The following is a 72,089-nucleotide window of genomic DNA, read 5'->3' as shown; positions in this document are numbered from 1 at the left end:
CAAGTCTTAGAGTAAAGCTCCCCCTAGATGTGATATCCCCCTTAGAGGGATGAACTAACCTCGGGTTTTGTCGATGATGACTTCATGTAGATGTTGAAGATGTGGATGCTCAATGTTGATGTAGATCACTTGGAGCTATCCATTTGAGTGAATTGCACTTTCAATACCTACATGGGTTAGTCCCACAAGGAACAAACAAGGATATCCATAGACATGGAGTGATGCACACACAAGATGACGTCCATGAAAACTTTTAGGTTACCTTGTCCCTTGTCTTACCAACAAGAGGGTTTGTGACTCCTTGAACTAATGCAAGATGTGGAAGTTGATTGCACTTGTTCTTGCCAAAATGATAAGAGTGAAAGTATGTTGGCGGAGTCACCCTCAAGAACTCTCTAGTTCTTCTTCTTTTGGATCCACACCATCTTGATGGGAATCCTTGGAGTTGTAGTCGTACTTGATGAAGTGGAACTTGAAGTAGTCTTGGGAATCCACTTGACTAAGGTCTTAGGAGCTTCTTCAAATGCATCAATTTCCTCTTGAAGCTTGTCCTTGCCTTTTTGCTTGTAGTCTTGTGGTGGAAGATCATCTTGAGCTTGTGTCCCCTTGAAAGAAGTATCATACTTCTCTTGTTGAGGAACACACTTTGTCTTGGGGTATTGATCTTCTTCCCACTCAACTCCATTGGCATTGAACTTTCGTTCAAAACCAACACCTTGATTCTTCCGGTGCATTCCTTGCTTGCGCACAATTTCCTTGAATTGCTTACTCCCGGCAAGGCTTTTGTACACTCCTTTCTCTATAATTCCCTTAAATAAACTATTTTCTTGCTCAAGTGTAACTTGGCTAAGAGAATCATTAGTGGAATCAAGAGAACTACTAGAAGAAACAATATTGGATTTAGCATGATCATTGTTACTGCTAGAGGAAGAATCTTTCTTGTTCTTGTTACTAGACTTGACTTGAGGCATTAAGTGGATAAGAGTAAACGCTTGGCAATGTAAGAAGAACTTTTCTTGCGGAGATCATCATTGATTGCTTTTAAGAACTCATGCTCTTGCTCAAGATTGAGCTTTTCAAGGTGTAATTTCTCATGAGCTCTTAAAAGTTCTCGATGATCTTCGAAGATAGTTTCATGAGCTAACTTAAGAGTGTTTAGTTCTTTAGTTAGAGCCTCAATCTTCTCCTTATCATTGTCATTCGTTTTATCTTGATTAGCATGATTAATTGACGTTTCATCATAGTATTCAACACTAGAGTTGTCAACAAGCAAATCATCACCTAACAAGTCATCTTCATCACTATTGAAATCAACATACTCGGGGTGTGTTACCTTAGGACCTTTGGTCATGAAGCATCTTCCAATTCCTTCATTTGGTGAGTCAAATATGTCGTAGGAGTTGGTTGACACAAGTGCTAGACCGGCAACACCTTCATCTTGAGTATCTTCGGAGTCGGAGTGATAACTTCTCTCGGAGTGGCTGTCGGAGTCGGAGCCGGATACCCATTCACCAACATGAGCTTGATGTCTTCGTTTTGTGTAGCTCCTTGATGATTTTTCCTTACTTTCTGAATCCTTGCTTCTCTGTGAGTATCTTCGTTCATAATGATCATCTCTACTCCTTCTCTCTCTTGGTGGTGATTCTTTGCTTCTTCTTTTTGGAGAATCTTCTCTTCTCTTGTAGGGAGCCGTACACTCATTGGAATAGTGTCCGGGTCTTCCACAACTGTAGCAGTTTCGCTCTCGACTAGAAGATCTTTTGTCATTGTAGGACCTTGACTTGAAGCTTCTATCTTTGCTTCTACTCTTGTAGAACTTGTTGAAGTTCTTCACCATTAAGCTCAATTCTTCATTGAAGTTTTGTTTCCCACTTGATGATGTAGGGGCTTCACATGAGGCTTTGTAGGCACCACTTGATTTGTTGTGAAGATCCTCTTTATCCTTAAGTGACATCTCATGAGAGACAATTCTTCCAACCACCTCCGTTGGCTTGAGATCTTTGTAATTGGGCATCATTTGGATCAATGTGCACACGGTATCATATTTTCCATCCAAGGCTCTTAGAATCTTCTTGATGATGAATCTATCGGTCATCTCTTCACTTCCTAAGCCGGCAATCTCATTAGTGATGAGAGCAAGCCTAGAGTACATTTCAGCGACACCTTCACCATCCTTCATTTTGAACTTGTCAAGTTGACTTTGAAGCACATCCAACTTGGATTCCTTGACGGAGTCGGTACCTTCGTGCATATCAATCAAAGTGTCCCAAATTTCCTTTGCATTCTCAAGACGGCTGATTTTGTTGAATTCTTCGGGGCACAATCCGTTGAAGAGAATATCACAAGCTTGAGCATTGTATTGCAACATCTTCAACTCATCCGCGGTAGCTTCACGGTTTGGTTCTTTCCCATCAAAGAAGTCACCTTGCAAACCAACACACACAATAGCCCAAACGGCGGGGTTATGTCCAAGAATATGCATTTTCATTTTATGCTTCCAACTAGCGAAATTAGTACCATCAAAGTAAGGACCTCTACGGTGATAATTTCCCTCGCTAGATGCCATACTCTCCTAGGTTGTGAAACCAAGGCTATGACCACCAAAAGCTATGGAGATCAAAGCAAATGGAGACCAAAGCTCTGATACCACTTGTAGGATCGAAAGTATGTCTAGAGGGGGGTGATTAGACTACTTGACCAAATAAAAACTTAACCTTTTCCCAATTTTAGTTCTTGGCAGATTTTAGCTATTGTAGGACAAGTCAAGCAATCATCACACAATTCAAGCAAGCATGCAAAGAGTATATTGGCAGCGTTAAGTAAAGCATGCAACTTGCAAGAATGTAAAGGGAAGGGTTTGGAGAATTCACACGCAATTGGAGACACAGATGTTTTTCCCGTGGTTCGAATAGGTGGTGCTATCCTACATCCACGTTGATGGAGACTTCAACCCACGAAGGGTAACGGTTGTGCGAGTCCACGGAGGGCTCCACCCACGAAGGGTAACGGTTGCGCGAGTCCACGAAGGGCTCCACCCACGAAGGGTCCACGAAGAAGCAACCACCCACAAAGGGTCCACGAAGTAGCAACCTTGTCTATCCCACCATGGCCATCGCCCACGAAGGACTTGCCTCACTAGCGGTAGATCTTCACGAAGTAGGCGATCTCCTTGCCCTTACAAACTCCTTGGTTCAACTCCACAATCTTGTCGGAGGCTCCCAAGTGACACCTAGCCAATCTAGGAGACACCACTCTCCAAGAAGTAACAAATGGTGTGTAGGTAATGAACTCCTTGCTCTTGTGCTTCAAATGATAGTCTCCCCAACACTCAACTCTCTCTCATAGGATTTGGATCTGGTGGAAAGAAGATTTGAGTGGAAAGCAACTTGGGGAAGGCTAGAGATCAAGATTCATATGGTAGGAATGGAATATCTTGGTCTCAACACATGAGTAGGTGGTTCTCTGTCAGAACATATGAGTTGGAATTGTGTATGTGTTCTGATGGCTCTCTCTCCACGAATGAAGAGGAGGTGGAGGGGTATATATAGACTCCACACAAAATCCAACCGTTACACACAGTTTTCCAATCTCGGTGGGACCGAATCAACAAACTCGGTCGGACCGAAAAGGTAAACCTAGTGACCGTTAGAGATTTTCGGTGGGACGGACATGCAACTCGGTAGGACCGATATGGTTAGGGTTTGGTCATAATGTAATCTCGGTGAGACCAATTACACAAACTTGGTGAGACCGATTTTGGTAATTAGCTAACCAGAGAGTTGGTCAGGCAAACTCGGTGGGACCGATTTGCTCTTTCGGTGAGACCGAAAAGTTACAAAAAGGAAACACCGAATTTACATTGCAATCTCGGTGGGACCGATCCGCTCTTTCGGTGAGACCGAAAAGTTACGAAAGGGAAACAGAGAGTTTGCAATCCCATCTCGGTGAGACCGAGATCCCTATCAGTGGAACCAAATTGCTAGGGTTTGGCAGTGGCTTATGACAAGTGAAACTCAGTGGCGCCGGATAGAAAGAATCGGTAGGACCGAGTTTGTCTTAGGGTTTAGGTCATATGTGGATATGGGAAAGTAGTTGAGGGTTTTGGAGCATATCACTAAGCACATGAAGCAAGAGGCTCATTAAGCAACACCTCATCCCTCCTTGATAGTATTGGCTTTTCCTAAAGACTCAATGTGATCTTGGATCACTAAAATATAAAATGAAGAGTCTTGAGCTTTTGAGCTTGAGCCAATCCTTTGTTCTTAGCATTTTGAGGGTTCCACTTTCACATCCATGCCATGCCAATCATTGAGCTTTCCTGAAATAGTCATCTTGGAATAGCATTAGCTCAATGAGCTATATGTTGTTATGAATTATCAAAACCACCTAGGGATAGTTGCACTTTCACTCGCCCAATCAGGACAAGCTCTAATATGCCATGCAGCTCTGCTTCCAGCAGGGTGAGAAGGTCTCCAACAACATTACAGAATACAAGGGCCTCATAGCCGGCCTGAAGGCTGTGGCGGCGCTGGGGGTAAAGCGTCTCACCATCAGGGGCGACTCACAGATCCTCGTCAACTTCTCCAACAAGGTATACAAGCTGAAGGACGAGCACATGGAAGCATACCTCACGGAGGTGCGCAAGATGGAGAAGCAATTTCTGGGCCTGGAATTGCTGCACGTGCCCCGAGGCACCAACAAGGAAGTAGACGGCATCGCCAGAAGAGCATCCAAGCGACAGCCCCAGGAGCCTGGCGTCTTCGAGGAGTGGCTCTTGAAGCCATCAGCAATGTCGCCGCTTTCGAGAGCAACTCAGCCTCGGGAGCACCTCCTACAGCCGCCAGCGTCAGGAGCCCCAGCCTGCGGCCCGACCTTAGGAGCACGCCTACTCCGGGCGCTTGAGCCCCAGGAGGGATGCTGGACCAAGGAATTCAAGGAATACCTGATACAAGGGGTGCTGCCAGAGAAGGAGGAGGACGTGGAGCGCGTGGCCCACCAGGCCACGGCATACTGCATCCAGGAAGGTGAGTTATACAGAAAGCGACCAAATGATGTTACACCTTGTTGCATCTCCAGGGAATAGGGGAAAGAGCTGATAGCTGACATACACGACAGAGACTGTGGGCACCACTCGTCATCGTGAACCCTCATCGGCAAGGCATTCCGAAGTGGATTCTACTGGCCTACGGTGCTCAACGGCGCGGCCGAGCTGGTGAAGTCCTGCGAGGCTTGCCAATTCCACGCCAAGCAGATCTATCACGGCCAGCTCAGGGCCTCCAGAACATCCTGCTCTCATGGCCGTTTGCGGTATGGGGGCTGGATATTATGGGCCTGTTCCCTCGGGTGCCTGGGGGCTATCGATACCTCTACGTCGGCATCGACAAGTTCACTAAGTGGCCGGAGGTTGAAGCCGTCCGCACCATCCTAGCTAGCTCTGCAGTCAAGTTCATCAAAGGCCTCGTGAGCCGCTTTGGTGTCCCCAACCGCATCATCACCGATAACGGCTCGCAGTTCACTAGTAATCTCTTCAAGTCATATTGTGCTAACCTTGGAACGCAGAGCTGCTACGCCTCAGTAGCACACCCCATGAGCAATGGCCAGGCCGAACGTGCCAACGCGGAGGTCCTGAAGGGCCTCAAGACCAGGACCTTCAAGAAAAAGCTCGAGGCCTGCGGCAGGGGCTGGCACGGCAAGCACCAGTCTGTGATGTGGTCGATCCGCACCACCGCCACCAAGCCAGCGAGCGAAACCCCATTCTTCCTCTTCTATGGAACAGAAGCAGTCCTTCCTCACGAGGTCGAGCATGGCTCCGCACGGGTCCTGGCGTTTGATGAGACGCGGCAGGACGCCATGCGGGGGATGGACCTTGTCCTGGGGGAGGAGCGACGCCGTGAAGCTGCACTACGGGCGGCATGATACCAGCAGGCGCTGCGGCGGTACCACTGCCGCAGCGTCCGCTCCAGGACTCTTGAGGTGGGTGACCTCGTCCTGAGGCGGGTGCTCTCCAGGGAGGGGCTGCATAAGCTCTCGCCTATGTGGGAGGGCCCGTTCAAGGTTGTCCACGTCTCCAGGCCTGGTGCCGCGCGCCTGGAGACACAGGACGAGGTACCCGACCAGAACGCCTGGAACATCCAACACCTCCGGAAGTTCCACCCATGAAGAAAGGCCCAGTGCTTGTGAAGAAGGCCCGGTGCCTGTGAAGAAAGGCCCAGTGTCTGTGAAGAAGGCCCAGTGCCTGTGAAGCAAGGCCCCATGCCTATGAAGAATCGCCGCCCGTGACACTCTCATGTAATAATGAGTGGGGCTGTACATGCCCCAGAGCCTCAGGAGAGCCGCCCTTGGGCCTCGGGGCTCCCTCCCACGCCGGGTGGCACCACTTAGCTCTGCGATGGTGACAAGATGTCGAAGACTAGACTAGGTGTCGGACGCGGATTTTCATTTGCTTTCCAAAATTGGCTCGCCCCTCTTTTAATCGAAATTTGCTTTCTGGTGTCTATTGCTGGTTCCGTTTTATCGCTTTCTGCCTCTGTTTCTTCCTTCGCCTCTTTGGTCGACCTAAACTCTCCCTCGCGTCCCTCGCGAGGGGGCTGGACAGGTACCTTCGTGAGCTTCCTCCTTCTCTCTTTTCGCGAGGCACCCTCATTCGAGCCCACAAGCTGGCGCACCTCTCCCGGTCCGTGCCCCACTGGCATCACGACGCGAAGCACTGAGTCAACGCCAGCGGCGCCTATAACCAAACCCCGGGTGAGTGATAAACCTCTTATGAATTTTTTGCAGTTCCTAAGCGCATATCAGGTCAAGGAGGCCTCGACAAGCACTAGGAAGCGAGCGCCTCATGAGGAGGGGGTCACTCAAAACAAGTCGAGCTAAGTTATCCCTACATAAAACGATAATGTTATGACACGGCACAGGAGCGGCAAACATAGCATAATGATTGAAATCATAGTTTGATACACGCCCCTCCGGGACCCATTCTAGTTTCTTTCTAATGTAGGAAGGAAAATAAGAACAAAATAGAAGCGGCGCCTACAGGGGTCCACGGGTGCAGGCCCTAGAGCCCGCCTGAGCTCAGCCGGACCCCTCCTCATGCTTAACGGAGGCACGGCGACGAAACGACCCGCACCGTGTTCGAAGCGGGCACGGCGGTGTGGTGGCTGGTCGTAGCCACCGCTGTTGGAGCTGTCACTGGGGGAAGAACTGCCATAACCGGATGAGACGCGATCGTCGCTAAGGGCGGGTTCGCCCCCATCCTCGTCGTGGCCATCGCCAAGGCCGAGCACCTCCTCACCGTCATTCACCTCGGGGCAGCACCTGACGAGGCGACCATCTTCCCCGAACACCCTCACATAGAGGGTCGCGTCGCCGTCCTACTTGAAGTAAAGGGTCCACCACCTGCCCAGGCCACGTGCGCGGGCGAACATCTACCAACCGTGGGCCAAAGCTACATTGCCCGCGGCGGAGACCTCGACCGCAACCCAGGAAGCCCTGTTGTAGTAGCCGTTCGCCTGCAGCCAAAGCCTGCCAGGAGCTAAGGCCGGTAGCTCATCGGCGAGGAAGCGCGGGAGCTGAAGCCAGTTGCCGGCCGGGTTCTCCGACCAGATGACGAACTCCGGTAGCATCTCCGCCGAGTGGAAGCGTGGCCGGGGAGGCCACACGACCACGGCACGCCTCCCCTCATTGACGGGGCCACCACAACCGAAGCGACCCCTGCCCCGCGAAGCGGCACCACCGTGCCCGCGCGGAGCCGCGGTGGGGGCTAAGGTGTGCTTGCGGGAACGGCCGTGTCCACGCTTGGGCACCGGAGAGCCGGGGGCCTCGCAAGGGGCCTTCCCCTTCTCCGCGGCGGTGAACCTCCTTGACGGCGCCATTGGTGGCAGAAGAGGAGCAAGGAAGGAGAAGAAGCGGAAGAGGAAGAGGAAGGATGGGCAACGGGGGCTCCGCCCCCCTCCCATTTATACCAGGAGAAGGCCAACCAGCACCCCCCACGATCACAGGTAATGATGGTTTTCCTTGCATGTCGCAGGGACTTGTCACGTCGGGCAGTTGCCGAGGTAGCGTGGGGAAGCGGAGACACCAACGTCCAATCAACCGTCACGCGTTGACCGAGGCCGCAGGCTATTGGGGCCCGCCGCGCTCCACACTTGACCCTAGGCTTCGCCTTGAAGCCAAGCCCGAGCATGCCTTGGGCCCGGGGGCTACTGTCGACGTTCTGGGAACGGGGGTCCCTAGACTTGCCTGCCTGCAGCCCATGGCATGGCTTTGCTGGCAGGCCTGTATGGCCCATCTTCATCTACAAGGAATCAAGACCCTTGCGAGGGGCCAAGCCTCGCGAGGCGGACGACACGAGACTTCCTCAGGAGCGGCCTCGCCATGCCGGCTCATGAGGGGCGGAGAGTTCAAGGTCAGGCAAACCTCGCGAGGTTCTTGTGAAATAAGCCATGACAATCGAGACCAGGCGGGCATCAGCGCACGCAGCATCCTTGTTTCCTCTTTGGTGCTAAGGGGGCAAGCGCGGGTGCGGAGTACCGAGGCATCAAGCAAAGGTTTCCATATTGGTGCAACGGGACCAAGACCAGAAGGACGGTAAGACGGAGGTCACCATGGAGCCTAGGACGGTGTCACCACCAGAACCTTTGGCAGGCAAAGACCACCTTTTGTCAGGATAGCTTGTACTAGTTGTCCCCTTTCAAATTGGCCGTTGTTGGCTCCCTTCCCACTAAATATTTGGGGAGAGGACCAGGGCCTCTATGAATAGGACGAGCCACCACCATAGGCGGTAGAGAGCAGAGCATCATGTTCATCCCCAGCCACACAAGTGCACCAAGCACAACGACGCCTCAACCTCAGGAGGCTGTTCTTCCCCTTGTACTGTTCGTCCTCAACACAAGAGGCAATCCACCACCACCACACTGGAGTAGAGTACTACACCACAACGGTGGCCCGAACCAGTATAAATTTTGTGTCCCTTGTGTTGCGAGTTCGTCGAGTTAGTTCGTGAGATCTAGGCTAAGTTAGGACGCGGATCGATAGGGGGAAGATCTTCGCGCGCACCCCAGTGTTTGAACCTTAAGGGTTTTGCCGGAACCCCTGATCCGACAGCGAGGTTTAAGGCGAGTGGGGAGGCGTTCGATATTCACTACCTTTATAAGGAGATAAGGACTCCCTCTTCTTCTCCCACACCATCTCCTTCCTCTACCCATCCATACTCAAGCTCCAGCGCCCAAGCTCCAGCTTTCCCCGCCCAAGAAAGCACTCCAATCATGTCCAGATCCGGAGCTGGAGGCAAGTGGATGGCCTCCTCCGTCAAGAAGGACATCAAGGTGCTCCGGGAGGCCGGATACCTGGCCAAGGGGATCGTTTACTGACTCCCGGCCAAGGGACAAATCGTCCCTACCCCAGAGCCCCATGAGAGGGTGGTGTTTCTCACACATTTCGTCTACTGGCTGGGATTCCCTCTACACCCGTTTGTCCGTGGATTGATGTTTTACTATGGGCTGGACTTCCACGACCTAGCCCCCAACTCTATACTCAACATCTTGGCATTTTATTATCATGTGTGAGGCCTTTCTCCGTATCCCACCTCACTTCGGCCTATGGCTAAAGACCTTCAATGTGAAGCCGAAGGTGGTGAGCGGCCAACAAGCAGAGTGTGCAGGCGCCATGGTGGGCAAGATGCCCAATGTCACATGGCCCGAAGGTTCCTTTGTGGAGACGGTGAAGGGGTGGCAGTCGGGGTGGTTCTACATCACCGAGACGCGCAACACCAGCTGGGCGGCGGCCCCGAATTCCGATCTGGAGCTCCGGTGCAGCTCACCTCCTGGCAAGAGAAGGGCCTAACCTAGGGCTCTTAGAATGAGCTGACTAGGCTCCAGACGTGCGTCCAGAACATGATAACCAAGAGTATCAAACTCGTCAACGTGATCCGGTTATGCTCATTCGCCGGATCCTTCCGTGCCAACGCGATACTTGCTATTTGTGGGAGTTCGACCCAGCCAAGCACCAGACGCTACTAGAGCTCTTTGGCACGACGCACGAAGAAATTTGGAAAGTGCTCTTCAAGGCCGGCGAGACACCATCGCCCACGACCAAGGATTGCGGGCTCAGCTTAAAACGCCAGGCCAATTCGGTAAGTACTTTCATGTTTTCAAGGTATACCCTCTACTGGCATATTTTGAGGAAGGAGTCTAAGCCTTCCTATCAATTTTTGAGGCCTGGATCGATATAGCGGGGTGGATTAACTGTCTGGCTCCACTACCCAAAGACCAAGAAACCCCACTTCTGATGAAGATGCTGTTTCCGGCGCCTTATGATGTGCCAGAGAAGAAGGCCAAGAAAACGGCCAAAGGGGCCAGGAGTGGCCTTCGCCGAAAAGGTGCTTCGGACGTGACGTCCGGAGACAAGACTCACTCTTCGGCCGCCAAAGACAACGGTGAGGACGAGGTGGAAAACGACTCCCACCCTGAGGAGGGAAGGAAGAAAAGGGGGGCCTCCCCAACTTTGGAGGCGAAGGCACCCAAGAGGGGGAAGGGCTCCCTCACGGATAACTCCGCGTGGGATGTCGATAGCAGTCCGGAGCGACCCCCCCCCCAAACCAAGCCTCAGGCTACCTCGTAAGTACCTTATGGACGTTCAAATGTCTGGCCTTTTGTCGGATCTCGGGTTCCAGCAAAATCCTCAAGGTTCGAACACTGGGGTGCGCATGAAGGTCTCCCCCTACCGATCCACGTCCTAGCTTCGATAAGATCTCACGGGCTAACTCGACGAACTCGCAACACAAAGGACACAAGATTTATATTGGTTCAGGCCACCATTATGGTGTAATACCCTACTCCAGTGTGATGTGGTGGATTGCCTCTAGGGCTGAGGATGAACCATACAAGGGGAAGAACAACCTCCTGAGGCGAGGTGTTCTTGTGCTTGGTGGGTGTGAGGATGAGCTGAATGAGTTCCAGACCCGTTGCCTCCTACTGTGGTGGCCAATCCTATTTATAGAGGCCCCGGTCCTCTCCCAAAATATTGAGCGGGAAGGGAGCCAACAACGGCTAATTTGAAAGGGGACAGCTAGTACAGCTTATCCTGACAAAAGCAGTCTTTGCCTGCAAAAGGCTCTGTTGGTGACTTCTCCTTGGGCTCCATGGTGACCTCCATCTTGCCGTCCTATTGGTCTTGATCTCGTTGCACTGATATGGAAACCTTTGCTTGACGCCTCGGTACTCCACGCCTGCGCTTTCTTCCTTAGCAGCAAAGAGGAAACAAGGACACTATGCGCGCTGGCGCCCGCCTGGCGCATGCCTGATGTTGATCGTCATGGCTCACGTCATTGAAACCTCGCGAGGTTTTCCTTGCCTTGAACTCTCCGCCCCTCACGAGCCGGCCTGGTGAGGCCGCTCGTGAGGAGGTCTTGTGTCATCCGCCTCGCGAGGGTCTTGAGTGCTTTTTGGTGAAGATGGGCCGTATGGGCCCGCTCGCAGAGCCACGCCGTGGGCCATAGGCAGGCAAGTCTGGGGACACCCATTCCCAGAATGCCGACAGTAGCCCCCGAGCCCATGGCGCGCTCGGGCTTGGCTTCGAGGTGAAGCAAAAGGGCAAGTGCCGAGCGCCGCGGGCCCCAATAGCCTCTGGCCTTGGTCGATGCGTGGCGGTTGATTGGACGTGGGTGTCTCTGCTTCCCCATGCTGCGTCGGCAACTGCCCGACTTGACGAGTCCCTGCTGCATGAAAGGAAAAACCATCATTATTACCTTAGATCATGGAGGCCCGCGGTTGGCCTCCCCTTGGCTATAAATGGGAGGTGGGGTGGAGCCCCATCACCCGTCTCTCGTGTGCCTCTCCTGCTTCTCCTCCTTCCTTCCTCCACACCTTGTTGGTGTCGTCATGGCGCCGATTCAGAGGTTCTCGGCCGCGGTGAAGGGCAAGCCTCCCCTCAACGAGCCCGAGCTGCTCCCGCCGAAGAAGAAGAGGCCCCATCTTCGCGAGATGGTCATGAGGCCAGTGGTGTCGCGGCCGTGGTACGAAAGGCCGCCTCCTGGGTACCCGTTGCCCTTGTATGCTCACGCCAATGATTTCGGAGGGGGGAGCGATGAGCATCGCCACCGGTGCCAGGGCTGTGGCCACCGTGCCGCTGAGGTGCACGCCGTCACCCCAGGGGTCCATGTTGCGGACTCCTTGCGCGAGTTCGTGTTGTGGGCGGCGATGCCCCCAAGCACTTGGATTCACTTCCCTTCCTTCTTTTCTGCAGAGATGCCGCCAAGTGGCCCCTCGAGCTTTGGCTGCAGCACGCCGACTACCACGCCCCGGCGACTGGAGCAGAAATTGAAGCCGTCGCCTGCAGGAGGATCTTCATGACCCGAGGCTGGGGCGAGATTGCCGAGTCTGCCGCGCGGTGGGCGCCCTCGCGATCCACTTCAAGTACGATGGCGCCTCCAAGATGTTCTACAAGGTCTTCGACGAGGAAGGCCGTCGCCTGGAGTGCTGCCCTGAAGGAGGTCGCGAGGACGGTGTAGCGACGGGCGCTGGGCCTGCCACGGGCCTCGCCTACAGCTCCTCCAGTGACAGCGGCAACTACTGGTGGTCCAGCGACTCTCCCGAGCTCGTGGAGTCTCCGGAGATGAGCGACGACAGCTACGTGCCCCCGAGCTCCCGCCGATCCCAGAGCAGGGCTGCAGCGTCAGGCCGTTGTCGCCGCTGATCTGGATGAGGTTGGCTCCGGCCTCTGGTGGCCCACTGTTGATGATGGCGACATCCTCAGGGGCACGCATAGTGAGGACTCCCTAAGTTCTTGTCTTTTGTTCCCTGCGAGGAATCAAGAAATGTCCCGTGGGTGTGTGTAAAGGTTTTGTAATGCCTCTTGTCAATATTGTCCTTATTATAAACTTGCGCGAGTGCGAGTCCTACTTCAGCTCGGTCTCCCTTTCCGACCTCATGACGACTTGGCGCTCTACGCTGACAGGTCCCTGTCCCCGGGCAGGCTGCAGCCATCGCTGGTATGCCAGGTCGCTTGCCGTGGTCAAGGCCAGGAGGTGAGCGGCCCGATCCAGTAAGAGTTCCTGAGGCGCGATGCTCAAGAGGTCCCCTTTAGCTCTCAATCAGTCATCGAGAGGTAAGGAAGGGGGTGACATTGCTGCAGCAAGGCTGCGATTAGTATGGTTCTTAGTCCTAAGCAGTTTAGCCAACCCGGGCTCGGGACTTATCTAGACAGTCCGGAGTTGATTCCTCATGATGCGCCAGATTCGTGGGTAGGCGCCCGAAGCATAGCTAAGCCAGGCCCATGCGAGCATCCCCCCTTCTCCATGCTCTCCTTCGCGCTCTACGTCCTCAGGTCCCGGCCCTTGAGCGAGCTCAGCCGCCGGTGGTATGCCAGGTCACGTGCCATGGTCAAGGCCAGGGGGTGAGGGCTGGAGAGCCAGTAAGAGCTCCTAAGTCGCGATGCTTAGGAGCCCCCCTTTTAACGCGCAAGAGGATTGCATGGGAGAAGAGGTGGCTCACGGTCCCGTCTGCCGTCACGTTCAGGAGATTCTTGCAAGCCAGCACAAGGAGAGACACAATTTGCCATTACGGTTGCCGGTCCACCGCTGGTTGCTCCCCAAGGAGATGAAGGCACTGAGGGCTTGGTGAGGTGACGTGCGCGGGGCATGCCTCGAGCCAGAGCTCGACCGCTCAGGTTTGTTGACGTTGTAGGGACGGATCCGAGCACAAGTGTCATGCCAGCGTGAGTAGCCCCCATCGTGGGTGAGAATCAAGCAGGTGATGGTCATAGGTAGATTAAGCATGGAAAGCAAACTAGCTCAGGTAAATGCATGAATGATACGTGCCACTGGGTCTGGCCCGAGCGGCTTGGGATGATGCAGCCCGAGGGGCGCCCCCAGCGAGGTATGATAAACGCATAAACAAGAAAGGATACATTCCACAGCGATGGACCCACGCAGCCTGGAAATAATGCAGCCCTGGGGGCACTCCCAGCTAAACAAATTTGGAAGGTGTCACCTAGTTCCGTTGATGAAGGGGTGTTGAGGCAGCTGAAGGTACATGGCGAAGGGGTTGCCCCTCACGAGCCGCCGGGGCCCTGAGCCTCGGGAGGCTCTGGGGGTCCAGGCGGTTCCTTGAGGACCGTCACCATCTCCGCTAGGACTGCGTGGTGCCTGGCCTCTTGACCCGCCATGACACTCCGCGGGTTGCGCTGGAAGGCAGCAACCACGCTTGGCAGGCCGAACGGCATCCGAACGTAGCTGTGAGGCGGACCTTCGCAGCGCCCAACATGCGTAGGCTAGAAGCGCTCCTGAGATGCGGCTCGGTTGAGCCCTGGTATGTCGATGGAGACGTGCAGCTCACCACCCTCGCCTGGGTGGGGAGCAATGCCAAGTGTGCGGTGGATGCCGCATATTGCTCTTGCTTCCTGAAACTCCTGAGATACCTTGGTGATGAACTCCTGAGCGCCGGGCGCTCCTTGCCCAGTGTCCTCCTAAGGGAGGCGTGCCACGAAACACGCCTACAAGTGGTTCCCGAGCGCCTCCCTCATGATGTTGGCAAGGTCTGAGGCCCTCCAGAAGAGTGTCCCCGAGCCTTGCCCGATGAGGGCACCGGGCGCGCCTTCCTATGTGATAGAGGGAGGCGCCGCGGGTGCGGGAGCTGATCCTGATGAGGTGCCACTTGCGGCACTTCCCTCCTGAGGTCGGGCATGGAGTAGCTGCTTCTTCTTCTTGGGGATGACCTCAGGAGGGTACCGAGATGCATTGTTGTCGGGGTCTTCGATTGACGCTGCTTGGAAGACGCGCTCGAGGGAGCACACCGCATCTCTTTCTTCGCAGGGGACTGTGATGATCCCGCTGCTTCCTGGCATCTTGAGAACGTTGTAGCCGTGGTGCGTCACGGCCATGAACTTGGCCAGGGCCGGATACCCGAGGATGGCATTGTATGTCAGACGGATGTGGGCGACATTGAAGTCAATGAGCTCAGTGCGGTAGTTTTCGCTCTGTCTGAAGGTGACGGGGAGGCGGACCTGCCCGATCAGGGTGGTGGAGCCATCAGTCACTCCTGAGAAAGGCTTGGTGGGCTGAAGCTGATCATACGACACTTGGAGGTTGTCGAATGTGTCGATGGACAGGACGTTGAGCCCTGCGCCGCCATCGATGAGAGTCTTGGTAACTTGCACGTTGCTAATGACTGGTGAACAGAGCATCGGGAGGGCGCCGGCAGTAGCCGCGCACTTGAGATGATCTGCCAAGCTGAATGTGATGGCACACTTGGACCATCTGAGCGGGCGCGTGGCCTCGAGCTTGGGGAGGACTGCATTAACTTCACGAGTGAACTGTTTGAAGATACACTGTGAGGCTGGGGCTTGAGCTCCGCCCAACATGCAGTAGATGGTACGCGGCTCCTGGAAGCCCCCAGCCCCCTCGTCCTGATGGTGGTCGTCATTCCTTCTTGGTGGTGGCAGAAGTGGAGGGAGACCGGCGTTGCCCTATTGACGATCCTCACGAGGCTGATCCCTCCAGGCACCCTCGCGAGACTGATCCTGCCAGCGGTCCTCACGAGGCCGGTCGCGCCACTCCTGGCGCAGGACATGGTCATCCCAGCGTCCGCCACCACGTCCTCCTCCTCGGCCGTAGCCCCGGTCATTGCGTTCTGAAAGCCAGGGTTGGGTGGGTGGGAAGATCCACTGCCACCTTTGCTCTTCTGCTGATACGACTGACGGAACGGAGGAGGAGGAAGCCAAAACTTCTGCTGCTTGGCCACTTGAGTAGAGGAAGAAGGAGTAACATCTCTGACTTGCTTCTTGGAAGCATCACACCTCAGCTAAGCAGCCTCTTGCTTCAGTGCCATGTTGTAGAACTCATCGTACCTCAAGGGCTCAAAGAGAACAAGAGCTAGCTGAATTTCTTCTCTGAGACCACCCCTGAACTGGTATATCATGCTCTTCTCATCAGGTACGTCCTCCTTAGAAAAACGGGCGAGCTTCTAGAACAACTTGTTGTAGTCATAGACAGACAAAGAGCCTTGCTTCAGGTTGCGGAATTCCTCACGCTTGCTTTCAACCACGCTCTGAGGAATATGATGAGCTCAGAAATCTTGACGAAATTCATCCCAAGTGATAACACGTCCACCTCTGGAATCCTTGTACTGCTGGAACCATTCTGCAGCTTGATTTTTGAGTTGGAAGGAAGCGAACATAACAAAGTCCTCAGGCCTGACGTTACTGCACTCGAAATGCTTGCATAGATCCACAAGCCAATCGTCAGCATCGGTTGCCTCAACACAATTGCTGAAAGTCTTTGGCCCGTTAGCAAGGAACTGGTTGAGTGAAGCAAAGTGGTTCTGATTATTGCCTTGGTTCCCTTGGTTGCCTTGATTGCGCTCTTGAAGAATTTGCATGATCAACTGTGTGTTTGCATTGGTTGCGGCCATCATAGCTTGCCATGCCTCCGGAGGAGGGGGAGGTGGTGGCGGATCAGGATTCGGAGATGTGCGTGTTGGAGGAGCCATCCTGAAGAGGTTGACATCCATTAGCACATTCATAGACAAATATTGAAGCTGAATCCAGCGGAATGAAAATTGCAACATATAGTCTTCACATCCAAACAAAATGAACGAATGCATTCCTCTTGAAATGGTCACATATCCATAAATTGAGAAGCCACTTAGAATTAAGGTAGAGAAATAAATCAACAAGGTACGGATCAAGAACGAATAATCGGTAAGAAATCCCAATCTCAAACCAATATCCGTGGAAGAAGAACTAGAGCTACAAGAATTCCCACCTATGAAACTCCCGAACCTTTCCGGTTATGCAATCAGGTGTTGGGGATACAGGGGAAGCATAATATCTCACCCAAATCTAGCAAATCCTACATCCAGCTGTATCCATCCTTCAACACATAACCAAGAAACCTTCGGAAACCATCTAACTCAACCTTCGAAAAGCATCCGTTATACAAGTTATGGCGATACTCCCGAACTCCCGCCCCAGTACTGGGTGGCGTCGAGGTTATCTCACCAACGAACTGCATAAAAGAGATTTTCGATGTCGGCGTACTAAACTCAGGTATTCCAGAACTGCAACGATAAAATTATGACGACAACACCTCAGAGCTCAACTCCCCGGGACACTTCCACAAAACCCCTGATAGGAGGCACCAAGACAATGTTCTCATCATAAAACCATTGGAATGATTCCAAGATACCCGTGTGATCCTAAAAAAAATTTAGTGAAATTTGAGAAGAGAAGAGTCAAAACTCTACGTCAGGATGCCTTACCAGAGCGATGAGGAGACTGGGAAGTAAAAAGAATTCCTAAACTCTCCGATATATAATTCCTAATTGACTCAAAACATTTTTCTAGACACAACTCGGCTGCTAAAAATGATCAAGCAATGGGGCTCCTAAGGTCGGCGAAGGCTTTGATTACCATCTTGTAACACCCTCGATGCGACTATATCTCCCACGTGTCGAGGCACGACTTAGAGGCATAATCGCATTGAAGGCATATGTCGCAAGTTAGGCAATCTTCACAACATCCCATGTAATATAGATAATAAAAGGGGAGATAACATAGTTGGCTTGCACTCGCCACGTCAATCAAGTACATAAATAACATTACATCATCCAAACACTCATGGCCCGACTACGGCGCCAAAATAAAAGATAACCCAACATGCGACACGGTCCCGATCACCCCCAACTGGGCACCACTACTGATCATCAGGAAAGGAAACATAGTAATGCTGAGAGTCCTCGTCGAACTCCCACTTGAGCTCGAGCGCGTCACCTGGAGCGGAATCATCAGGCACTGCATCTGGTGTAATAGTAAACTGTGAGCCACAGGGACTCAGCAATCTCGCACCCTCGCGATCAAGACTATTTAAGCTTATAGGTAAGGCAAGGTAAATATATATATATGTGGAGCTGCAGCAAGCGACTAGAAAATATGGTGGCTAACTTATTCGCAAAAGAGAGCAAGAAGAGGAGGCAAAGCGCGAGCAAGAAACTAGAGAACAACCTGCGCAAACATTACTCCAACACCGTGTCCACTTCCCGGACTCCGCCGAGAAGAGGCCATCACGGAAACACACTCAGTTGATTCATTTTAATTAAGTTAAGGTTCAAGTTATCTACAACCGGAAATTAGCAAATTCCCGTCTGCCCATAACCGCGGGCATGGCTTTCGAAAGATCAAATCCCTGCAGGGGAGTCCCAACTTAGCCCATGACAAGCTCTCACGGTCAACGAAGGAATAGATCTCCTCCCGAGACATTCCGATCAGACTCGGCATCCCGGTTCTTCAAGACAACTCCGACAATGGTAAAACCAGTCCAGCAACACCACCCGCTGTGCCGACAAATCCCGATAGGAGCTGCACATATCTCGTTCTCAGGGCACACCGGATAAGCTAAGCGTACGGGAGCCAACGTAACCCAAGTTGCCAAGGGACGGCCCCGCACGGTGCTCTAGGTTGGACCAACGCTCAGAGGAGCACTGGCCCGGGGGTTTAAAATAAGATGACCCTTGAGTCTGCGAAACCCAAGGGAAAAGGCTAGGTGGCAAATGGTAAAACCAAGGTTGGGCATTGCTGGAGGAGCTTTATTCAAGGCGGACTGTCAAGGGGTTCCCATTATAACCCAACCGCGTAAGGAACGCAAAAATCCGGGAACATAACACCGATATGACGGAAACTAGGGAGGCAAGAGTGGAACAAAACACTAGGTGAGAGGCCGAGCCTTCCACCCTTTACCAAGTGTATAGATGCATTAAGATAACAAGATAATATAATGATATCCCAACAAGTAAATAAATGTTCCAACAAGGAACGGTCTCCAATCTTCACCTGCAACTAGCAACGCTATAAGAGGGGCTGAGCAAAGCGGTAACATAGCCAATCAATGGTTTGCTAGGACAAGGTGGGTTATAGGTTTGACATGGCAATTTGGGAGGCTTGAAAGCAAGTGGTAGGCATCGTAGCATTGGCATAGCAAAAGAGCGAGCAAACTAGCATAGCAAAAATAGTAGTGATTTCGAGGGTATGATCATCTTGCCTGCACATTTGTCAGAGTTGACTGGATCCTCGAAAGCAAACTCAACGGGCTCCTCGTTAGCGAATTCGTCTCCCGGCTCTACCCAAACAAGACAAACAAGCAACAAGGACACAATCAACCACGTGCAAGGACTCAAACGATATGATGCAATGATGGTATGCTATGCGGGATGCATATGCAAGATATGACAGGAAATGCAAGAACCTGGCCTCAACTTGGGAATCCAAGTGTTCCACTGGAAAGATGAGATGAAATCACTTGAAAACGATATAAAGAATGCCGGAATCGCAGTTACGGTTTGGAAATGGCAAGCTATTCAAATATGACACCGGTCTGCGATTTACAGCAAGTAGCCATCTAAATGCAACGAAATGAACATGTTACAGCACCCAAACAAGACAACAAAATACATGGCAGGGAGGCATTCAAGATTCTTAACAAAAGTCTAGCACTGAGCTACGGCCAATTCATCCATTAACAGGTCCAAACAAGCATGGCAAAAAGGCATATGGCAAACAGATTTCAGACATAGTGGAATTAACACTTGTCTGGAATTTCAGATCGGGTAGCACACTTCGGAGCAACAAAACTACATGCTACAGGACCTGAACATGGCAAAGTAAAGCATGGCATGGAGCTACTCAAAGAGCTTAACAAAAGTCCCTTAGTGACCTTGAGCCAAAAGGGATCAGAAAATACAATTGCAAGCATGTGAACATGGCAAAAACATAATCAGATCACAGACTTGGTGAAAACTGGAGCATGCTGAAAACAGATCTCAAGTAGGCATGTTTACGAGCTCGATGCACTCAATACGGAGCAAGTCATGATAATCTAAGCATACATCTATCAAGAACACACAAAATTCAAGCTGGACATGTCAAGAACAATAGCATAGCATGCACGAATCAACTACAACATCATCGGCAAAATTGCAAACAAGCTGACAATCTGCCCAGATTCACAAAGTAGCAAAAGTAGAGCTCGATTGACTCAAGCTAGGGTGCTCCATAATTGCAAACAAAGACATGGATGGATAGAGCACTACCAGATCAACAAAACATCCTTACTGATCATCCTCAAAACAGGCACGGATCGCTAGGAAACAACATGAACATATGGCAATATGAGATAAACAGCTCAAGGACTTGGTGGAAATGCTAAGTCCCTGAAATCAGAATTACCAAGTGCACCACTTTGCAAGCTTGTACTAGTCACCACACACATCACAAAAATACATGGGTTGCACCTCTAGAAAGATGACAAAACCCTTAACAAAACATATGTAGAGCATCAGGGCATATCATGCACACATTAATCATGGCAAAAATGACAAAAAGCTAAATGGAGTAGCAGATCTGGCAATAATCTCAAGTAGCCCTCTTCTAACAGCATTTCGGGCATCAAGATGAACTCAAATGAAAATGATGCAATGGAATGAAATGATGTACTCTCTGAGATGAACATTTTGATATGCTATATGCCCAAATCGGAGCTAGTGATGCAAAGTTACGGCAGATCAAAGTATGCAACATGAATCTGAGAGAGGGGGAGAAAGTTAACCCTCGGATTAGGGTTTCAGATCGGATCTGGATCGGGGCACACGGATCGAGGTTTGACGCCGGGGCTCACCAGAGTTCGTCGCGGCTCGCCGGAGGGAGAGGACGCCGGGGCTTCGGGTGCCAGTGACCGGGGCGACGAGGGGCGGAGGCGGCGGCGGCGGTTGCCGGCTAGGGTGGCAGGGCGCCGGGCGGCGGGGCCGGTGTGGCGGCGGGGTGAGGTGGTGGCCGGCACGGCGGACCGGGTCGCTGGCCTCGGGGAAGGAGGCGGCGGGAGGCGAGGCGCCTCAGCGGCGGAGGAACGGGCCGTGGGGGCCCGGATCGGGCTCCGCGGGCCTCGGCGCGGGGACGGCCGGCGGCGGCCACGTGGCGCGACGGGAGAGGACGAGGGGACGGCGGCGGACGTGTCCGGCCCGGACGGACGTGTCCGGCCGGCGCGGAGACGATTTTTTAGGGTTTTGGACGAGGGGGATCCAGATTTTTCGGGGAGAGGTCTTTATATAGGCATAGAGGGAGCTAGGAGAGTCCAAATGAGGTGCGGTTTTCGGCCACGCGATCGTGATCGAACTCTCTAGATGATGGAGAGGGTTTAGGTGGGTTTTGGGCCAAATTGGAGGGGTGTTGGGCTGCAACACACATGAGGCCTTTTCGGTCCCTCGGTTAACCGTTGGAGTATCAAACGAAGTCCAAATGGCACGAAACTTGACAGGCGGTCTACCGGTAGTAAACCAAGGCCGCTTGTCAAGTCTTGGTCCAATCCGGAATGTTTAATCCCCACACACAAAAGAAAGGTATAAATGACCACCAGAGGAGAACGAAGCGCCGGAATGCAAAACGGACAACGAGGGAAAAGCTCGAATGCATGACATGAACACGTATGCAAATGCAAAGCACATGATGACATGATATGAGATGCATGACAACGACAACAACACACGGAGACAAAAACCTGAACCCGAGAAAATAAAAATAACTTAACGCCGGAAACGGCAAGAGTTGGAGTACAAATTGGGAAAGTTACATCCGGGGTGTTACAACACTCCACCACTACGAAAGGATCTCGTCCCGAGATCTAGGACTGAAAGAACACCGGGTACTCAGAACGGAGGTGATCCTCACGTTCCCAGGTAGCTTCACGGTCGGAATGGTGTGACCACTTGACTTTGAGAAATTTGATTGACTTGTTGCGAGTCTTGCGTTCAGTCTCTTCAAGAATAGCAACTGGGTGCTCACGATAGGAGAGATCTTCTTGGAGCTCAATGTCCTCGAAGTTGACGGTGCGTTCAGGAGTCTTGAAGCACTTTCAAAGCTGAGAGACATGGAACACGTCATGAACATTTGCAAAGTTTGAAGGAAGCTCGAGTTGATAGGCGAGGTCACCTCTCTTGCTGACAATCTTGAAAGGTCCCACGTATCTAGGGGCAAGCTTCCCTTTGATACCGAAGCGACGAGTACCTTTCATAGGAGAGACGCGGAGGTAATAGTGATCTCCGATCACGAAAGCCAAAACACGGTGCTTACTGTCATAGTAGCTCTTCTGGCGGGATTGGGCTGGTTTGAGGTTATCTCGAATGACTTTGCACATTTCCTCTGCCTCTGTGATTAAGTCATTACCCAAAAGCTGACGTTCACCGGTTTCAGACCAGTTGAGAGGGGTACGGCACTTCCTGCCATACAGAATTTCAAATGGGGCCTTGCCCGAACTTTCTTGAAAAATGTTGTTGTAGGAGAATTCAGCATAAGGAATACAATCCTCCCACTTCATGCCGAAGGAGATCACACAAGCCCTGAGCATATCTTCAAGAATCTGGTTGACACGCTCGACTTGACCGCTAGTTTGAGGATGGAAAGCTGTGCTGAAGCGGATGTTGGTGCCCATGGCCTTCTGGAAAGAATCCCAAAACTTGGAGGTAAAGATGCTGCAACGTTCTGAAGAGATCACTTGTGGGATACCGTGCAGAGAGACAATTCGAGAGGTATAGAGTTCCGCCAATTGAGCTGCAGTGATCGACTCTTTGATAGGCAGAAAGTGAGCCACTTTAGTGAGTTTGTTGATGACAACGAATATAGCATCATTGCCACGCTTGGACTTTGGAAACCCAGTCACAAAGTCCATTTCAATGTGGTCAAACTTCCATTCTGGAATGGCAAGAGGTTGGAGGAGACCAGCTGGCCTTTGGTGTTCTGCCTTTACTCTTCTGCAGACATCACATTCATTCACGAATTGAGCAATCTCTCGCTTCATTTGAGTCCACCAATAAGCCTGCTTGAGGTCCTGATACATCTTCGTACTCCCAGGGTGGATGGAGAGGAGAGAATTGTGAGCCTCGTTCATGATCACTTTACGAAGTTCACCTTTGGGCACAACAATATGATCCTCGAAGAAGAGAGTATCCTTGTCATCAAGGCGGTAGCACTTGTACTTGGGCTGACTCTTGGAAATTCCAATCTTCACCTTTTTCACCATAGCATCAAGAAGCTGGGCTTGGCGAATCTGGTCTTCCAAGGTAGGAGAGACTTGAAGGTTGGCGAGGAAACCTTGAGGAACAACTTGCAGATTAAGTTTGCGGAAAGCTTCACAAAGCTCGGGTTGATAAGGCTTGAGAATCAGACTGTTACAATAAGCTTTCCTGCTCAATGCGTCAGCAATCACATTGGCCTTGCCTGGAGTATACTCGATACTCGGATTATACTCTTGAATCATTTCGACCCATCGAGTTTGCCTGAGGTTGAGATTAGGCTGAGTGAAGATGTACTTGAGACTCTTGTGATCAGTGAAAATGTCCACTTTTCTTCCCAATAAGAGATGTCTCCAAGTCAAAAGAGCATGCACAACTGCCGCCAACTCGAGATCATGAGTGGGGTAGTTCTTCTCATTAGGCTTCAACTGGCGAGAGGTATACGCAACAACTTTCTTCTCTTGCATCAATACTGCGCCAAGACCTTGGAGAGAGGCATCACAAAAGACCTCGTACGGCTTGGATTCATCAGGCGGAGTCAGAACTGGAGCAGTGAACTATTTCTCTTTCAAAGTGTTGAAAGCAATGTCACACTCCGGAGACCAAACGTACTTGACGTGCTTCTGGAGAAGATTTGAGAGAGGCTTCGCGATCTTAGAAAAGTTTTCAACGAATCTTCGGCAATAGCTTGCGAGACCGAGGAAGCTACGGAGTTGCTTCACGTTCTAAGGAGGTTCCCAATTCACAATTGCAGACACCTTCTCAAGATTCACCGCAATGCCCTTGGCAGAGATGATATGACCAAGATAAAGAACCTCATCGAGCCAAAATTCGCACTTGGAGAACTTGGCGTAGAACTGGTGCTCCCTCAACTTATCAAGAACCAAACGCAAGTGCTTGGCATGATCTTCCTTGTTCTTCGAGAAAACCAGAATGTCGTCGAGATAGACCAAAACGAAGTCATTGGTGTAGGCGTTGAAGATGAAGTTCATCATGCGAGAGAACGTCGGAGGAGCGTTGACGAGACCAAAAGACATGACAGTGTATTCATATGAACCATAGCTTGTCCTGAAAGTAGTCTTGGGAATATCTTGCTCACGGATTCGAATCTGATGATAACCCATACGGAGGTCATGCTTGGAGAATACTTGGGCACCCTTGAGTTGTTCGAACAGCTCATTGATGTTGGGAAGTGGGTATTTGTTCTTTATGGTCTTCTTGTTCAATGGACGGTAATCAACACAAAGTCGGTCCGTTCCATCCTTCTTCTTCACAAAAAGAACACCACAACCCCACGGAGAAGAACTAGGCCGGATGAGACCCATTTTCTCTTGAATATAGAGTTGCTTCTTCAGCTCCTTCAACTCTTCAGGTCCGAGCTTGTAAGGACGTTTGCACACTAGTTCCGTGCCAGGCTCAAGATCAATAAAGAATTCAACTGGCCGGTGCGGAGGCATTCCTGGAAGCTCTTCTGGAAAGACGTCTTGATATTCACAAACGACTGGAATTTGCAAGATGGCATCCAATTCACCCTTGTCATTGAGAGAAAACAGACGGATGGTATCATCACGAGCGGCAAAGACAATTACATCCTCAGACAAATGAGTCAATTGAATCTGCCTGGCTGCACAATCAAGCTGAGCCTTGTGCTTAGAAAGCCAATCCATCCCGAGAATAAGATCAATATCCGAGTTACCCAGAACCATTGGAGAAGCCAGAAACTTGAAGTCACCCAACATGATAGAAACATCCGGGACTATTGAAGTAGCTCTCATAGACTTAGCTGGAGAAACCACTCCCATAGGTTTACCCAACATTTGTTAAACGAAGTCATGCTTGGAAACAAATGATCTTGACATGAAACAATGCGATGCACCAGTGTCAAAAAGAACTCTTGCGGGAATAGAGTTAACTGGAAAGTTACCCATGATGACATCTGACGAATCCTCTGCCTGAGCTGCATTCAGCAAGTTGACCTTAGCGTGCTTGGGGTTATGCTTGACCACAGCTGTACTTGCCGATCTGACAGGAGGAGCAGGAGGAAGACGCCTCTGGTTGAAACACTTGTTGGCATAGTGACCCTTCTGCTGGCACTTGTTGCACGTGACCTCTGAAAGCGGACGGTGATATGGAGCACTCGATCTTGGAGCTTGAGACGAAGTCTTGTTCTGAAAGCCAGGGTTGGGTGGGTGGGAAGATCCACTGCCACCTTTGCTCTTCTGCTGATACGGCTGACGGAATGGAGGAGGAGGAAGCCAAAACTTCTGCTGCTTGGCCACTTGAGTAGAGGAAGAAGGAGTAACATCTCTGACTCGCTTCTTGGAAGCATCACACCTCAGCTAAGCAGCCTCTTGCTTCAGTGCCATGTTGTAGAACTCATCGTACCTCAAGGGCTCAAAGAGAACAAGAGCTAGCTGAATTCTCTTGAGTCAGCATATCATGCACGGGTCAACTACAAGATCATCGGCAAAATTGCAAACAAGCTGACAATCTGCCCAGATTCACAAAGTAGCAAAAGTAGAGCTCGATTGACTCAAGCTAGGGTGCTCCATAATTGCAAACAAAGACATGGATGGATAGAGCACTACCAGATCAACAAAACATCCTAACTGATCATCCTCAAAAGAGGCACGGATCGCTAGGAAACAACATGAACATATGGCAATATGAGATAAACAGCTCAAGGACTTAGTGGAAATGCTAAGTCCCTGAAATCAGAATTACCAAGTGCAACACTTTGCAAGCTTGTACTAGTCACCACACACATCACAAAAATACATGGGTTGCACCTATGGAAAGATGACAAAACCCTTAACAAAACATATGTAGAGCATCAGGGCATATCATGCACACATTAATCATGGCAAAAATGACAAAAAGCTAAATGGAGTAGCAGGTCTTTATATAGGCATAGAGGGAGCTAGGAGAGTCCAAATGAGGTGCGGTTTTCGGCCATGCGATCGTGATCGTACGCTCTAGATGATGGAGAGGGTCTTGGTGGGTTTTGGGCCAAATTGGAGGGGTGTTGGGCTGCAACACACATGAGGCCTTTTCGGTCCCTCGGTTAACCGTTGGAGTATCAAACGAAGTCCAAATGGCACGAAACTTGACAGGCGGTCTACCGGTAGTAAACCAAGGCCGCTTGGCATGTCTTGGTCCAATCCGGAATGTTTAATCCCCACACACGAAAGAAAGGTAGAAATGACCACCGGAGGAGAACGAAGCGCCGGAATGCAAAACGGACAACAAGGAAAAAGCTCGAATGCATGAGATGAACACGTATGCAAATGCAAAGCAAATGATGACATGATATGAGATGCATGACAACGACAACAACACACGGAGACAAAAACCCAAACCCGAGAAAATAAAAATAACTTAACGCCGGAAACGGCAAGAGTTGGAGTACAAATTGGGAAAGTTACATCCGGGGTGTTACAAGACGGTCGGCTACTCTTGAATGACTCGGGCAGGTCCTTGCCGCACTTTGTGTCCGGTTCCGTCGCGAGCACAGTTGCTCCCTTGCGCTTCATGTCTTTGGCCTTGGCTTTCTTCTCCTCCGGGTCCGCAGCCGGGAGCTCGAGGAGGGAGAGGCGCCCCTCCTCAGCTCTTGAGCACTTGGTTGCCTGGTTGAACGGCTCCAGAGACATGCACAACTCCTCGTGGATGGCGAGCTCCTCCTTCATCTTGACGTCGCGGACACCATCGGAGAACGCGGAGATGTTGGCCTCGTCCGTCACCTTGGGGATCTTGAGGTGAACGTTGTTGAAGCACTGGATGTACTTCTGGAGGGGCTCTCCTGGTTGTTGCTTGACACGGCGCAGGTCACCCGCAGCCGGTGGGTGGTCGCGAGTGCCCTGGAAGTTGGCAACGAAACGGTCGCGCATCTTGTTCCAGGAGGAGATCGAGCCTGGAGGCAGGTTCAGGAACCAGGAGCGGGCACCATCCTTGAAAGCCATGGGGAACTAGTTCGCCATGACTTTCTCGTCGCAGTTGGCTGCCTCGATGCTCAGCTCGTAGAGCTGCAGGAGCTCCGCTGGGTCGGGGTTGCCGTCATAGCGAGGAGGCAGATCCGGCTTGAACTTGCCTGGCCATGCATGGTCACCGGGACTCTGCGCTACTAGAGAACTTGATGGGGTCCGCGCACTGCCGCCGCAGGCGGCACGTGGTCTTGCCGTGGTGGCGCAGGGAGCGCGGGGGCATTTTCTTGCAGCTGAGGGACTTCTTGGGAGCTTCTTTCTTCTTGTGCGGGCGCCGGATGCAGCAGGTCGTGCCGTGGGGCCGCACGCCTGGGCGCCAAGACTCCGTCTTGGGGCAGAGGTGGTGGAGGCGCTCCATGGGCCACACTGCCCGCGGCCGGCGGAGGGCGAGGCAGCAAGAGGGACGGCGCAGGGGAGCCCCCTGCGGCGCTGACAAGCTCAGCGATGCGGTCAAGCCAGTCATCGTAGAGGCCGTCGACGGGGCGGTAGTGCAGGAGCTCGCGCGCCATGCACAGAGCGGCTTGCATGTCCACAGGAGCGTGATGAGCATGGGATGACGAAGCGGCCGGGGTCAGCGATGGAGTGGTGGTGCGACCGTCCCGCCGCACCGAGGGGTGCCGCGAGGATGCTTGCTGCTCGTTCCCCGTCAGGCCAATGGCGGCGTTGGCGACAGACGATGGAGAATGATGGGGTGGCCCGCCGACGGGAGCCGTCTGAGAAATGCGGGCGGCGAGGGCAGCCAACACTCAGCGCGAGCGTGGCTAGTGTCCGCTGATGACCCACAAGTATAGGGGATCTATCGTAGTCCTTTCGATAAGTGAGAGTGTCGAACCCAACGAGGAGCAGAAGGAAATGATAAGCGGTTTTTAGCAAGGTATTCTCTGCAAGCACTTAAATTATAGGTGACAAATAGTTTTGTCAAAAGACAATTTGTAACGAACAACAAGTAACAAAAGTAAATAAAGTGCATCAAGGTGGTCCAATCCTTTTTATAGCAAAGGACAAGCCTGGACAAATTCTTATATAGAGAAAAGCGCTCCCGAGGACACATGGGAATTTCGTCAAGCTAGGTTTCATCACGATCATATGATTCGCGTTCGGTACTTTGATAATTTGGTATGTGGGTGGACCGGTGCTTGGGTGATGTCCTTACTTGGACATGCATCCCAATTATGATTAACCTCTATTGCAAGAATCCGTAACTAAAACAAAAGTATTAAGGTAAACCTAACCATAGCATGAAACATATGGATCCAAATCAGCCCCTTTCGAAGCAACGCATAAACTAGGGTTTAAGCATCTGTCACTCTAGCAACCCATCATCTACTTATTACATCCCAATGCCTTCCTCTAGGCCCAAATAATGGTGAAGTGTCATGTAGTCGATGTTCACATAACACCACTAGAGGAGAGACAACATACATCTCATCAAAATATCGAACGAATACCAAAATCACATGACTACTAATAGCAAGACTTCCCCCATGTCCTCAGGAACAAACGTAACTACTCATAAAGCATATTCATGTTCATAATCAGAGGAGTATTAATATGCATATAGGATCTGAACATGTGATCTTCCACCAAATAAACCAACATACATCAACAACAAGGAGTAATCAACACTACTAGCAACCTACAGATACCAATCCCGGACTTAGAGACAAGAATTGGATACAAGAGATGAACTAGGGTTTGAGAGCAGATGGTGCTAGTGAAGATGTTGATGGAGATTGACCCCCTCCCGATGTGAGGATCATTGGTGATGACGATGGCAATGATTTCCCCCTCCCGGGGGGAAGTTTCCCCGGCAGAATAGCTCCGCCGGAGCCCTGGACTGATTCCGCCAAGGTTCCGCCTCGTGGCAGCGGAGTCTCGTCCTGAAAGCTGGCTTATGACTTTTTTTTCCTCATCGAAAGACTCCATATAGCAGAAGATGGGCATCGGAGGGCCACCAGGGGGCCCACGAGGCAGGGGGGCGTGCCCAGCGGGGTAGGGCGCGCCCCCCACCCGCGTGGGCAGGGTGTGGACCCCCTCCGGAACTTCTTGCGCTCAGTATTTTTTATATATTCTGAAAATGACTTCCATGAAGTTTCAGGACTTTTGGAGCTGTGCAGAATAGGTCTCTAATATTTTCTCCTTTTCCAGCCCAGAATCCCAGCTGCCGGCATTCTCCCTCTTTATGTAAATCTTGTAAAATAAGAGAGAATAGGCATAAGTATTGTGACATAATGTGTAATAACAGCCCATAATGCAATAAATATCGATATAAAAGCATGCTGTAAAATGGACGTATCAACTCCCCCAAGCTTAGACCTCGCTTGTCCTCAAGCGAAAGCCGAAATCGAAAAATATGTCCACATGTTTAAAGATAGAGGTGTCGATAAAAATAAAATACGGACATGAGGGCATCATGATCATTCTTAGAACAACAACTTATATAATTGTTGTCATATGATCTCTTATGCTAGAGTAACAATTCAATCACAATTTCAAGTATGAATCTTAAACTTCGTTGAAAACTAACAAACTATAATCTCAGTCATTGGAGCAATTGCAATTTATCATAACATAGGAAAGAGTCAATATAAGAGCTTTTCAGCAAGTCCACATACTCAACTATCATATAGTCTTTCACAATTGCTAACACTCACGCAATACTTATGGGTATGGAGTTTTAATCGAACACAGGGAAAGATAGGGGCTTATAGTTTTGCCTCCAAACGTTTTACCTCAAGGGTAATGTCAACAATAATAGTTCATGAAAACTCACATCCAATTAGCCATATATACCAGGATCTTTCCAACATGTTGTGCTTGCCAAAAGATAAAATGTAAAAAGAAGGGTGAAGAACACCAAGACTCTTATGTAAGGTAGGAGATAGAAGTAAAAGATAAGCCCTTCGCAGAGGGAAGCAGAGGTTGTCATGCGCTTTTATGGTTGGATGCACAAAATCTTAATGCGAAAGAATGTCACTTTATATTGCCACTTGTGATATGGACTTTTATTATGTAGTCCATCGATTTTATTTCTTCCATATCACATGATCGTATAAAGCATGTTTTCTCCCACACTAATAAGTCATACATATTTAGAGAGCAATTTTTATTGCTTGCACCGATGACAACTTACTTGGAGGATCTTACTTAATCCATAGGTAGGTATGGTGGACTCTCATGGCAAAACTGCTTTAAGGGTGTTTGGAAGCACAAGTAGTATCTCTACTTGCTGCAAAGAATTTGGCTAGCATGAGGGGGAAAGGCAAGCTCAATCATGTTGGATGATCCATGACAATATAATTTATTTCAGATGTAAGAAAACATAACCCATTACGTTGTCTTCCTTGTCCAATGTCAACTCTTTAGCATGTCATATTTAATGAGTGCTCACAATTATAAAAGATTTCCAAGATAGTATATTTATATGTGAAGACCTCTCTTTCTTTATTACTTCCTATTAATTTCAACGATGACCAAAACTATGTTTGTCAACTCTCAACAACTTTTATTCATCATACTTTTTATATGTGAACTCATTACTCTCCATAAGATCCATATGATCTCTTTTATTTCCTTTTTATTCTTTCTCTTTTATTTTATTCCCTCAAGATCATAGCAAGATAATCAAGCCCTGGACTCAACACTAATCTTTATTATATATAGCTCACGGACTCGATTACATAGAAGGATCATAAAGCAAAACTCACAACTAGATCATACTAAAACTTTATTCTACTAGATCAAGATATTACCAAAAGGATCAAACTAAGATAAAAAAGATAAAAGTGATAGTGATACGATACTAGGGCACTCCCCCAAGCTTGGCAGCTGCCAAGAGGAGTGCCCATACCCATGTGATTATATCTCTTTTGCCGGTGAAGGAGCTGATGGTTTTGTTGATGGCGTGGGCTTGTCATCCCTCTTCCAAGGCATAGGCTCACCATCATAGAAGGATGATCGAGTCTCCTAAAACCTCAAATCTGTAGCCAAACTCATCCTCTTGAATCTATATTCATAATCTCAGTTTTGATTTTGCAGGTCATAGATCTGGGCTTGGAGGTGCACGATTTTCTCATGAAGCTTGAAGATGGCCTCCCCAATGTCCTTGACGTCCAGCTTGTGGTTGTTGGTGAACTCCGTGATCATAATGTGATTGGAATCGAGTCCATGCTCCACCATCTCCTGACACTTGAAAACTTGTTGCTCCAATGCCTCGAGCCTTGCCTCCGTGCTTCCGGTCTTCCTTGGTCCCTCAACATCGTGGATGTGCAACAACCCCTCACACATCTCAATGGTTTGAGGGTGTTGCAGCACTTCCGCGAGGTAGGGGTTGATGACCTTCTCGAAGAACTGGTCCTTGGGGGCACTTGAAGACGACATGATGACCTGGATCTGTTAGAAAAACAGCTCGAAACAAAGACAGAGGATATTTGCGTGCTACGGGAGTTAAAACCTTCGGGAGATTATATAATGAATTTTTACCGACCAAAATACATAACGTGCAAGAAAACGGAGTCCGGAGAGCACACGAGGTGCCCACGACGTAGGCTGGAGCGCCTAGGGGGGTAGGGCGCACCCTCCACCCTCGTGGAGCCCTCTTGTCCTTCCCGGACTGCTTCTTATTTTTCTATTTTTCTAAATATTCCAAAACGGAAGAAAACTGCCATTAGAACTTTTTTGGAGTCGGTTTACTTACCGTACCACATACCTTTTCCTTTTCGGAGTCTGAAACGTTCCGGAAAGTGTCCCTTATGTATTCCTCCGGGGTTACGGTTTCAATAACATTGGTTTCAACATTTATAGGATTACCTGAGATATAATGTTTAATTCTTTGACCGTTCACCACCTTTGGATTTGTGCCTTTGAAGTTGTTGATTTTTATGGCACCGGAACGATAGACCTCCTCGATAACGTAAGGACCTTCCCATTTAGAGAGAATTTTTCCTGCAAAAAATCTTAAACGAGACTTGTATAGCAATACATAATCACCTACATTAAACTCACGCTTTTGTATTCTTTTGTCATGCCACCTTTTAACTTTTTCTTTAAATAATTTGTCATTCTCATAGGCTTGGGTTCTCCATTCATCAAGTGGGCTAATGTCAAATAACCTCTTCTCACCGACAAGTTTGAAATCATAATTGAGTTCTTTAATATCCCAATAAGCCTTATGTTCTAGTTCGAGAGGAAAGTGACATACTTTTCCATAAACCATTTTATACGGAGACATACCCATAGGATTTTTATATGCAGTTCTATAGGCCCATAATGCATCATCAAGTTTCTTGGACCAATTCTTTCTAGATCTATTGACAGTCTTTTGCAAAATTAATTTCAGTTCTCTATTGCTCAATTCTACTTGACCACTAGACTGTGGGTGATAAGGAGATGCAATTCTATGATTAACATCATATTTAGCAAGCATTTTACGGAAAGCACCATGAATAAAATGTGAACCACCATCAGTCATTAAATATCTAGGGACTCCAAACCTTGGAAAAATAACTTCTTTAAGCATCTTAATAGAGGAGTTATGATCAGCACTACTAGTTGGAATAGCTTCTACCCACTTAGTAATGTAATCAACAACAACTAAGATATGTGTGTATCCATTGGAGGCAGGAAAAGGTCCCATATAATCGAATTCCCAAACATAAAATGGTTCAATAACAAGTGAATAATTCATAGGCATTTCTTGACGTCTACTGATATTACCAATTCTTTGACATTCATCACAAGATACAACAAACTTACGGGCATCCTTGAAGAGATTAGGCCAATAAAAACCAGATTGCAATACCTTATGTGCAGTTCTATCTCCAGCGTGGTGTCCTCCATAAGCTTCGGAGTGACACTTGCGTAGAATCTATTCCTGTTCATGCTCAGGTACACAACGTCTAATAACACCATCTACTCCTTCTTTATAAAGATGTGGGTCATCCCAAAAGTAATGTCTCAAATCATAGAAAAACTTTTTCTTTTGCTGGTATGTGAAACTAGGTGGTATAAATTTAGCAACAATATAATTAGCATAATCAGCATACCATGGAGCAGCATGAGAAGCATTTATGACATTTAATTGTTCATTGGGAAAGCTATCATCAATAGTTAGTGGGTCATCAAGAACATTCTCTAGCCTAGACAAGTTGTCTGCAACGGGGTTCTCAGCTCCCTTTATATCAATAATATGTAAATCAAATTCTTGTAGCAAGAGAACCCATCTAATAAGTCTAGGTTTAGCATCTTTCTTTTCCATAATATATTTAATAGCAGCATGATCCGTGTGAATAGTTACTTTAGAATCAACGATATAAGGTCTGAAGTTACCACAAGCGAATACAACTGCCAAAAATTCTTTTTCAGTAGTAGCATAATTTCTCTGAGCATTGTCTAGAGGTTAATAGCATATTGAATAACATTTAATTTCTTATCAACTCTTTGCCCTAGAATAGCACCTACAGCATAATCACTAGCATCACACATAATTTCAAAGGGTAAATTCCAATCATGTGGCTGAACAATAGGTGCGGAGATCAATGCTTTCTTAAGTATTTCAAATGCTTCTATGCAATCATCATAAAAACAAATGGTATATCTTTTTGTAATAAATTAGTCAGAGGCCAAGAAATTTTTGAGAAGTCCTTAATGAACCTCCTATAAAAACCGGCGTGACCAAGGAAAATTCTTATACCTTTGATGTCCTTGGGACATGGCATCTTTTCAATAGCATCAACCTTGGCTTTATCAACTTCAATACCTCTTTCAGAAACTTTATGCCCCAAGACAATACCTTCATTGACCATAAAGTGGCACTTCTCCCAATTCAAGACAAGGTTAGTTTCTTCACATCTCTGCAAAACACGATCAAGGTTGCTTAAGAAATCATTAAAAGAGGATCCATAGACGGAGAAATCGTCCATGAAAACCTCACAAATCTTTTCACAAAAGTTAGAGAATATAGCCATCATGCATCTTTAGAAGGTAGCAGGTGCATTACATAAACCAAAAGGCATACGTCTATAAGCAAAAGTACCGAACGGGCAAGTAAAAGTGGTCTTAGATTGATCATCAGCTGACATAGGTATTTGAGAGAAACCAGAATAACCATTTAGAAAGCAAAAATGTGTATGTTTGGATAATCTTTCTAGCATTTGATCGATAAAAGTTAAGGGGTAATGATCTTTTTTAGTAGCCTTATTTAATTTGCGGAAATCAATTACCATCCTATAACATGTAATAATTCTTTGCGGAATCAATTCATCTTTATCATTAGGAGCGACAATAATACCTCCCCTTTTAGGGACACAATGGACAGGACTTACCCACTGACTATCAGCAACGGGATAAATTATACCGGCCTCAAGGAGCTTTAGTATTTCCTTTCTTACCACTTCTTTCATCTTAGGATTCAGCAGTCGTTGGTGATCACGAACTGGTTTGGCATCTTTCTCCAAATTTATTTTGTGTTGACATAGTGTGGGACTAATGCCCTTAAGATCATCAAGAGTATATCCAATAGCAGCATGGTGCTTCTTCAGAGTTTTCAATAATCTCTCTTCTTCATGCTCTGAAAGGTTAGCACTAATAATAACAGGATATATATTTTTCTCATCAACATAAGCATATTTAAGAGTATCAGGTAACGGTTTGAGCTCAAACACGGGATCACCCTTGGGTGGAGGAGGATCCCCTAGGATTTTGACAGGCAAATTGTGTTTCAGGATGGGTTCCTGTTTAGAGAATACTTCATCTATTTCCCTTCTTTCATTCATAAACATATCATTTTCATGGTCTAGCAAATACTATTCTAAAGGATCAGTAGGAGGCACAGCAATAGAAGCAAGACCAATAAATTCATCTTTACTAGGCAATTCCTCTTCACGGTGTTGTCTACGAAATTTAGAGAAATTAAATTCATGAGACATATCACCTAAACCAATAGTAACAACATCCTTTTCGCAATCTATTTAGCATTAACTGTGTTCAAGAAGGGTCTACCAAATATAATGGGACAATAGCTATCTTGTGGGGAACCAAGAACAAGAAAATCAACAGGATATTTAGTTTTCCCACACAAGACTTCAACATCTCTAACAATTCCAATGGGTGATATGGTATCTCTATTGGTAAGCTTAATGGTAACATCAATATCTTCTATCTCAGCAGGTGCATTATCATGCATAATTTCTTTGTATAAGTCATGAGGTATAGCACTAGCACTGGCACCCATTTCACATAAGCCATGATAACAATGATCTCCTATTTTAACAGAAATTACAGGCATGCCTACCACAGGTCTATGTTTATCTTTAGCACAAGGTTTAGCAATTCTAGCAGTCTCATCACATGAATGAATAACATGCCCATCAATATTATCAGACAAGAGATCTTTAACAATAGGAATATTAGGTTCAACTTTAATTTGCTCAGGAGGTGTATAGGTTCTAATATTGCTTTTACGAACCATAGTTGAAGCCTTAGCATGATCTTTGATCCTAACAGGAAAAGGTGGTTTCTCAACATAAGCAGTAGGAACAATAGGATCATTATAAGTGACAATCTTTTCTTCAACTTTAATAGGTGTAGCTACTTTTACTTCTATGGGAGGATGATATTTAAACCACTTCTCCCTAGGGAGATCAACATGAGTAGCAAAAGATTCACAGAAAGAAGCTACTATTTCAGAGTCAAGTCCATATTTAGTGCTAAATTTACGAAAAACATCGGTATCCATAAAAGATTTAACACAATCAAACATAGGTGTCATACCTGACTTCTTACCTTCGTCAATGTCCCAATCTTTAGAGTTGCTTTTAATTCTTTCCAATAAATCCCATTTGAATTCAATAGTCTTCATCATAAAAGAGCCAGCACAAGAAGTATCAAGCATGGTGCGATTGTTATCAGAAAGCCGAGCATATAAATTTTGAATAATTATTTCTCTTGGAAGCTCATGATTGGGGCATGAATATAATATTGATTTAAGCATCCCCCAAGCTTGAGAGATGCTTTCTCCTTCGCGAGGCCAAAAATTATATATATAATTGTGATCATGATGAACAAGATGCATAGGATAAAACTTCTGATGAAATTCCAATTTCAATCGTTTGTAGTTCCATGATCCCATATCATCACATAGCATATACCATGTCAATGCATCTCCCTTAAAAGATAAAGGGAAGACCTTCTTCATAATAATATCATCGGGCACACCTGCAAGATTAAATAATCCACAAACTTCATCCACATATATTAGGTGCTCATCAGGATGCATTGTTCCGTCTCCTGCAAAAGGATTAGCTAGCAGTTTTTCTATCATACCCGAAGGAATCTCAAAGTAGACATTTTCATTTTCAGTAGGTTCAATAGGTTGAGGAGCAACTCTTTGCTCTACTGGTCGGGGTGAAGATACCCCGAACAAGCCCCTTAGAGGATTACTTTCCATACTAACAAGTGACAGTAAATTTCAGCACACTATATAATTTTTTCCTTACCAAAGGCGCTTCACTCCCCGGCAACGGCGCCAGAAAAGAGTCTTGATGACCCACAAGTATAGGGGATCTATCGTAGTCCTTTCGACAAGTAAGAGTGTCGAACCCAATGAGGAGCAGAAGGAAATGATAAGCGGTTTCCAGCAAGGTATTCTCTGCAAGCACTGAAATTATAGGTGGCAGATAGTTTTGTGATAAGATAATTTGTAACGAGCAACAAGTAACAAAAGTAAATAAAGTGCAGCAAGGTGGCCCAATCCTTTTTGTAGCAAAGGACAAGCCTGGATAAATTCTTATATAGAGAAAAGCGCTCCCGAGGATACATGGGAATTTCGTCAAGCTAGGTTTCATCACGATCATATGATTCGCGTTCGGTACTTTGATAATTTGGTATGTGGGTGGACCGGTGCTTGGCTGCTGTCCTTACTTGGACAAGCATCCCACTTATGATTAACCTCTATTGCAAGAATCCGCAACTACAACAAAAGTATTAAGGTAAACCTAACCATAGCATGAAACATATAGATCCAAATCAGCCCATTTGGAAGCAACGGATAAACTAGGGTTTAAGCTTCTGTCACTCTAGCAACCCATCATCTACTTATTACTTCCCAATGCCTTCCTCTAGGCCCAAATAATGGTGAAGTTTCATGTAGTCGACGTTCACATAACACCACTAGAGGAGAGACAACATACATCTCATCAAAATATCGAACGAATACCAAATTCACATGACTACTAATAGCAAGACTTCTCCCATGTCCTCAGGAACAAATGTAACTACTCACAAAGCATATTCATGTTCATAATCAGAGGAGTATTAATATGCATATAGGATCTGAACATATGATCTTCCACCAAATAAACCAACTAGCATCAACTACAAGGAGTAATCAACACCACTAGCAACCTACAGGTACCAATCCCGGACTTAGAGACAAGAATTGGATACAAGAGATGAACTAGGGTTTGAGAGGAGATGGTGTTGGTGAAGATGTTGATGGAGATTGACCCCTCCCGATGAGAGGATCGTTGGTGATGACGATTGTCGTGGATCTAAGACTGAAAGTAGAATGGGGGGTAGGTATGAGGAGGCAAGATCCTAGCTATGGAATAGTTGTACACACGAGTTTTACGAGTTCAAGCCCTTCTCGGAGGAAGTAACAGCCCTACGTCTTGGTGCCCTGAGGCGGTCGACTGGATTATATGTGTGTGTGAGTTTACAAAAAAGTGTGAACCCATGTCCTAGAGGAGGGGGTGGCTTATATAGAGTGCGCCAGGACCCCAGCTCCCCTTCGTTACTCAGGGTTCAATGCTCATAAAGGAAAGGCGTTACTGGTAACGTCTACAGTAAAATGTCATAAATGCTCATAATGCTATGGTTTATGTCCGAACCGTTGCAGAGTGGAGGGCTCCTCATCTTCTGGTGGTCGAGTGTCTTCAAGGTGGTCGAGTGAGTGCATCTTCGCGGTCGAGTGGATGATGATTTCTCTTTGACTGCTTCTAATTCTTTGTAAAGATGTCCTTGGGGAGGGTATGCTGGACAGGTCCATGACCCTACCCTAGGTACATAGCTTCATCATTAGCCCCCGAATGGAACAGGGTTTGAGTGAGGAAGGGGTTGAGAACACTTCCGACCCACTCTTTGCGCTATGAATATGCCTTGTCCTGAAACAATGAGTTGAGGAGATGACGTCGACTCCTTTCTCAATCGCCTTGGTCCATTCTTGGTTGTTGTTGAGTGAACTTTCATGGTGGAATTCCGAATGATGATGTAGAGGGTGTTTGTCTTCAGTCTGACAGGTTGTTCTGCTCTCCGCGGATCTCGTGTGATTCAAATTTTGGGAAGTGCGCCAGACGGGAGGAACCGAGGTTATCGGGATGGATTAGGCAAGTCTCCTCGATCCCCGCGCCACCTTTTTCACCACGTACTGCGTGCGCGACTGTTGAGGGATTTGTTTAGATCGCTTGGGTCCACCAGTCAGCCACTCGGTGGAAGGCCTTATAAAAGGTCTCGGGCCAGGCCTTTGCTCCGCACGCTCCCATTCTCTCTTCTCTTTCTCCCGATCTCTCCGCCACTCTCGCTTCCGCCTCGTCGCCGGACCTCCGCTCGAGCTCGATCCGCCACCATGGGGAAGGATAAGACGGCGGCGCTAGAACGCGCGAAGAAGGCGGCCGCGAAGGCGAAGGGCAAGCGGACCAGCCGGGGCGGATCCTCGTCGAGGTCCGGCCTGCCAGCGGGCTGGATCCAGGACGACTGGATCCGCTCGGCAATCACGCAGGACGACCTCGACGACCTGGTGGAGGGGGGATTGATCCCCCACAAGTCGGCCCGGCTCCCGGGGGACGAAACCGAGCTGCAGCCCAGAGAGGGTGAGTGTGTCCTCCTAGCAACCCACGTAGATCACGGATTCTCACTGCCTCCCCACCCTTTCTTCTGAGGTTTTTTGAACTTCTTTGGGGCTCAGCTCCACCATTTCACTCCGAACACCATAGTCTATCTGGCCGCTTTCGTGTCCATGTGCGAAAACTTCTTGGGCTGTCGATCGCACTGGGGGCTTTTCAAACACATCTTCACTTGTCGTTCCTAGTCGGTCAAAAAGGCCAAGTCGAGTGACGAGAGGACGCGGGTGATCCAGATGTGCGGTGGTCTGGGGATCCAGATGAGGAGCAAAAGTACTTTCCCAGCGATGATCCTTCCTGACTCGGTCCGGGGCTGGCAGTCGACTTGGTTTTACTGCAAGGATCAGCCAACCCCTGGCCAGTCGACTGGACTTCCTCCTTTTTCCTTGGCTTGAGTGGAGAAGCCTGCTCCCTTGAAGGTAGTTCCAGAAGAGAAGGCACAGGTCAAGGAGCTGGTTGAACGGGTCGTCCAGCTCGTCTGCGACGGAGTGACCAGGATGGATCTGCTGGAGGTCTTTCTCAGTCGACGCATCCAACCTCTTCAGGCGCGCGATCATCCGATGTGGATGTACTCTAGGCTCGAGGATACCACTCAGATCCACCCGGAGGAGGTTAGCAAGGATATCTTGGAGAACTGGTTGAGGGGAATCACTGGCAACAAAGACAACCCTCGGGGATCCAGGAGGGTGATTCCATTCGACAACTCACGCCAGCCGGAGCAGGTATATTTCTATTTTATCAAGTATCTTTCCGATTCCCCACGTGATGTCCTGTTTGTGGTCGACTGAATGTCTTTTGATTGTTATCCTTTCAGGACCTCATTGAAATGTACTCGATGCCCAATGGAGTGCAGGACCCCGGCGCTGAAGAAGAAGGGAGCGGGGGCGAGAGCGGCGAGGAGCATTCGGAAGCCGAGGAGGACCAGGAGAGCGATGAGTCGACCGATGAGGAAGAAGTCGACCCGCCTCCTCGCAGGGAGAGGAGGTCCAACCACACTCATGACCCGGCACGCGCTCCGGACTTGGTGGCTGCGCCGATCGGGCAATCCTCGAAGCGCTCCAGGACGTCATCCCCGACGTCGACTGAGAAGTCTCCAAAGCACTCCAAGGTCGCGCTGCTTCCAGCGCCGAAAGTGCCGAAAGCCATCTCTTCCAAACCGCCCAAAGCTTTGCCTCGGATCAAAGTGACCGTTCCTACTATCTCCGGGTAACCATCTGACTTGTCCTTTATGTGGATTCGATTAACTGGGTGTAACCGATTGAATGCGGGCCTTTGCAGTGCTGCTACGTCAGGGACCTCTTCATACCAGTACCGGGACGAGGAAATGGAGGATGCGGTAACCTCTAACCCAGGTATGAACTCTTGCGATTTCGATTCTTGATCCTTTTAGGGTCGAGTGGTTCACTTGGGGTCGAATGTTCTATCTTGCAGCTCCACCCAACATCATTGACCTTCCAGACGACGACGAAGATGTGGCTCCTAAGCCTAGGAAGAGCAAGAAGGTAACGGCTGGCAGGGTGGCTCGGCAAGAACCAACTGCAACGCCTCTTGTCTGTCAAGATGAAGATGCAGGCAGGGCCACTGTGACGTTCGCTACACCCTTGCCGAGTGGGCATCCCACGCGGTCGACCGCGCCTGTGGTTCCTTCAACTATCCAACTCCACACCACGGAGCCTCAAGCAGCCGCACCTGGGTCGTCTGCACATTTTTTCACCAGCTACCCCGTCCCAGACAACCAGTCGGAAGCGGTTGCGGAAGCCATCTGACAGGCTGATATGATGATGGAGCGGGTGAAGATAGTGCACGAGAGCAGTCAGGCTGCCTACGACGCTAGTGCCGCCCTTCGGGCCAACATCTAGGTGAGTAGACTTTCCGAGTGTTTTTGTTCTCGAAAAATCTTCTTCTGCACAATCTCCTATTGTTCGCGTTGAATTAGAGCACCCACTAGGTGTTGCTGTCGTTTTTGGTAGTTTCTCTCTTCCACTCGGTCTGGGCGAGTGGGATCAGAACTGGTAGGGGCACGCCAAGTGCACCCACTAGGTGTAGTCCCCGAGACTACGGTCGACTGCTGGCAGTCGACTGTGGTCTGAGTTCTTCTTTCTTGACGGTGCAATTGTTCTTTCTCACTCTTTTTTACTCCTTGCACTCGACTCCGGCGGGCCGGTCGAGTGGGATCAGAACCGATGGGGGCACGCCAAGTGCACCCACTGGGTGTAGTCCCTGAGACCGCGGTCGACTACTGGCAGTCGACTGGGGTCTGAACAGCTTGTTGTCCACTTCTTTAGGTTTTATTCACTCGAAAATGAACTCCCTTCGAACCTATCGATTGATCTGTCTCTTGCCTCCTGCAGAAGTCTTGTACTCTTATCTCCAAGTTTGCCGAACTCAAAGAGAAGCAGAGGCAACTCAACTTAGACTTTGAATTGGCTCAGCAAAATCTGAAAAAAGCTCAAGACGAGGCCGCTGGTATGGAAGGTAACTGATTGCCGACTGAACTTCAATATATCTCTTTGATCTCTTTTTTGATTCGATTATTTCTTTTGCAGAGAAAATGAAGTTGGCTCTGGACAAGAAGGACTCGAACCTCGCCACCACGCAGAAAGCAGCCCAAGACAAAACCGTTCTCGCAGACAAGAAGCTTGCTTCAGTCAGAACGCTTGAAGGAGAGGTGACTAGACTGACATCTTGTCTTAATGAAGCTAACCGCGAAGTGACCAGCCTGAAGAAGGATAAGGTCGTCCTGAATGAAAAGTTGGAGTCTGCGATCCACAAGAGGAACGACACAGAAGCCTATCTGAGGACCCTCGCCAATAAGCTTTATCTCATGCTGGTAGGTATTTCTTTTAATCCGACTGTGTTGATGCTTGCCATCGGATTTTGCTCAGTTGATTGAACTGACTTTTGGCTGCAGAACTTTGTCAAGACTTTGACGAAGAAACTGGAAGGGTCGAGACGGGTCTGGACCCTATCGCTTCCCCAGTCTGCGACGAAACTGCGATGAACGTGCTCCGACTAGAGTCCCGTATCGCCAGCGCCACAAGCTACCTCGCATGCCTGAAGGAGGTTGTCTCTCGAATCGACTCGACGCTTTGGCCGGGGGCGATGCTTCAGAATGATCTGGAATCTCTGATGACTCGACTGAACGAGATCCCTGACCGAGTGCAAGAATGGAATTAATTCTCCGCCCGGTGTGGTGCTGATGTGGCGATGTCCCTGGTGCGAGTCCATTGCAAGGAGGCTCGTGAAGACAAGCTGGCTGCGATCAAAGTCGCTAACACCAAAAAGCACGACTTCCAGTCCTTCATGGAGACTTTCATTGCTGCTGCTACTCGGATCACTGATGGGATCGATCTGGACTCGTTCATGGAGCCTGCCAGCCCTCCTCCGGCCGAGTGAACAATCTTATGAAACTTGGATACGCTTTAAATTTGCCTTGGAATGTCGAGTGGTTTCTGTAACCGTTAAACTCCTTTGGGCTTGGTGCCCGAGTACCTTTGATTTGCTGCTTGGAACCTTTTAGTATTTATCTGAATTTGGTTTATCTCCGAATGTGCTTGTGTTTACCTTCGGATGGACTTTGCTTGCTGCACCTCTTCGTCCTTGCGGATAGGGATGGAGCGGACGTTGTATTTGTGCCGCAGCTCCGAAGGAGAAGGTTGCAGTCGTCCTGCACCTCGTCGTCCTTGCGGATAAGGATGGAGCGAACGTTGTATTTGTGCCACAGCTCCGAAGGAGAAGGTTGAAGTCGACCTGCACCTCGTCGTCCTTGCGGATAGGAATGGGTCTTAAACTTAGGTCAGTACTGGACTGCAGCTAAGCTCCCGAGTGGGAGGATTGCTCTCCACTCGGTAGGATTTTTCCAAACTTAGGCGAGTGCCGGACTGCCGTTAAGCCTCTTAGTGAGAGAACTTAGGCGAGTGCTCGACTGCAGCTAAGCCTCCGAGCGGGAGGACTGCTCTCCACTCGGTAGGGTTTTTTCAAACTTAGGCGAGTGTTGGACTGCTGTTAAGCCCCTTAGTGAGAGAACTTAGGCGAGTGCTCGACTGCAGCTAAGCCCCCGAGTGGGAGGACTACTCTCCACTCGGTAGGGTTTTTTCAAACTTAGGCGAGTGCTGGACTGCCGTTAAGCCCCTTAGTGAGAGAACTTAGGCGAGTGCTTGACTGCAGCTAAGCCCCCGAGTGGGAGGACTTCTCTCCACTCAGTAGGATTTTTTCAAACTTAGGCGAGTGCTTGACTGCCATTAAGTCTCTTAGTGAGAGAACTTAGGCGAGTGCTCGACTGCAGCTAAGCCCCCTGAGTGGGAGGACTGCTCTCCACTCGGTAGGATTTTTCCAAACTTAGGCGAGTGCTGGACTGCCGTTAAGTCTCTTAGTGAGAGAACTTAGGCAAGTGCTCGACTGCAGCTAAGCCCCCCGAGTGGGAGGATTGCTCTCCACTCGGTAGGATTTTTTCAAACTTAGGCGAGTGTTGGACTGCCGTTAAGTCTCTTAGTGAGAGAACTTAGGCGAGTGCTCGACTGCAGCTAAGCCCCCGAGTGGGAGGATTGCTCTCCACTCGGTAGGATTTTTTTCAAACTTAGGCGAGTGGTTGACTACCGTTAAGGCTCTTATTGAGAGAACTTAGGCGAGTGCTCGACTGCAGCTAAGCCCCCGAGTGGGAGGATTGCTCTCCACTCAGTAGGATTTTTTCAAACTTAGGCGAGTGCTGAACTACCATTAAGCCTCTTATTGAGAGAACTTAGGCGAGTGCTCGACTGCAGCTAAGCCCCCGAGTGGGAGGATTGCTCTCCACTCGGTAAGATTTTTTTCAAACTTAGGCGAGTGCTAGAGTGCCGTTAAGCCTCTTGGTGAGAGAACTTAGGCGAGTGCTCGACTACAGCTAAGCCCCCGAGTGGGAGGATTGCTCTCCACTCGGTAGGATTTTTTCGAACTTAGGCAGAATGGATTCTCGACTAAGCCCACCCATTGGGGGATTTCAGGAGTAAATAAGAACAACACAATCGAATGAGAGAAACGTAAGCTCTTGTATTTGATAAACAAATTACAAAAGGTGTTGCTTATTACATTTTATTCAAACGAGTGTTTAAGTATAAAAGGGGCGGAGCAGCTCCGCGTTCCAAGCCCGTGGCTCGTCTTTCTAATGCTCGATATTGTAAAGATGGTATGCTCCATTGTGGAGAACTTTGGTGACAATGAAGGGGCCTTCCCAAGTTGGAGCGAGCTTGTGTGGTTTCTACTGATCCACTCGAAGAACCAAGTCTCCTTCTTGAAAGGCCCGACCCCTCACATTCCTGGCGTGGAATCGACGCAAATCTTGCTGATAAATGGTCGAGCAGATCAAGGCCATCTCTCTTTCCTCCTCTAAGAGATCGACTGAATCTTGCCGGGCCTGCTCTTCTTCTGCTTCGGAGAAGAGTTCAACTTGGGGTGCGTTGTGGAGCAAGTCACTTGGCAGAACAGCTTCGGCTCCATAGACTAAGAAGAAAGGAGTTCTTCCGGTCGACCGATTAGGAGTTGTCCTTAAACCCCACAGAACTGATGGAAGTTCATCAACCCAAGCACCTGCTGCGTGTTTGAGATCACGCATCAGCCGGGGCTTCAGTCCTTTGAGAATTAGGCCATTGGCTCTTTCTGCTTGTCCGTTCGACTGCGGGTGAGCAACAGAAGCATAGTCGACTCGAGTGCCCTAAGAGGCGCAGAAAATTCTGAACTCATCGGAATCGAAGGTCGACCCGTTGTCCGTGATGATGCTGTGTGGGACTCCATATCTGAATGTCAATTCTCTGATAAAACTGATAGCGGTGCTAGCGTCAAGGTTCTTGATAGGTTTGGCTTCGATCCATTTGGTAAACTTGTCGACTGCAATGAGCACGTGAGTGAAGCCACTTTTGCCGGTCCTCACCGGTCCAACCATATCCAGTCCCCAAACAGCGAAGGGCCAGACGAGGGGAATGGTCTTCAGGGCTAACGCTGGCTTGTGAGACATATCAGAGTAAAATTGACAGCCTTCACATCTGTCGACTATATCTTTCGCCATCTCATTTGCTCGTGGCCAATAGAATCCAGCTCGGTATGCTTTAGCCACGATGGCCCGAGAGGACGCATGGTGACCACAGGTCCCTGAGTGGATGTCATTGAGGATCATTCGACCTTCTTCTGGTGTTATGCACTTCTGACCGACTCCAGTCACACTTTCTCTGAACAGCTGCCCTCTTATCACAGTAAAAGCTTTAGATCAGCGGACAATCTGTCGAGCTTCTTCTTCATCATCTGGGAGCTCTTTCCTGAGGATGTACGCAATGTAGGTCACCGTCCAGTCGGGAGTAATGGCCAGAACCTCCATGATTAGGTCGACCACAGCTGGGACCTCGACTTCAGTCGGATCCGTGGCGCTCTTGGGTTGTGGGGGCTCTTTAGTGAAAGGGTCTTCCTGAACTGTTGGCGTGTGAATATGCTCCAAGAACACATTGTTGGGAATGGCTTCTCTCTTGGAACCTATCTTTGCCAATTCATCGGCTGCTTGATTTTTCAATCGGGGGATGTGGTGGAGTTCTAACCCCTCGAACTTCTTCTCAAGCTTTCTCACCGCGTTGCAGTAACCACTCATGGTTGGGCTTCTGACGTCCCACTCCTTCATCACTTGATTAACTACCAAATCTGAGTCGCCATAGACCATGAGGCGACAGGCGCCGAGTGAGATGGCCATGCGCAACCCATACAGGAGTGCTTCATACTCTGCTTCATTGTTGGAGGAATCAAAGTGAATCTGGAGGACATACCTGAGCTTGTCTCCTCGGGGGGATACCAGAACTACTCCAGCACCAGAACCGTTCAACATCTTGGATTCGTCAAAGAACATGGTCCGGTGCTTCGAGCGAACTTGAGTCGGCAGTTGATGTTCGATCCACTCGGCGAGGAAATCTGCTATTGCTTGGGACTTGATAGCTTTCTTTGCCTCAAACTTGATATCCAAGGGAAGGAGTTCAATCGCCCATTTTGCCACTCGACCAGTTGCATCCCTGTTGTGCAGAATCTCTGACAATGGAGCGTCACTGACGACTATAATAGAGTGATCTGAGAAGTAGTGTGCAACCTTCTTCGTGGTCATGTAAATTCCATAGACAAGCTTCTGATAGTGAGGATATCTCTGCTTTGACGGGGTCAGGACTTCGGAAATATAATAAACTAGGCGTTGAACTTTGTACGCTTTTCCTTCTTCTTCCCGCTCGATCGTAAGTACTGTACTGACGACTTGTCCAGTGGCTGCTATATAAAGCAAAAGAGGCTCTTTTCTGATTGGAGCAGCAAGCACCAGCTGGGTGGAAAGCAGGGCTTTTAGCTCTGCAAAATGCTGTATCAGCTTCTGGAGTCCACTCGAACTTATCTGATTTCTTCATCAGTCGGTAAAGAGGCAGCGCCTTTTCACCGAGGCGAGAAATGAATCAACTTAGGGAAGCCAAGCAACCAGTAAGCTTCTGGACATCATGCACACGCACAGGGCATTTCATTTGGAGTATAGCGCCTACTTTCTCTGGGTTAGCATCGATTCCTCGTTCGGAAACAAGAAAACCAAGCAACTTTCCGCCTGGAACTCCAAACGTGCACTTTGATGGATTGAGCTTGATATCATACCTTCTGAGGTTGGCAAAGGTTTCAGCGAGGTCGGTCAGCAGGTTGGAACCTTTACGTGACTTGACCACAATGTCATCCATGTGTGCCTCCACATTCTGACTGATCTGAGTGAGCAGGCACTTCTGAATCATTCGCATAAATGTGGCTCCAGCGTTCTTCAAGCCGAATGGCATTGTGACATAACAGAAGCACCCTAACGGGGTGATAAAGGCTATCTTTATTTCGTCGGGTCCATACAGACGGATCTGGTGGTACCCGGAGTAAGCATCCAAAAAGGACAAACGCTCGCACCCAGCAGTCGAGTCGACTATCTGATCGGTGCGAGGGAGAGGGAAGTGATCTTTCGGGAAGGCCCGATTGATATGCTTAAAATCGATGCACATGTGGAGTGAGTCATCTTTCTTTGGGACCATGACAACATTGGCTAACCACTCGGAGTGGTAAATCTCTCGGATAAACTCAGCTGCCAAAAGCCGAGCCACCTCTTCACCGATTGCTTTTCTTTTTTGGACGGCAGACCGTCGAAGACGCTCTTTGACTGGTTTCACTTTCAGGTCGACTCACAAATGATGCTCAGCCAGTCCCCTGGGAACACCTGGCATGTCAGAAGGCTTCCATGCAAAGATGTCCCAGTTCTCACGGAGGAACTGGATGAGCGCTTCTTCCTATTTGGAATCGAGTGTGGTCGAAATGTGGGTCGGAGCTGCGTTGGGGTCCGTCAGGTGGATGTGAACAGACTTCGTCTCGCCAGACGACTGGAATGCTGAATCTGTGGCTAGCTTCTTGGCTCGCAACAAGGCACTCGGGTCTGCATTTTTCTGGTATTCTTGCAATTCTGCCACGGCCATCTGGGCATCGGCGATCTTTGAGCCCTTCTGGAAACACTCTTCCGCCTTTTTCCGATTACCAGAGATAGTGATCACTCCTCTGGGACCAGGCATCTTCAGTTTGAGGTACACGTAACAAGGTCGAGCCATGAATCATGCAGAAGCCGGCCTGCCCAGAATTGCATGATACGCACTCTGAAAATCCACGACTTCAAACGTCAACTTTTCTTTGCGGTAATTTTTGGCATCACCGAAAACCACGTCAAGTGCAATCTGACCGAGGGACGCAGCCTTCTTGCCCGGGATGACCCCCATGGAAAGTCATATGGCTTTCACTGAGTCTGGACATCGGAATGCCCATTCCTTTCAACGTTTTTGCATACAGAATGTTCAGGCCACTGCCACCGTCCATCAGGACCTTTGTCAGTCGAGTGCCTTCGACCACCGGGTCGACCACCAGCGCTTGCCTCCCAGGGGTGGCGATGTGCGCTGGATGATCAGACTGGTCGAATGTAATGGCAGTCTGTGACCATTTCAAGTAACTGGGTGTCGCCGGAGCGACCATGTTCACTTCTCTGTTGATGACTTTAAATCGAGTCTTGTTTTCCACATCAGCAAAAATCATCAGAGTGGAATTCACGTGAGGATAACCATCATCATCTTCTCCTTCACTCTCAGCCTTGTCTACCTCCTTCTCCTTTTCCTTGGGATGTTTCTCTCGGAACTGCTGGATCAGGAGCCGACACTGTCGAGTGGTATGCTTCGGGTAAATGAAATTACCTTCTTCGTCTTTTTTGGTGTGGATATGGCACGGCAGATCCAACACGTCATTTCCATCCCGATCTTTTGCTTACTTGGGGTTCCACGGCCCTTTGGGCTTCCCCTTGAACTTTCCTTGAACCACAGCTAAGGCCTCACCCGGAGCAGCTGGTTCGGCCTTGCGTTTTTGTTTCCGACTGGAGTTTCCTCCTCCGGCTTCGTGGGCTACTGCTTTGTGCTTGCCGCTCCGTAGTCGCTCCTCCTCTTCACCATTGGCATACTTGGTGGCGATTTCCATCATCCGAGTCAGAGTCATGTTTCCTGTCCGACCGAATTTCAGGTTCAACTCCCGGTACCTGACGCCTTCCTTGAATGCACAAATTGCCTGATGATCAGACACATCTTCCACCGTGTGGTGCAGGGTGATCCACCTCTGGATATAATCTCTCAAAGTTTCATTCGGTTTCTGGACGCAACACTGTAATTCTGTCAAACCTGCTGGCCGCTTGCAAGTACCTTCAAACGTTCTGACAAACACTCGGGCGAGATCTTCCCAAGTATAGATGCTGCCAGGTGCCAACTGATTCAGCCACGCCCTAGCCGAGCCCTCCAACATCAGAGGAAGGTGTTTCATGGCCACCTCATCATTGCCGCCACCAATCTGGATAGCCACTCAGTAGTCTTCGAGCCAGGTGTCAGGCTTGGACTCTCCGGTGAACTTACTTACTCCAGTCGCCAACTTGAAGTTGGGGGGAATCACTGCAGCTCTGATAGCTCTGCTGAAGCACTCTAGGCTAGAGACATGCACCCTATTGCTGGTTTGCGGGCCTCTGTCATGGCCATCTCAGTGAGCTCTGTTTCTGTCGACCAAGCCTTGTACGAGAATAGATCTCGCATCAAAGCCTGGCTCTCTAGGGTCGACTGGAATACCTCTTCTGACGTTGTTAGAGCGCATGTCTTCATGTGGCCGCGGCATGTACAACCCACTCCTTGGAGGAGGCGTGGGCACTCGACGGAGACCATCGCGATCGGCTCGACGATCATACTGCTCCTGGTTTCTGTACTGATCACGCCGCTCTCCACGTCCCTCACGCCTCGGGGGCGATCTCGGGCTATGGGCCGACTGGACCGTATCTGCGACCATAGATCTTCTATGGATCCTATCCCGCGGCTGAGACACGGCCGTATTCTGCTCTCCTGCTGCCCGGAGCAAGGCCCTGATCTGCGCCAGACCTCAGCCAGCTTCTGACTAGGAAGGTTGAATCGACTCTGCTATCCGGGCAGCGGCTGCAAGGTTTTGGATCGGTGTCCGGTATACCTGATCCGGAGGTGGAAAAGTTGGCGTCGGCTGGACTCAGGAGCACGTTGACGAGCGCGATCGTCGAGTGCGCGCTGTAGGTTCTCCAGCCGAGTGCGCTCAGCCAGATTGGCCAAGCGAGCCTGTTCCAAGGCCTGGGCCTCGGGCATTTCTCCAACTATTGGAGTATGCAGGGCATCCATGTTTTGGCGACAAAGTTCTTCTCTTTGCTGCGAGGAGAGAGGCTTGGGGCGGTACTCCTCGTGAACGCGCGACGGATCGCCGTTCCCGTCACCTCCGTCTTCACGATCGAAGCCAGGAGGACCGTGTGGTCCATTGACCATCAGGACTTCCACTGTCGAGTCATTGCTGCCGCACTCAGATGCAGTCTCTACGGAGCCAGTCGACAGACCGAACAGGCCGTAGAGAGACTCGTCGGGCTCGAGCGCCGCGACTTGAGGGGTGGCCGACAGGCGGGCCACCGCATGCTTCACCCACCATTGAATCCTCGACCGGCCGGTGCGCTTGCTCCGGCGGGTCGCAGGGAGGGGGAAAGCCGTTGGAGTCGACTAGTACTGGGTCGGCGGTTGCCGTAGGAGGACGCACGCGTGAAAGTGCGTCGCCCCGCGGGCGGGGAGCGCGTCGACGTCGAGTGGTGCCTCCTGAAGCCAAGCGGAGTCGTCAGCGACAAACACGAGCACGCCGAGACGGATCTCGCGGCCCTCAGCCAAACTTCCGCCTGGAACCATGATGATGGGGATCGAAAAAAATTACAACTTCTCCAATAAGTCGCTAAGACACCTGCCCCATGGTGGGCGCCAACTGTCGTGGATCTAAGACTGGCAGTAGAATGGGGGGTAGGTATGAGGAGGCAAGATCCTAGCTATGGAGTAGTTGTACACACGAGTTTTACGAGTTCAGGCCCTTCTCGGAGGAAGTAACAGCCCTACGTCTCGGTGCCCAGAGGCGGTCGACTGGATTATATGTGTGTGTGAGTTTACAAAAAAGTGCGAACCCCTGTCCCAGAGGAGGGGGTGGCTTATATATAGTGCACTAGGACCCCAGCTCCCCTCCGTTACTCAGGGTTCAATGCTCATAAAGGAAAGGCGTTACTGGTAACGTCTACAGTAAAATGTCATAAATGCTCATAATGCTATGGTTTAAGTCCTAACCATTGCAGAGTGGAGGGCTCCTCATCTTCTGGTGGTCGAGTGTCTTCAAGGTGGTCGAGTGGATGATGATTTCTCTTCAACTGCTTCTAATTCTTTGTAAAGATGTCCTTGGGGAGGGTATGCTAGACAGGTCCATGACCCTACCCTAGGTACATAGCTTCATCAATGATGGCGATGATTTCCCCCTCCTGGAGGGAAGTTTCCCCGGCAGAACAGCTCCGCCGGAGTCCTAGATTGATTCCGCCAAGGTTCTGCCTCGTGGCGGCGAAGTCTCGTCCCGAAAGCTGGCTTATGATTTTTTTTCCTCATTGAAAGACTCCATATAGCAGAAGATGGGCATCAGAGGGCCACCAGGGGGGCCACGAGGTAGGGGGCGCGCCCAGGGGTAGGGTGCGCCCCCACCCTCGTGGGCAGGGTGTGGCCCCCTCCAGAACTTCTTGCGCTCAGTATTTTTTATATATTCTAAAAATGACTTCCGTCAAGTTTCAGGACTTTTGGAGCTGTGCAGAATAGGTCTCTAATATTTGCTCCTTTTCTAGCCCAGAATCCCAGCTGCCGGCATTCTCCCTCTTTATGTAAACCTTGTAAAATAAGAGAGAATAGGAATAAGTATTGTGACATCATGTGTAATAACAGCCCATAATGCAATAAATATCGATATAAAAGTATGATGCAAAATGGACGTATCATCTTCCATGGAGATGAGGAGCAACGGGACGTGGAGCGACGAAAGGGAAGCTTTGGCGCACCCCTACCTGGCGCGCCAAATGTAGGATCTCAGGTTCTGGCAAAGCCCTCAAGGTTCGAACACCGGGGTGCACGCGAGAATCTCCCCTTACCAATCCACGTCCTAGCTGTCGGGTCATGGGTTCCGGCAAAACCCTTAAGGTTCGAACAATGGGGTGCGTGCAAAGATCTCCCCCCTATCGATCTGCATCCTAACTTAGCTAAGATCTCATGAACTAACTCGACGAACTTGCAACACATAGGACACAAGATTTATACTGGTTCGGGCCACTGTTGTGGTGTAATACCCTACTCCAGTGTGGTGGTGGTGGATTGCCTCTTGGGCTGAAGACAAACAGTATAAGGGCAAGAACAACCTCCTGAGGTTGAGGCATTCTTGTGCTTGGTGGGTGTGCCACCAAGGATGTGGTGGCTCTCCTCCCCCTCTATTGGTGGTGACTAGTCCTATTTGTAGAGGCCCTAGTTCTCTACCCAAATATTGAGCGGGAAGGGAGCCAACAACGTCCAATTTGAAAGGGGACAACTAGTACAAGCTATCCTGACAAAAGCAGTCTTCGCTTGCCAAAGGCTCTGGTGGTGACGCCGTCTTAGGCTCCACGGTGACCTCCATCTTGTCGTCCTTCTGGTCTTGATCTTGTTGCACCGATATGGAAACCTTTGCTTGATGCCTCGGTACTCCGCGCCTGTGCTTGCCCCCTTAGCACCAAAGAGGAAACAAGGACGATGCGCACACTGGCGCCCGCCTGGTCTCGATCGTCATGGATTACGTCACGAAAACCTCACGAGGTTTGGCCGGCCTTGAACTCTCCGCCCCTCACGAGCCAGCCTGGTGAGGCCGCTCCTGAGGAGGTCTTGTGTCCTCCACCTCACGAGGCTTGGCCCCTCGCGAGGGTCTTGATTCCTTGTTGATGAAGATGGGTTGTATAGGCCTGCCAGCAAAGCTACACCATGGGCCGCAGGCAAGCAAGTCTGGGGACCCCCATTCCCAGAACGCCGACAGTAGCCCCCGGGCCCAAGGCACGCTCGGGCTTGGCTTCGAGGTGAAGCCAAGGGTCAAGTGCGGAGCGCAGCGGGCCCCAATAGCATGCGGCCTCGGTCGACGCATGGCAGTTAATTGGACGTGGGCGTCTCCACTTCCCCACGCTGCCTCGGCAACTGCCCGACTGTCAAAAGGCTGGCGTAGACAGCGTTCGCCTTCACTGTTTCCTTCTCCTTGCTCAGATCCCCTTTCTTGCTCCCCACTTCCGAAATCTTCAGATCCGCTCCCATCCTTTCCTGCGTCAGCGATCAATGGCGCCCCGGAGGGTCAAGCCTGCCTCGTCACTGGTGCCGTCTGTGGCGAAGGCTTGGTACGAACCTGCCCTTGACTCGCCCAACTTCTCGGAGAAAAACCTCGCCGCCATGCACCTTCTGACGGCGGGGGAGAGTAATGAAAGGGGGAAGATGGAGCTCCGGGTTGCCTCCGACGTGCCGGAGACCGAGGGGAGCGCGTTCTTCCCCTTCTTCACGAGCAGTATCGCCGCCGGGTTGGTTCCTCCCTTCTCCGATTTCTTCTACAAAGTCCTCAACCACTATGGGCTGCAGGCGCTGCATCTCCATCCCAACTCCATCCTTCTCTTGTCCATCTTTGCCTACTATTGTGAGGCGTATCTGGGCATGATGTCGTCTGTGGCCCTGCTGCGCCACTTCTTCTTCCTCCGTGCCAGCGAGGGCCATATCTCTGGGTGCGCCAATTTCATCGCGGCCGGCAAGGCCAACTCGATCTCAAACACCAAGAAGAAGACCGACAACCTCAGGGCCAAATGGGTCATGATGAGAGCGAAGCGTGTCCACCCGCGCTTAGCGCTGCCGACGAAGAAGCCCCAGGCCGACAAGGCGTGGTCCTGTGCGAAGCTCACCGACAAGCGCGCGACGTTGGTGCTGGAGCAGATGAAGTCCGACCTGAAGCCCGGCAACGCGAAGGCAGCGACGATTACAGGGGCCATGCTCCTGAGGGAGTTCCTGGTGCTGTGCGTGGCCCCGCTTCAGGCCCGCTCGCGCCCCTTGTGGGAACTTGGGGATGAAGAGGACAAGGTTCGCTTGAGCTCAGAGGCCTTGTCCGGCGAGGAGCTGACCGCAGCTCTCCGCCTCCTGGTTGGGGACGATCAGGAGTATCTTCCGAATGTCTTCACTCCCTTGTTCCGCCACAAGTACAGTGCGCTGATCGTGGCCTCCAAGCTGACCTTTAACGGGCATGGACTGGTGCCGCCGGTGCTCACCGGGGCCCCAGCTGCACCGGCGCCGGTGGAGCTGTCTTCTGGTGAGTCCCATGAGGAAGAAGAGGAGGAGGAAGACTCGGAGGTGACCCCCGAAGGGACGGGGGAGACCTCCCCCCTGAGTAAGGATGATATCCTCCGTGTCCTCCCTGACGATGACGAGGCCAACGCTTCCCAGGAGAAGGAGGAACTGGCCATGATCCCGACGAGGAGCAGGTCGGCGCTGATCCTCCGAGATTCTACTGCTGCTCCGGTGCCGGCAGGAGCCGCTTCTGGTTCAACTGCTGCTCCTGCTTCAGCTTCTGGAGCAGGTGCGCCCGCGCCTCGGGTCGCGGCGCTCTCCGGCTTCAAGCTCACCAAGCGGAAGGTGGACTATGTTGATGTAGACAAGTAAGTGCCCCACCTCACCTTGTTCCTGCTGTCGATGCTCGTTTCCGACTCTCTTTCCTTGCTGCGTAATCTGGTTGTCATCTGCGGTGAAGAGGAGAAGGGAGAACGAGGCAGTGTCGCTTGACTCCGTGTCGCCTCCTGCGACCGCGCCCCTCTCCATGAGAAAAGGTGGGGATGGTGCTCATGCCTCTCCGGCCCGGTCGTCCTCGCGAGGCCCGGTTGAGCATCCTCGGGAGTAGTCAGGCCCCGAAGCGCCGCTGGCTCAGGAGGTGCCGGTGTCCGGCACGGCTAGTGAGGTTCCGGTGGCTTAGGAGCCCTTGATCTCCTAGGCTATGGTGACTACGTCACCCCCTTCTCCTGTTGCGCCCCTGGCCCCAGGTTTTTCTGCTTCCTCAACCGTCTTGGAGCGCGCCCTTTCGAAGATGGCCCAGCTGCGGGAAGATCTCTAGGGCACGGACCCGCGCCTGGTGGTCGGGTGCCTGGAGCTGGTCTCTGGTGGCTTCACTCCGACTCAGCGATTCGAGCGTCGCTGAGCCAGCCCGCGGCAGCCTCCGAGAAGGAGAAGCAGGCCGCCGCCAAACTTGCGGTCAATCGCGAGGCGGCATTTAAGGACGCCGAGGCCGCCCGCGGCCGCTGCTGAGAGCTGGAGGTCGAGCTGAAGGGGCGCGACTAGTATGCGGAAGAAGCACATGGCCGCCAGGCGAAGGAGGAGGAGATGAAAGCCCGGGAGGACGCCATCAAGGGCCGCAACACTGAGGTGGGAGAGCTGGTGAAGGCACAGGCAGCGGATCGCAGCCGGCTGGAGGAGTTGGAGCGGAAGCCGAGGGCGAAGGAGGCCGACCTTGACGCCAAGGCGAGGGTCCTCGATGACGACCGTGCGACCTTCTCGACCTTCGAGGAGAGGTCCCACGTGGCGCTGAAGACAATGTACAAGAAGGGCTTGGAGAAGCCGCTAACCACCGACGAGGATGGCCCTGCTTAGCTGCTTCCCTTGTTGCTGAAGGCGCTCGAGGAAGTCGTGGAGGGCATCGGTCCCATGGTGGAGGCAGAGGCTTGCGTCCTTTACTCAGTCGTGCTGACACGGGTCTTCAGCCACCTGCACCTTCGTGACCCCAGCGCTCGTCTTGGTTGGGTGGCCTACACTTGGGCGTGACCCAAGCACAGCCCCCGTGCCTAGCCCCCTCGCGCGGCTCTCCCAAGGGGAGGCGTTGCAGTGAGGCCGGCCATTGAGCTCTGGGGCTCCCTAAGGTTGGTGCGGCCGTGGGGCTGCCCTTAGTTGTTTATCAGCAGCGCGGAGCGTAGTGCTTCCGATTGTGCACGAGCATAGCCGCTCCTCGGCAGTTTCGACGGCCAGCGCGGAGCATGGTGCTTCCACTGGGGTGTAGGAGGGGGGCTCCCTACTGCAGAGAGCCCCCGGCCGTGTACAGCCCTGCCCTGACATGTGGCTTGCAGGGCAGGGCTAGACGAGGTGTATCTGGGCACTCGTGGCCAGCGCGGGACTCACGAGGCCCTACCTCAAGGCGGGTTGCGCCTGGTCTTGATTCTTCTTTGCTGTCTTGGTCCTGTGAAATGGTTAGACGACGTGAAGGGTCCTGAAGAAAGACGGCTGGCGCGCGGCTCCCATGGTGGGTGACAATCAAGCAGGAGACAGTCAAAGATAGATTAAGCATGGAAAGCAAGCTAGCTCAGGTAAATGCAGGGAAGATGCATGCCACTGGGTCCGGCCCGAGCGGCTTGGGGATGATGCTGCCCGAGGGGTCCCCCCAATAGGGTAAGCTAAAGACATAAAAGGAAAGATACATGCCACAGGGATGGACCCACGCGTCCTGGGAATGATGCAACCCTAGGGGCGCTCCCAGTTGAACGAGCTTTGGAAAACGTCACCTGGTCCTATCGACGAAGGAGAGTTGGGGTAGCTGAAGGCGTGCAGTGAAAGGGCTGCCCCTCATGAGCCACCGGGGCCCTGAGCCTCGGGAGGCTCTGGGGGTCCAGGGGGTTCCTTGAGGACCGTCTTCATCTCCGTCAGCACCACATGGTGCCTGGCCTCCTGAGCCGCCAGGATGCTCTGCAGGTTGAGGCGGCCGCCACGCTGGGCAGGCCAAAGGGCATGTGAACGTAGCTGTGAGGTGGGCCCTCGCAACATCCCACGCGCGAAGGCCAGAGAAGCTCCTGAGAGGCGGCCCGATTGAGCCCTGGGACGTTGATGAAGACGCGCAGCCCGGCATCCTCGCCCGGTGAGCGGCGGCCGCCATGCATGGCCCTTGCATCTTGCAGTTCCTGAGTGGTCTTGGTGATGAACTCCTGAGCAGTTGGCACTCCTTGCCCTGTGTTCTCCTGAGGGAAACGTGCAGCGAAGCACGCCTCCAAGTGGTGCCCAAGCGCCTCCCTCGTGATGTTGGCAAAGTCTGAGGCCCTCCAAAAGAGAGCCCCCGAGCCCTGCCCAGAGGGGCGCTGGGCGTGCTTTCCTATGCGATGGAGGGAGGTGCCCCTGTCGCAGGCGCCGATCCTGATGAGGCACCGCTTGCCTGAGGCCCTGCGTGACGCAGCTGCTTCTTCTTCTTGGGGGTGGCCTCAGGAGGGCGCTCGCCCTGACTGTGTCATCGATTGCTACAGCTTGGAAGGCACGCTCGAGGGAGCACACCGCGTCTCTTTCTTCGCACGGTACTATGATGATTTCACCGCTTCCCGACATCTTGAGGACATTGTAGCCGTGATGGGTCACCGGCATGAACTTGGCCAGGGCTGGATACCCGAGGATGGCCTTGTATGGCAGGTGGATGTAGGCGACGTCGAAGTCGATGAGTTTGATGCGGTAGTTGTTGTGTTCTCCGAAGGTGACGGGGAGGCGGACCTCCCCGATCGGGGTAGTAGAGCCGTCAGAAAGGCTTGGTAGGCTGAAGCTGGTCATATGGCACTTGGAGGTTGTCGAACGTGTCGATGGACAGGACATTGAGCCCTGCACTGCCGTCGATAAGGGTCTTGGTAACTTGCATGTTGCTGATGGCTGGTAAACAGAGCATTGGGAGGACGGTTGCAGTAGCCGCGCACTTGAGCTGATCTGCCGAACTGAACATGATGGGGCACCTGGACCATCTGAGCGGGCGTGTGGCCTCGAGCTTGGGGAGAACTGCATTCACTTCACGGGCAAATTGTTTGAAGATATGTTGCGAGGCTGGGGCTTGAGCTCCGCCCAAGATGCAGCCGATGGCGCGTGGCTCCTAGAAGCCCCCAGCCCCCTCGTCTTGATGGTGATCGTCATTCCTTCTGGGTGGTGGTGGTATTGGAGGAAGGCCAGCGTTGCCTTGAGGACGAGCCTCACGAGGCTGATCCCTCCAAGCGCCCTCGCGAGGCTGATCCTGCCAGCGGTCCTCACGAGGCCGGTCGTGCCACTCCTGGCGCGGGCCACAGTCATCCCAGCGTCTGCCACCATGTCCTCCTCCTCGGCCGTATCCCTAGTCGCTGCGCTCGTGGCGTCGACCGAAGCGTCCTTCTCGGATGGCTCAGAGCTCTTGACAGTCACTGGTGTTGTGGGTATGCAGGTTGTGGAAGGCGCGGAACGGTCGGCTTCCCTTGGATGAATCAGGCTGGTCTCTGCCGCGCTTGGTGTCTGGCTCCGCCGCGAGCTCGGCTACTCCATTGCGCTTCACGTCCTTGGCCTTGGTCTTCTTCTCCTCCGGGTCCGCAGCAGGGAGCTCGAGGAGGGAGAGGTGCCCCTCCTCAGCTCTTGCACACTTGGTTGCGATGTTGAACAGCTCCAAGGTCGTGCACGGCTCCTCATGGATGGCGAGCTCCTCCTTCATCTTGACATCGCGGACGCTGCCGGAGAATGCTGAGATGATGGCCTCATCGGTTACCTTGGGGATCTTGATTCGCGCGTTGTTGAAGCGTTGTATGTACTTCTGCAGGGTCTCTCCTGGTTGTTGCTTGATGCGGCGCAGGTCACCCGCGACCGGGGGGGCGGTCGCAAGTGCCCTAGAAGTTGGCGATGAAGTAGTTGCGCATCTCATCCTAGGAGGAAATCGAGCCTGGAGGCAGGTTCAGGAGCCAGGAGGGGGGGACATCCTTGAGAGCCATGGGAAACCAGTTCGCCATGACTTTCTCGTCACCATTGGTCGCCTCAATGCTCAGCTCGTAGAGCTGCAGGAACTCCATGGGGTTGGGGTGCCGTCGTAGCAAGGAGGCAGATCTGTCTTGAACTTGCCCGGCCAAGCGACGCTGCGCAGCTCAGGGGTGAAGGCGCAGCAGCCGCCCGTGGTCACCGGGGCCTGCCTTGGAGGTGGAGCTTGGTCTTGGCGCCCGCGCGCCGCTACGGCCAGCGGTGTGGGGCCTTGCCGCAGCAAACGATCCTGGCGCGGCGGAGCGAGGAGTGGCGGAGCGTTCGCTTGCGGTCGAGGGACTTCTTGACTGCTTCTTTCTTCACGCGCGGGCACTGGACGCGGTGGGTCGCGTCGTGGAGCCGCGTGCCTTGGCGCTAGGGCACCGTCTTGGGGCAGAGAGTGGGACAGCGCAGGGGAGCCCCCTGCGGCACGGGCAAGCTCGACGATGTGGTCAAGCCAGTCCTTGTAGAGGTCGTCGACTGGGCGGTAGTGCGGGAGCTCGTGCGCCATGAGGAGCACGGCCCTTGCGTCCGTGGAATGCGACGAGCGTGAGACGACGAACCAGCGGGAGTCAGCAATGGAGTGGCGATGCGGCCGTCCTGTCGCGCCGAGGGGTGCAGCGAGGATATTTGCTGCTCGTTCCCCGCCGGGCCGGTGGCGGCGTTGGCGGCAGGCGACAGAGAGCGACGGGGTGGCCCGCCGACAGGGGCCGTCTGAGCGACCCGGGTGGCGAGGGCAACCCGGCGCTCATCACGGGCGCGACGGGCATCTGCCATGGAGACGATGAAGCGACGTGATGCGGAGTGACAGGAAGGAAGCTTCGGCGCACCCCTACCTGGCACGCCAAATGTCGGGTCACGGGTTTCGGAAAAACCCTTAAGGTTCGAACACTTGGGTGTGCACGAAGATCTCCCCCCTATCGATCTGCATCCTAACTTAGCTAAGATCTCACGAACTAACTCGACGAACTTGCAACACAAAGGACACAAGATTTATACTGGTTCGGGCCACCCTTGTGGTGTAATACCCTACTCCAGTGTGGTGGTGGTGGATTGCCTCTTGGCCTGAAGAAGAACGGTATAAGGGGAAGAACAGCCTCCTGAGGTTGAGGTGTTCTTGTGCTTGGTGGGTGTGTCGCCAAGGATGTGGTGGCTCTCCTCCCCCTCTCTTGGTGGTGACTAGTCCTATTTATAGAGGCCTTGGTCCTCTCCCCAAATATTGAGCGGGAAGGGAGCCAACAACGGCCAATTTGAAAGGGTATAGCTAGTACAAGCTATCCTGACAAAAGCAGTCTTCGCATGCCAAAGGCTCTGCTGGTGACGCCGTCTTGGGCTCCACGGTGACCTCCGTCTTTCCATCCTTCTGGTCTTGGTCTTGTTGCAGCGATATGGAAACATTTGCTTAATGCCTCGGTACTCCGCGCCTGCGCTTGCCCCCTTAGCACCAAAGAGGAAACAAGGACGATGCGCACTCTGGAGCCCGCCTGGTCTCGATCGTCATGGCTTACGTCACGAGAACCCCGCGAGGTTTGGCCGGCCTTGAACTCTCCACCCCTCACGAGCCAGCCTGGTGAGGCCGCTCCAGAGGAGGTCTCGTGTCGTCCGCCTCGCGAGGCTTGGCCCCTCGCGAGGGTCTTGATTCCATGTTGATGAAGATGGGCCGTACAGGCCTGCTAGCAAAGCCACGTCGTGGGCCCCAGGCAGGCAAGTCTGGGGACCCCCATTCCCAGAACACCGACACTAGCTTCACTAAGATCTCACGGGCTAACTCGACGAAATCGCAACAAAAAGGACACAAAATTTATACTGGTTCGGGCCACCATTGTGGTGTAATACCCTACTCCATTGTGATGTGGTGGATTGCCTCTTGGGCTGAGGATGAACCGTACAAGGGGAAGAACAGCCTCCTGAGGCGCGGTGTTCTTGTGCTTGGTGGGTGTGAGGATGAGCTGAATGAGTTCCAGACCCGTTGCCTCCTACTGTGGTGGCTAATCCTATTGTAGAGGCCCTAGTCCTCTCCCCAAATATTGAGCGGGAAGGGAGCCAACAATGGCCAATTTGAAAGGGGACGGCTAGTACAACTTATCCTGACAAAAGCAGTCTTCGCCTGCAAAAGGCTCTGGTGGTGACGCCGCCTTGGGCTCCATGGTGACCTCCGTGTTGCCGTCCTGCTGCTCTTGGTCTCGTTGCACTGATATGGAAACCTTTGCTTGACGCCTCGGTACTCCACGCATGCACTTGCTTCCTTAGCACCAAAGATGAAACAAGGACATTGTGCGCGCTGGCACCTGCCTGATCTTGATCGTCATGGCTCACGTCATTGAAACCTCGCGAGGTTTGCCTTGCGTTGAACTCTCCACCCCTCGCGATCCAGCCTGGTGAGGCCGCTCCCGAGGAGGTCTTGTTTCGTCCGCCTCGTGAGCCTTAGCCCCTCGCGAGGGTCTTGAGTGCTTGTCGGTGAAGATGGGCCGTACAGGCCCACTCGCAGAGCCACGCCGTGGGCCACAGGCAAGCAAGTCTGGGGACCCCCGTTCCGAGAACACCGACACCTTTCCACATTGTAATAATAATATGTTTAAATTATGCTATTGCAGTCTGGCCGGCGACAGCTCCCCGCGATCCTCAACAAGAGGTTCGCTAGATTCAAAGGAGATGCCCAGCGTGTCACTGCCGCCCGCTCACTCTCTCTCGGCCAAGGGTGATGATGAGGTGGTGTCCCAAAGGACCTTCTCAGGTCAGGAAGAGGTTCCGGAGGTCGTCGGGGTGCCGCCAAAGGATGACTCCTCGGTCGCCGGACACATGGGGGAAAAGCCCCCATGGGGACTGGTGGTGGGGCCAAGTTCAATTCAGCCCCCAGCCGGATACCATTCTGGAGACCTACACGGCTCCGGGGTCAAGCGAGCAGCCTTCCCTAAAAGGAGGAGGTGTGCCTGTTCCACCGGTGACCTCTGTCCAATCAGAGGCACCGGATAATCTGCTGGAAGCGCTGCGAGGCGCTTCCATTGTGGATGGACACCGTATCCTTATGGGTGCGGTGATTGAGAAGGTTCTGTCCGCCAAAAGCGGACTGACGGAAGCCTGTGCTAGCCTTCTAATAGGCTTTGAGGTAAGTAATGTAATTGTAGAGAGAATATCACAGTGTAGACAATAGCCCCTGATGCTCTGTTCGGTGTTCAGAAAGAAAAAGCCGAACAGAGGATCAAAATAGTTTTCGCAGGAGTCTAACATAAGATGTCTATGTGAATAAGAAGGCATCGCTGCTGGCTGCTGCCGCTCATACTGCGGAGGTCTCCGAACTGAAGCAGAACCTGGAGCGGGCCGAGAAAGAGCTCGGCCTCGTGAAGAAGCAGCTGGAGGACAGCCAAGGTATGCAGTAACCTGCGTGTATATTTAGGAAGGATGAATGGTTTGTGCTGACTAAAGTGTCATGAACATTATTAGGGGCCACGCCCGAGGTGGTGGCCCTCAAGAAGGCGTTAGCCGAGGCCGAGGACAAAGTAGCCAAGGAACGCGCCGTGCACGAGAAGCACGAGGCCCGGATCAGCGAGGTCCAGCAAGAGCTCCAGGACGCCGTCAAGAAGTACGAGTCCTTGGAGCGTGATTCCAAGACACAAGGGTCCAAACTTGCGAAGGCCCGCCAAAGCGCACAAGATGCCCGAGCCGAAGCCTAGAGCACCCTTCGGGAAATCCAAGCGGCCAAGAAGATCGCCGCGGGTAAGGCTTTCGTTATGCAAAGCAAGTCTGCGAAGGAAACCTTCCTTTTACATACCCGAATTTGGAGCTCTCCAGGGGCGTTACGGATTTGCCGTGCAGCGTATCAGATGTTGTTGAGTTCTATTGAACCGAAGAAGGGAGTTCTACGGAGAAGCTGTTCCGGTCTCAATACCTTGGACTAGAACATTGATAACCCACAAGTATAGGGGATCGCAATAGTTTTCAAGGGTAGAGTATTCAACCCAAATTTATTGATTTGACACAAGGGGAACCAAAGAATATTCTCAAGTATGAGCAGTTGAGTTGTCAATTCAACCACACCTGGAAACTTAATATCTGCAGCAAAGTGTTTAGTGATACGTCTCCAATGTATCTATAATTTTTGATTGCTCCATGCTATATTATCTACTATTTTGGACATTATTGGGCTTTATTATCCACTTTTATATTATTTTTGGGACTAACCTATTAACCGGAGGCCCAGCCCAGAATTGTTGTCTGTTTTAGGGTTTCGAAGAAAAGGAATATCAAACGGAGTCCAAATGGAATGAAACCTTCGGAAACGTGATTTTCTCATCAGATAAGATCCAGGAGACTTGGACCCTCCGTCAAGAAACCCACGAGGCGGTCACGAGGGTGGAGGGTGCCCCCCCCTAGGGCGTGCCCCCTGCCTCGTGGGCCCCTCGAAGCTCCACCGACGAACTTCTTCCTCCTATATATATCCACGTCCCCCCAAACGATCAAATACGGAGCTAAAAACCTAATTCCACCTCTGCAACTTTCTGTACCCACGAGATCCCATCTTGGGGCCTGTTTCGGAGCTCCGCCGGAGGGGGCATCGATCACGGAGGGCTTCTACATCATCATCCACGCCCCTCCGATGAAGTGTGAGTAGTTTACTTCAGACCTATGGGTCCATAGTTAGTAGCTAGATGGCTTCTTCTCTCTTTTTGGTTCTCAATACAATGTTCTCCCCCTCTCTCGTGGAGATCTATTCGATGTAATTTTCTTTTTGCGGTGTGTTTGTTGAGACCGATGAATTGTAGGTTTATGATCTAGTCTATCTATGAATAATATTTGAATCTTCTCTGAATTCTTTTATGTATGATTGGTTATCTTTGCAAGTCTCTTCGAATTATCAGTTTAGTTTGGCCTACTAGATTGGTTGTTCTTGCCATGGGAGAAGTGCTTAGCTTTGGGTTCGATCTTGCGGTGTCCTTTCCTAGTGACAGAAGGGGTAGCAAGGCACGTATTGTATCGTTGCCATCGAGGATAACAAGATGGAGTTTTTATCATATTGCATGAAACTATCCCTCTACATCATGTCATCTTGCTTAAGGCGTTACTCTATATTTAACTTAATACTCTCGATGCATGCTGGATAGCGGTCGATGAGTGAAGTAATAGTAGTAGATGCAGGCAGGAGTCGGTCTACTTGTCTTGGATGTGATGCCTATATACATGATCATACCTAGATATTCTCATAACTATGCTCAATTCTGTCAATTGCTCAATAGTAATTTGTTCACCCACCGTAGAATACTTATGCTCTTGAGAGAAGCCACTAGTGAAACCTATGGCCCCCGGATCTCTTTCTCATCATATCAATCTCCATCACTTTATTATTGCTTTGCTTTTTTACTTTGCCTTTTACTTTTTACTTTGCATCTCTATGCCAAAAATATTATTTATCATCTCTATCAGATCTCACTTTCGTAAGTGACCGTGAAGGGATTGACAACCCCTAAGCGCGTTGGTTGCGTTGAGCTATTGTTTTGTTTAGGTACGAGGGACTCATGCGTAGCCTCCTACTGGATTGATACCTTGGTTCTCAAAAACTTAGGGAAATACTTACGCTACTTTGCTGCATCATCCTCTCCACTTCGGGGAAATCCAACGCAGTGCTCAAGAGGTAGTAAGAAGAATTTCTGGTGCCGTTGCCAGGGAGGTTCGCGCAAGTCAAGATTTGACTCCCGACAACGAGCCATTTCTGGCGCCGTTGCCGGGGAGGTTCGTGCAAGTCAAGATTTGACTCCCGACAACGAGCCATTTCTAGCTCCGTTGCCGGGGAGTCTGCGCAAAAGTCAACATACCAAGTACCCATCACAATCCCTATCTCTCTCATTACATTATTTTCCATTTGCCTCTCGTTTTCCTCTCCCCCCAATTCACCCTTGCCGGTTTATTCGCCCTCTCTCTCTATCCTCCCTCTCTATTTGCCTCTTTTTGCTCGTTTGCTTTTTGTTTTCTTGTGTGTTAGTTTGCTCGCTTGTTGTCATGGCTAGTCTCATATCTTCTCCGTTGTCTCCCGAGAATGAAGTTCTAAATTTTAAACAAAGGGAGGGATAAAAACTAAAAGATGCTTGGTATAGAATTTGCAATGCTCAAAATAGATCTACTAGGAAGCAATCTACTTTAGTTCTTCTCCGCAATTTTTATGTAGGTGCTAGTCCTTGGTATAGATATATCCTTGATACCATTACCGGAGGGAATTTCTTGGGTAGCCATACTTTTGATTCTTATAGTGCTATGTTAGATTTATTTGGATCACCACCTCTTTTGGTTAATGGAACTATGTTAACTTTGGAGCATGTTATGCAAAGACTTGAAATTATTGAAAATAAAGTTGCTACTATTGAATTAATTGAAAATCTAGATAAAAAGATCCACAATCAAATTACCCAATATGGATCTAAGGTAGGAATGACTTTGAAAAATATTAAGGAAAAGGAACCCATAGTTAATGAGAAATTAAACTTAGATTCCACTAGAATCGATAAACTTGAGGGTATCATTACGAACTTGGGAACCGCTTTTTCTTTCGTAAAGAATACTCCAAGTCCTCCTACTAAAAATAAGGAAACTGCGGATCTTAAATCTATAAGTATTCATCCCAATCTTTTTGCTATCATTAAGGAACCAATTGCTACAAATGAATTTTTCGATCTTGTGCCTAAGAGTTTGATAATCACTAGAAAGAAATAAATTCCTAAGGGAGATAGATGCCTCATTGAATAATTGCCTACCAAAGATGGCAATACCTAGATCTATTCTTGCTTGTTATGCCTAGCTAGGGGCGTTAAACGATAGCGCTTGTTGGGAGGCAACCCAATTTTATTTTTATTCCTTGACTTTTGCTCCTGTTTAGTAATAAATAAATTATTTAGCCTCTGCTTTTTTTATGTTTTTTGTGTTTAATTATTGTCTGTGCCAAGTAGAACCGTTGGGAAGACTTGGGGAAAGTCTTGTTGAACTTGCTATAAAAAACAGAAACTTTAGCGCTCACGAGAACTGCTGTAATTTTTATTTGGAGAGTGATATTTAGTTAATTATTTTTGAAGATGATTAATAGATAAATTCCTCACGTCCCGAAATTTATTTTAGAATTTTGGGTTTCCAGATCTTGCGCTAGCTACAGATTACTACAGACTGTTCTGTTTTTGACAGATTCTGTTTTTCGTGTGTTGTTTGCTTATTTTGATGAATCTATGGCTAGTAAAATAGTTTATAATCCATACAGAAGTTGGAATACAGTAGGTTTAACACCAATATAAATAAAGAATGAGTTCATCACAGTACCTTGAAGTGGTCTTTTGTTTTCTTTCGCTAACGGAGCTCACGAGATTTTCTACTTTAAGTTTTGTGTTGTGAAGTTTTTAAGTTTTGGGTAAAGATTTGATGGATTATGGAACAAGGAGTGGCAAGAGCCTAAGCTTGGGGATGCCCATGGCACCCCCAAGATAATCTAAGGACACCCAAAAGCCAAAGCTTGGGGATGCCCCGGAAGGCATCCCCTCTTTCGTCTACTTCTATCGGTAACTTTACTTGGAGCTATATTTTTATTCACCACATTATATGTGTTTTGCTTGGAGCGTATTTTATGATTTGAGTCTTTGCTTATTAGTTTACTACAATCATCCTTGCTGTACACACCTTTTGAGAGAGCCATACATAATTTGGAATTTGATAGAATACTCTTTATGCTTCACTTATATCTTTTGAGTTATATAATTTTTCTCTAGTGCTTCACTTATATCTTTTAGAGCACGGTGGTGGATTTGTTTTATAGAAACTATTGATCTCTCATGCTTCACTTAGATTATTTTGAGAGTCTTAATAGCATGGTAATTTTCTTACTAATAATATGCTTGGTATTCAAGATTTGTAAAACTTTCTTTTGAGTGCGGTGAATACTAAGAAAAAAATTGATGCTTGATAATTGTTTTGAGATATGAGGATGGTGATATTAGAGTCATGCTAGTTGAGTAGTTGTGAATTTGAGAAATGCTTGTGTTAAAGTTTGTGATTCCCGTAGCATGCACATATGGTGAACCGTTATGTGATGAAGTCGGATCATGATTTATTTATTGATTGTCTTCCTTATGAGTGGCGGTCGGGGACGAGCGATGGTCTTTTCCTACCAATCTATCCCCCTAGGAGCATGCGCGTAATACTTTGCTTTGATAACTTCTAGATTTTTGCAATAAGTATATGAGTTCTTTATGACTAATGTTGAGTCCATGGATTATACGCACTTTCCTTCCTTCCACCATTGCTAGCCTCTCTAATACCGCGCACTTTTTGCCGGTATCATACACCCACCAAATACCTTCCTCAAAACAGCCACCATACCTACCTATCATGGCATTTCCATAGCCATTCTGAGATATATTGCCATGCAACTTTCCACTGTTCCGTTCATTATGACACGCTCCATCATTGTCATATTGCTAGCATGATCATGTAGTTGACATCGTATTTGTGGCAAAGCCATCGTTCATAATTCTTTCATACATGTCACTCTTGCTTCATTGCATATCCCGATACACTACCGGAGGAATTCATATAGAGTCATATTTTGTTCTAAGTATTGAGTTGTAATTTTTGAGTTGTAAGAAAAATAAAAAGTGTGATGATCATCATTTTTAGAGCATTGTCCCAAGTGAGGAAAGGACGATGGAGACTATGATTCCCCCACAAGTCGGGATGAGACTCCGGACGAAAAAAAGAAGAGAAAACGAGGCCATAAAAAAGAGAAGGCCCAAAAAATGAGAGAAAAAGAGAGAAGGGACAATGTTACTATCCTTTTACCACACTTGTGCTTCAAAGTAGCACCATGATCTTCATGATAGAGAGTCTCTCGTTCTGTCACTTCCATATACTAGTGGGAATTTTTCATTATAGAACTTGGCTTGTATATTCCAATGATGGGCTTCCTCAAAATGCCCTAGGTCTTCGTGAGCAAGCAAGTTGGATGCACACCCACTTAGTTTCTTTTATTGAGCTTTCATATACTTATAGCTCTAGTGCATCTGTTGCATGGCAATCCCTACTCACTCACATTGATATCTATTGATGGGAATCTCCATAGCCCGTTGATACGCCTAATTGATGTGAGACTATCTTCTCCCTTTTTGTCTTCTCCACAACCACCATTCTATTCAACATATAGTTCTATATCCATGGCTCACGCTCATGTATTGCGTGAAGATCGAAAAAGTTTTGAGAATGTCAAAAGTATGAAACAATTGCTTGGCTTGTCATCAGGGTTGTGCATGATTTAAATACTTTGTGTGGTGAAGATAGAGCATAGCCAGACTATATGGTTTTGTAGGGATAGCTTTCTTTGGCCATGTTATTTTGAGAAGACATAATTGCTTTGTTAGTATGCTTGAAGTATTATTATTTTTATGTCAACATGAACTTTTGTCTTGAATCTTTTGAATCTGAATATTCATACCACAATTAAGAAGATTTACATTGAAATTATGCCAAGTAGCACTCCGCATAAAAAATTATGTTTTTATCATTTACCTACTTGAGGACAAGCAGGAATTAAGCTTGGGGATGCTTGATACGTCTCCAACGTATCTATAATTTTTGATTGCTCCATGCTATATTATCTACTGTTTTGGACATTATTGGGATTTATTATCCACTTCTATATTATTTTTGGGACTAACCTATTAACCGGAAGCCCAGCCTAGAATTGCTGTTTTTTGCCTGTTTTAGGGTTTCTAAGAAAAGGAATATCAAATGGAGTCCAAACGGAATGAAACCTTCGGAAACGTGATTTTCTCATCAGATAAGATCCAGGAGACTTGGACCCTCCATCAAGAAATCCATGAGGTGGTCACGAGGGTGGAGCGTGCCCCCCCTAGGGCGCGCCCCCCTGCCTCATGGGCCCCTCGAAGCTCCACCAACGTACTTCTTCCTCCTATATATATCCACGTACCCCCAAACAATCAGATACGGAGCCAAAAACCTAATTCCACCGCCGCAACTTTCTGTATCCACAAGATCCCATCTTGGAGCATGTTCCGGAGCTCCATCGGAGGGGGCATCAATCACGGAGGGCTTCTACATCATCATCCATGCCCCTCCGATGAAGTGTGAGTAGTTTACTTCAGACCTACGGGTCCATAGTTAGTAGCTAGATGGCTTCTTATCTATTTTTAGATCTCAATACAATGTTCTCCCCCTCTCTCGTGGAGATCTATTCGATGTAATCTTCTTTTTGCGGTGTGTTTGTTGAGACCGATGAATTGTGGGTTTATGATCCAGTCTATCTATGAATAATATTTGAATCTTCTCTGAATTCTTTTATGTATGATTGGTTATCTTTGCAAGTCTCTTCGAATTATCAGTTTAGTTTGGCCTACTAGATTGGTTGTTCTTGCCATGGGAGAAGTGCTTAGTTTGGGTTCGATCTTGCGGTGTCCTTTCCCAGTGACAGAAGGGGCAGCAAGGCACGTATTGTATCGTTGCCATCGAGGATAACAAGATGGGGTTTTTATCATATTGCATGAAACTATCCCTCTACATCATGTCATCTTGCTTAAGGCGTTACTCTGTTTTTAACTTAATACTCTAGATGCATGCTGGATAGCGGTCGATGAGTGGAGTAATAGTAGTAGATGCAGGCAGGAGTCGGTCTACTTGTCTCAGACGTGATGCCTATATACATGATCATACCTAGATATTCTCATAACTATGCTCAATTCTGTCAATTTCTCAACAGTAATTTGTTCACCCACCGTAGAATACTTATGCTCTTGAGAGAAGCCACTAGTGAAACCTATGGCCCCCGGATCTCTTTCTCATCATATCAATCTCCATCACTTTATTATTGCTTTGCTTTTTACTTTGCCTTTTACTTTTTACTTTGCATCTCTATACCAAAAATACCAAAAATATTATTTATCATCTCTATCAGATCTCACTTTCGTAAGTGACTGTGAAGGGATTGACCACCCCTAACCGCGTTGGTTGCGTTGAGCTATTGTTTTGTGTAGGTACGAGGGACTCGTGCGTAGCCTCCTACTGGATTGATACCTTGGTTCTCAAAAACTAAGGGAAATACTTACGCTACTTTGCTGCATCATCCTCTCCTCTTCGGGGAAATCCAACGCAGTGCTCAAGAGGTAGCATTTAGTAGCAAAGAAATATAATAGTAGTGGTTACGGTAGCAAAAGTAATATTTTTCGGTTTTGTAGTGATTGTGACATTAGCAACGGAAAAGTAAATAAGCGAAGAACAATATATGAAAAGCTCGTAGGCAATGGATCGGTGATGGAGAATTATGCCGGATGCGATTATTCACGCAATAGTTATAACATAGGGTGACACAGAACTAGCTCCAATTTATCAATGTATTGTAGGCATGTATTTCAAATATAGTAATACGTGCTTATGGAAAATAACTTGCATGACATATTTTGTCCTACCTTCCCGTGGCAGCGGGGTCCTACTAGAAACTAAGGGATATTAAGGACTCCTTTTAATAGAGTACCGGACCAAAGCATTAACACATAGTGAATACATGAACTCCTCAAACTACGGTCATCACCGGGAGTGGTCCCGATTATTGTCACTTCGGGGTGGCCAAATCATAACACATAGTAGGTGACTATAGACTTGCAAGATAGGATCAAGAACTCACATATATTCATGAAAACATAATAGGTTCAGATCTGAAATCATGGCACTCGGGCCCTAGTGACAAGCATTAAGCATAGCAAAGTCATAGCAACATCAATCTCAGAAAATAGTGGATACTTGGGATCAAACCCTAACAAAACTAACTCGATTACATGATAAATATCATCCAACCCATCACTTTGCAGCAAGCCTACGATGGAATTACTCACGCATGGCGGTGAGCATCATGGAATTGGTGATGCAGGAAGGTTGATGATGACGATGGCAACAGATTCCCCTCTCCGGAGCCCCGAACGGACTCCAGATCAGCCCTCCCGAGAGAGATTAGGGCTTGGCAGCGGCTCCGTATTGTAAAAGGTGATGAATCCTTCTCTCTGATTTTTTTATCCCCGAACACGAATATATGGAGTTGGAGTTGAGGTCGGTGCAACGTCAGGGGGCCCACAAGGTAGGGGGCGCGCCTAGGGGGGTGTAAGTGCATCTAGTGCCACCCCTAGTTGGTTTTGGAGTATTGACGACAAACCTAGTTGAGGGACTAATGTGTTTATGAGAATTGCAGGATAACACAGGTAGAAGTCCCTCATTGATTCGGTTTTCCTACCAGAGATGACCCCTAAAAATGTATGAAGACATTGAAGTCAAAGGTGGTATATGAAGATATTCACATTGAAGACTATGACAAGAGAAGACACCACATGAAGCCTATGGAGCTCGAAGACTTAGATCTTTCGTAGTTCTTTTTCTTTTGTGTTGAGTCATAGGAACCACCGTACTGTTAAGTGGGGTCCAAGAGAACCAGTCAGAATGACTAAAGTGATGCCTAACCAAAAACCTATGTCTTCGAGTGAAGACTATGAGAGCGAATCTTGTCCAGAGTCGGACAAGTCAACTTTGCTTGTAGCCCAAGTAAAGTTGCCGTGTGAGTTTGAAATTTGACCGTTGGAACACGTGTCAGTTCCTTAGTGACCCAGGGTCATTTTGGACAAATCAGGTCGGGTTGCCAAGTGGCTATAAATAGCCCACCCCCCACAACCATAAACGGTTGGCTGATCAGATTAAGAGTACGGCTTTTGTCGTTTGAGAGCAACCCACCTCGAAGCCTTTGAGAGAGAATTCCTTGCGAGGATAAAGCCCTAACCACCTAGAGCCAAAGAGAATTGGGCATCACTTAAGTCTTCTTGTCTGTGTGATCTGAAGACTTATTACACTTGAGGACTGTGCATCCTCCAGCCGGTTAGGCGTCGCGTTCTGAGCATCCAAGAGACATTGTGGATTGCCGGTGAACGAAGTCTGTGAAGGTTTGGGAGTCTACCTTGAAGACTTACGAGAGTGATTGGGTGAGGTCTGTGTGACCTTAGCTCAAGGGGAATACGGTGAGGACTGGGTGTCCTGAGCTGCGTGTTCAGGACTGGGTGTCCGGGACTGTGTGTCCTAAGGTTTAAATACCTAGCCGCCCCAACTAGACGTACAGTTGTCACAGCAACTGGAACTGGTCCAACGAATCATTGTCTTCAACGAGTCACTGGTTTCATCTTCCCTTCCCTTTACTTACTGTTGCTCCTTGTGAAGTCATTGTATGTTTGCACTATCTTTTGTCTTCACTGAGTGACTGCATGTTCTGTATGGCTTCATAATATCTTCCTACCTGATCCTTACTACATTGCTGCTATTAAGTCATTGTGCTTTCACTTTATTGAATACTTGACTATGGCATGCCTAGTGTAGTCTACCTTCCGCTGCATGGTAATAGGTCTATTCTATCGTTTGTCTTCATAACTTCCATGTTTTGAAGACTTTCATAAAAATCGCCTATTCACCCCCCCCCCTAGTCGATATAACGCACTTTCAATTGGTATCAGAGCTAGGTGCTTCCTTGTTCTGTGTGATTCGGTTTAACCACCTGGAGTTTTAGCTATGTCGACTGCAGGGATAATTAAAGTCTCCGTTGCGTGCCCCGTCTTCGATGGAACTGAATATCCCTACTGGAAGAATAAGATGCGCGTGCATCTTCAATCCATGATGTCGACCTATGGTATGTCGTCGAAAACGGCGTTCCCAAGGCTGGAGAAGGTGTCACTGCTGCTGATGTCAAGAAATTTGTTCAACTGGACTCTACTGCCAAGAATATCATCTGTGGTTACCTGACCAAAGGACAGTATGGCCGTGTGAGTGCTTTGAAGACATCTAAGCTGGTCTGGGACTGGCTCTCCAAGGTCAATGAAGGCATCTCAACCCAGAGAGATCAGAGAATCAGTGTCCTTCGCAACCTCTTCAACCGCTTCAAGCGAAATGACAATGAGAATGTCCAGCACACATTTGACCGACTCACTGACATCACAAATG

Source organism: Triticum urartu, chromosome 7A (genome assembly GCF_056163025.1).
Source record: "Triticum urartu cultivar PI428250 chromosome 7A, HENAU_Tu73, whole genome shotgun sequence".
NCBI classification, from domain to species: Eukaryota; Viridiplantae; Streptophyta; class Magnoliopsida; order Poales; family Poaceae; genus Triticum; species Triticum urartu.
Note: the sequence above shows the minus strand (reverse complement) of the source record.